General features: G+C 45.1%; 4 protein-coding genes across 4 annotated transcripts in view; all 4 read left to right on the top strand.

Moving 5' to 3' along the window:
- LOC114498469 (interleukin-37-like) overlaps window positions 1–2,223 on the top strand; it is an 8,052-nt gene extending 5,829 nt beyond the window's left edge. The window contains exons 3-5 of the mRNA XM_028514385.2: window positions 638–775; window positions 1,077–1,219; window positions 1,462–2,223. Of these exons, the coding sequence (XP_028370186.1) occupies window positions 638–775; window positions 1,077–1,219; window positions 1,462–1,710 (530 nt within the window). The 3' untranslated portion in view covers window positions 1,711–2,223. The remainder of the gene's footprint in view (window positions 1–637; window positions 776–1,076; window positions 1,220–1,461) is intronic.
- A 10,417-nt stretch (window positions 2,224–12,640) lies between these two features.
- Window positions 12,641–20,788, top strand: LOC114498470 (interleukin-37-like). Its single transcript, XM_028514386.2, has 4 exons — window positions 12,641–12,766; window positions 19,179–19,298; window positions 19,631–19,776; window positions 20,016–20,788. Exons 1-4 carry the CDS (start codon window positions 12,685–12,687, stop codon window positions 20,262–20,264), a joined length of 597 nt encoding a protein of 198 aa, XP_028370187.1. The 5' UTR covers window positions 12,641–12,684; the 3' UTR covers window positions 20,265–20,788.
- A 15,194-nt stretch (window positions 20,789–35,982) lies between these two features.
- LOC114500980 (thymosin beta-4-like) lies at window positions 35,983–36,321 on the top strand. Its single transcript, XM_036030230.1, has one exon. The coding sequence runs from the start codon at window positions 36,020–36,022 to the stop codon at window positions 36,152–36,154; it is 135 nt and encodes a 44-aa protein (XP_035886123.1). The 5' UTR covers window positions 35,983–36,019; the 3' UTR covers window positions 36,155–36,321.
- A 24,835-nt stretch (window positions 36,322–61,156) lies between these two features.
- Window positions 61,157–65,246, top strand: IL36B (interleukin 36 beta). Its single transcript, XM_028514390.2, has 3 exons — window positions 61,157–61,258; window positions 63,824–63,963; window positions 64,718–65,246. The coding sequence occupies exons 1-3, from the start codon at window positions 61,195–61,197 to the stop codon at window positions 64,937–64,939; spliced, it is 426 nt and encodes a 141-aa protein (XP_028370191.2). The 5' UTR covers window positions 61,157–61,194; the 3' UTR covers window positions 64,940–65,246.
- The last annotated feature ends 5,711 nt before the right edge of the window (window positions 65,247–70,957 follow it).

Below are 70,957 nucleotides of genomic sequence, written 5' to 3'. Positions count from 1 at the left end.
CAGGGCCAGACACAAGCCCTGTGGCTTTCTGATGGACCTGGAGTACCAGGTGGTCTTCACCATGCTGACATCCTGGGTGCTTCCTTCCTCCATCTCTCACCCCCACCCCACTGTGGGTCTATTGGCCCAGCCAGTGGGAGGATCTGTTTCACCCCACGAATTGCTGGCAGCATGCTATCTCTGGGAGAGGGTACAGGAGGAAGAGTTAAGAAGGATAATGATTACCATGTATGGAGTTCCTTCCATACTCAGACACCTGGCTATGAGCACCAGGGAGGCTAAAGGCCATTCATTTGAGTAAGCATTTTAATCCTCCCAATGCCCCTGCAAGGTAGGTGTTGTTATTACCCCATTTTACCTGGTTGGCTTTGAGGGTTGGGGACATTGAGTGACGTATCCTATGGCCTAAAGCAGTAAGTCACAGAGCCTGGATTTGAACCCACTCATGTGTCAAAATTGGAAACCTGTATGTTCACATATGTGCTGAATAGCTGGTCTGGAGCATGGCAGGAAGCCTGGGGTGGAGAGATGTTTAGTGGGCAGATGTTCAAGTCCACAGGTAGGAGGAGGGCTGGGTTGGGACCCTCCTTATGGCATTTTCAATGTGAAGTATTGACATTTGGTTATATTGATCTAGGTCCAAAAGTGGTGACCCAAGTCCCAGAGAAATTCACCATTCATGACCAGGTCCACAAAGTATTGGTGCTGAATACAGCACCAATTGGTGAATCTACAACTCTTGAAGCAGTTCCAGATAGACCCTACATACGCCCAGGTGACTCTCTCTTGGCTGTTTTCTGTCCTCCGCATTCAGGGGAAGGTGTCCCACCAGGGCTCAGCTCAGGCTGTAGGACACATCCAGCTCCAGCAGGGGGTGGGCTGGGGCTAAGGAGCCCCAAGGAGCCCTAGGAATGGAATGGCGGTCTGTGCTGGTGACCAGGTGTGAAGGAAATCTTTCTGGAATGTGAGAGGTAGGAGGCTTGGGCCAGAGTGAAGGAGCCTGAAGCCCCAGCAGACAGAAGTCCTCTTTCCTGCTTTGAGGACCAATCCCTCTTTTGTGACTGTCTTTTTCCCAGCAATCTTTTTTTCCTTACCTGCTCGCTTCAGCTTGCCTGATGAGCATGAGGAAAATTTAATTTTCTTGGCGGTCTCTGAAGGAGATCTCTGCCTCTACTGTGAGATGGACAGCGAAAGAAGCCAGCCGACCCTCCAGCTGAAGGTGAGCACTCCCATCCAATTTCCTGTCCCCTCAGCCACCCCAAAGTGGAAGGCCAAGACCCCGCCATGCCTCTCACTCTCCACAAATCTCATCTTGGCTGGTTCAGCAGGTGCACCACCTCCAGGAAGCTTTGGGTAGAAAAGCTTCTTGCCCTCCTACTTGCCTCTGGGCTTCAAGAACCCACAGGCTGAATTGTCTCCCATTCAGAGGCTATGCTGACTAATTAATCCCTTTTATCTCAGAAGCAGAATCTTGGTCAGCTGACTACCTGGCAGGAAGAAGACTCAAAGCCCTTCGCATTCTATAGGGCAGATGTGGGATCCCGGAACACACTAGAGTCAGCTGCCTACCCTGGGTGGTTCATCTGCACCTCCAACAATTGGGGTGAACCTGTTGGAATGACAAACAACCCTGGGCAAAAAGAATACATTGACTTTTCATTTGAGCCAGTCAAGAATGTTGAAATGAGCCCTAGTGAGATTAGCAAGTAGGAAGCTATTTTACCATCTGAATATCCTCCTCCTGCCAACCCCCAGTAGTTTTTCCTATAGAATTTCTGTTCTCGGATTCCAACTTGGTATTGACTAAGTGCAGGTACTTGCATATATTTATCCACACAATAAAAACCTTAACTTAATAATCCATCAGTATTTACCACTTAACAGTGAAACTTTTCTTTCTCTCCATTGGTCTCAAACAGTGCAGACAACTTTCACACAGGCTGGTTAAGGAAGTGACCACCACTGTGTGAGGCATTTTGCCTTTTAATGATGAACTGATGGATCAAGTCACTTTGTGAATAGCTCCTGAGCAGCTGCATCTAACACTGTTGCATCCAGACTGGCAAAATGCAGTGTCTCTTGTTCTGCATCTGTAGACACCTAAGGAGTTGCATTCATCTCACTAGGCACCCCTGAGTTCGCTTCCTACTCTTGTGTCCTGTGATGACTTTTCTGTTGCAACAAGATGCTTAAACTAAGGATGAGAATTATTTGGAGCAAAAATCTACATATGAGATAATTATTGTTATTTTTGTTAAAAAAAAAAACAACACAAGACGACAGGCCCAAATGTAGTCGATTAGCCTAAACCACCCTCCCACCCCCACCATCACCAAATGGAATCTCAAGCGTGCTCATCCAGAATCCCCTGGTCAGCTCCAGGCAGGTGACCTGCCTCGTAGGCCCCTTCCATGCCCCAAAGGAAGTGACCTGGCCATAACCTACCTGCTTTTCTGCCCAGTATAACTTTCTCCTCCCTACTGCCTTCTGCCTATAATAGTCTTTCCTTTTGTCCAGCCCCCTGGAGCTCCTTTCTTTGTGTTGTGTACAAGGCTGCCCAATGTGAATGGTGCTCTGCTCAAATAAACTCTTAAACATTTTTATATGCCACAGTTTATCTTTTAACATGTTACAGAGTTGATGACAAAATATTTTCCCCCACAATTGTGTATGACCTGTGAACCTGATAACTTTCTAGTATTAATTAAAATGTTATGCATTCTGCTGCTCAGAAAATATATTATACATGAAAATTAAATGTTACATTTTAAGGGGACTATAGGCCTTTATTATGTTACACAGCCAAATTTTCATAATTTTTGTTATCTGCATTTGACAGAGCATTTCAAAATGAGTTATATTGAAAGATCCAAAAAAAATTAGCCATAAGGTAAAAAAATATGTGCTGATATACATTTCATGTATTCACTACTAAACACCGTCATGTACTCAATAACTAAAAATCTAAATATGTTACAAAATAAATGTGTCAGTCATTTAAAAACAAACTACTTAAATTTTTCTTTATCTTCACTTGAGGACATTTTTTTCATTGCTTTTAAAGAGAGAGGAAGGGAGACAGGAAGGGAGAGAGAGAAAAATCAATGTCAGAGTGAAACATTGGTTACCTCCCGTGTGCATCTAGACTGAGGATCATGTGCACCCGGACTGGGGATTGAACCTGCAACCTAGGAATATGCCCTGACTAGGCATCAAACCTACAACCCTGACTATGGGACAATGCTCCAACCTCCTGAGCCACATTAGCCAGGGCCAAATTATTTAAAAACTAATTTGCTGAAGGTACAAAAACCAAAAAGTCCACTTTAATTAATAAAAAGTTTAATTTTATTAAACTATTTATATTTTGAATTTACTTCACTATGAAATACCTTGGTGAGTTAATATTAAAAGTCTATAATAATTAGACATGTACATGTGAACTGGACAACAAAGTAAAATGCATTTCGAAGACTGGACTGTAGGAAAAAAATAGTATGAAAAACACAATTCCAAGGTTATAAGAGATGTCCTACCTGTAGGAACTGACAAGCTTAGCTCCAGCAGCTTGGCCCAAGTGTGAGCTCCAGAGGCCACTCTGTCACTTGCTGTCATTCACTGTCTCTTGGTGTCATTGCACCCTCTGCTGGTCACAGAAAACACAGCTGACACCTAGGGACAGGTAGTGACGGTGATTCAGGGTCTCTGGATGCCCTGACAGCTGGGTCCTCTCTGCAGCAGGACCCAGAAGGGGCAGGGGCTGAAGATGGCTCTTTAAGGGGTTTGTGATGAGCCAGACATTTGCATTTGTGAAGGTAAGGTGAGCAAGGAGATGAGCAGCATCAGCTCCTAACAGGTCTCAGGGTTTCACTGTAGAGCTGGGAGGGTAGAGAGTGTGTCCTCAGGGGGGTGGTGTGGAGGGGGTTGCATTTTAGAGGAATTTCTTGGCCAGAGAAAGGTGAACTTCCTGGAGCAGAGCAGGTAGCGATGGGGGGTACCCTGTATCCTCCTGCTCTGTGTCTGTGAGACTGACCCTGTGGGCAGCTTCCAAGATCTCTTGTCCTGTGCCCTGGTCGTGCTCAGGCCATGGGGTATCAGAGGGAGGGGGAGACTGAGTTACAGTAGCCCCCTCCCCAGCTGCACCCCTCTCCTACACCAGTCACTGCTATCCTCAGCCCCTTCTCCTCTGGGGGAGGTGATGGACTCCAGCAGCCCTGGTGCTTCTCCATATCCTGTGTTTTCTCTGGGCCTGCCTGCACTTTTGCGAGCGCTCCCTGGCTGCAGGCATCCTCCCAGCTGTGCTGCCTGTGAATGTGCCTCTGTCCCTTGCCAGGACACATGCCAAGGAGCTTGAACTTTATTGTCCCAGGGAGAGGGAGTCATGGAAGACTTTAGAAGACAGTGGTGAGAACAGACGTGCATTCTGGACAACTCTGTCTGAATGAAGTAAGCAGGATGGCCTGAACCAGTGAGGGTTGGAGGCACGTGAATCATCAACAAACTGCAGAGGAATCCAGGTGCCACACAGTGGCCCAAGCCATGCAGCACTAAATCTGGGGTGGGCAGGGGAGGGAAGCCGAGCCACCAGATGAGCATGCCAGCTGCACATATTACTTGGTAATGAAATTTAAAAAGCTGGAGATATAATGTTTTGTTTTGGGGGGTTGCAAAAGTGAGTGTGTTAAAAGTGCTACACCAAGATACTGTGTTTTGCCTTCTCAGCCCAGGTCTTTCCCTAAGGCTGGGTGAGCACATGAACTCTCCAGGACATGCTGTTCTTGGGTCTTCCTGGTGCCACAGTTCATCCTTAGATGGTGTCCCGTGTAAATGTAATGTGAGGTGCACATGCGGGGAATTTAAATTTTTCAGTAGGCATATTAACACAAGTAAAATGAGCTAGGTAAAATTTAAAATACACAAAGACCTCTTAAAACTCAATAATATGAGAACAAACAGCCAGCAATACCACAGTTGGGATTATACCATAAGAACCCTGAAACATCAATCCAAAAGAACCCATGTACCCCAATGTTCATAGCAGCACAATTTACAATAGCCAAGTGTTGGAAGCAATCTAGGAGCCCATCAGTAAATGAATGGATCAAAAAACTATGGTACATTTACACTATGGAATACTACGCAGCAGAAAGAAAGAAGGAGCTCCTACCCTTTTCGACAGCATGGATGGAACTGGAAAGCATTATGCTACGTGAAATAAACCAGGTTGTGAAAGACAAATACCATATGATCTCACCCATAAGGGAAACCTAGTCAACCAAAAAAAACCAAGAAAGCAAAATACAATACAACCAGAGACATTGAAATAAAGAACAAACTGATGGTAACCAGAGAGGAGGGAGAGAGGGATAATAGGGGATAATAGGGAAAGGGCCATTGAGGAACATGCATGCCGGACATATGGACAAAGCCAAAGGAGGTAGGTTTGAGGGTGGGAGGTGGGGATGGGTGGGGTGGAGGGGCATGGTGGAGTGAAAATGAAGACAAATGTACTTGAACAACAATTAAAAAAAAGAAAAAATGTACAAAAAATTTGAACAAGACACTGTATCCAAGACGATGTGCATATGAAATATGTTCCACATCATATGTCATCAGAAAAATGCAAGTTAAAAAATTAGGAGATACCATTCTCTACCTATGAGAATGGCCAAAATCCAGAATACTGACAATACCAAATGCTGGTGAGGATGTGAAACAACAGGAACCCTTGACTATTGCTGGTGGGATTGCAGCATATGACAACATATGACAGCCACTTTGGACAGAGTCTAGCAACTTCATCTTTAAGCAAAGATGACCATAGACTTACCATGTGATCCAGCAATGGCATGCCACATAAAAATTTGCACGTGAATCTTTATAGTAACTTTTTAAATTATTGACCAAACCTGACAGCCCAAACCCGGAAACCATCAGTAGGTGAATAAACATACAAGCCGATGTCTTTTTATATTTTGCTAGGAGGAGGACATACAGACTTCTTATCCATGGAAGAACACTTACCTGAGGGGCAAAGGCCTAGACTCTGCTGGATGTCTTCCAGTAACCCTTCAAGATCCACAGGAAGGACATTGGAGGGTGGGCAGAGAGTAAGGCTGGGGGTTTATCCCTGGTTCTTTTCCCCAAGGTGGGGGGGTGCCCCAGGGTAACTGTTTTTCATGATGAAGATCCTACCCCCTGTCCAGTGGTCCTCTCCAGAAAGTTCTCTCTCTGCTCTGGTGACCATTTCCTCCTCGTGTCCCCTCAGGACTATTGATGCTAAGGGGTGTATGCTATTGTCAGTAGCCGTGGGGCTCTGTGCTGTGTCTTGGGATTTTCCTATACTTTGCCCACATTTTTGTAAATAACTCCTTGTATCGCATTTACCTTAAATTGCCGAGTTTGAATGTCACATGTTTCTTGCTAGGGTTTCACTGACACGGCAAGCCTCCCAAGTTGGCCCAAACACACTTGGAAGACTTTGATGTGGGAGAGATACTCTCTTTCTTGCAGGATGTGTATGAGCGAGCAGTTGCGATCACCACAGGCAACTTTATCTTACGACTTGAAGGAACCTGGTCTTGAGCTATGAATGCCCGTTAAGAGAATGAAAACAATGCTGATCCCTGCTAACAACATAGACTCATCAAGTCAGCAACCCTGATCCTCTGATACCTCTGGACTTCCAATTTTAAAAAATCCAGTATAAAAAACCAAAGATTTTTATTGTTTTATTCACTTTGAATTGGATTTTTCCAGCCTTTGACATGGAAAGTTACTTAACTGATGGATTCTTGTAGGTAGAATTGAAGGGCCAAAGGGCACACAGATTTAGGTTTTTCATAACTCTTGCAAACCTGCTTCCCAGAAAGCCTGTGCCGACTGACGTGTGTCCCCACTGGGAGTCTGCTTCCCTGCATTGCCCACCATCTTCTTACCGGTTCTCACAATTGCTCGATTTGCATTTTGCTAATTACTACTACAGTTAACTGTAATTATTCCTATTTACTGTTTATATTTTGTATGTTTATTTTGTATTTTGTATTTACTGTGTATATTTTGGATGTTTATTTTTTTCTCAGTAGAATGTTTTTACATCTATTCCTCAATTTTCCATAGAATTGTCTGCCTTTTCCTTATTGATTGGTAGAAACTACTTAAAACTTACACTAGTAATCATTAGCTTGATAGACATATTGCAATTTTTTCTCCAAGTTAACTTATTTTTTAACTTTATTCCATAATGCGTTTTGTCCAAACATCTGAGATTTTGATGACACTCAGTTTAGCATCTTCTCTTTCACGGCATGCACATTCTGGGTGCAGTGGATCACGGAATGCAGGCTGAAAGTTGTCTGTCATTTTGACTCTTAGCCCAGGAATTTTGAACTTTAGGCATTTAACCTACAACCCTTCCTTAAAGTTTGTACCATGAGCTCAGCAATTAAGGCTTCAGTTGTTCTTGTTTGGTTTTTGATTTCACGTAAGTGTACAATTTGGTCAATAACTATTTTAAATTTAGGGAAATATACCTTTACGGTGGTCCTGTATAGTTGGGGTTTTTTGTCTGAATGTTTTTAATGTTTCTGTTTATTTCTGTCATTTGGTCAGTAGTTTGTAAGCCATTTTTGTTAATTTGTCCTTCATTTTTACATGAGGGAGAAGAGGTCAAATAACACGTTGGCTCACACCCTGCGGCCTGGGGTTTCCTGGGGAAGCTGGCGTCAGCAGGGTGGACAGTGCAGACTGTGGGAAGCCAAGACTCACACCATGGGCTTGGGATGCCTGAGGGTGGCTGGGTAGAGGTGGAGGCTCGCTGCAGCCGCTTCACCCCACACTGCTAAAGGCTGCACTGCACCGGCTGTCTGGGGATTGATTTTCTTGGCATTTTCACAAATCTTCTGGAGGAAAAGGGTCCCATGCCCTTCTCCATGGTTCATGGTACACATCACATTGCCCCACAGTTGAACCAAGTCAGTGCCAGCTCTTTCCCAGAAGCCATGACAACCAGCCCTCCAGCCCTGCTTGTAAGTTGCTCTGGGTAGGACCTAAGCTACAGTGGCCTTGGTCCTCTCAGGAGCCCAAGGGAGCTGGTGAGCTCTGTAACAGGGAGCCCTGGATTGGGGCTTGGGAGTTGTGGATTCTAAGCCTGGTTCTGCTATAAATTTGATTCTGTGTATTTGTCAACTGTGGGGACCAGATAACCTCTTCTACTTCACGGCCCCTTCTGCTTTAGTAGTTGTGACTGTCAGCTTGGTTACAGGAATAAGCTGTTATAGAGATTTTGCCTCCATGAGCAGATTCTGGAGACACTAGTGGTGAATGATCATGCCCTCTCTCCCCACCTGGCTCCCACTGATGGTCCCTCAGTTCATTGAGACTGTGCACAGGTGAGGTCAGTGAACTAGCAGTGCATGTTACTAAGTAAGCATGGGTGATAATACCGGAGAGCTTGAATATTAGAATCTGGACTGAGCGAGCTCTTAAAAATTAGTTCCATGTCTAGGATCCTTGGCTTTATGAGGACTTACTTGAATTCAGTTTAAGCCACACTTAATGATGTGCATAATTTTAATTGTTCTGCATGACAATAAAACATTAATAGAAAGAAGCTGGCAAACTAGGGCATGTTTACATAGCAGAACCACATTTTCTCCTTTTTACAACATAATCAGCATAAATACTGACAGCCTTCTCAAACACAGCAAGGGTAGCCCTTCCACTGTAAGACCAAAGTCTGGTCCGTTTCTTCAGTGGGCTCTCTGCTCACCAGTGACCCACCCAATGTTCAACTCTTCCCTCTTCCCACCATCACCCCCGTTTCCTGTAACTTCTCTGGTACTTATCCACACTAACCTTTACGCTGGGGACTTCAGAATGGAGACTGACTGCTCCGAATCTGGGAAGGCTGCATTCTCTGAATGTGGGGAAGCTAGGGCGAGGTCAGGATCAAGTGAGACAAGGACTGAGGCAAAAGAGGACACATATCACCATAACGCATGAGTTTCTGCAACCTTCATCTGAGCATGAAAAAATTCAAGCTGCACTCAAAAGCTTTCAAATCCTCTGAGCACCTCTGGGGCTGGCCCTCCTTCTCCACCTCTGTGGTTCATGTACCCGCCACAGTACACTCTATTTTCAGAGGTCTGAGCACCAGTTTGGCCAAGGGTCTCTCCTGTGGTCTGGGCACCCATCCCACAAGGTCCCTCCTTCGAGCTCCTAGGCTCTTTCATTCCCTCCTGTTTCCGTCTGCAGTCGTTACTACTGGGAATTCATCAACAACACAGTTTCACCCCCCAGTCTTCTCACATATGTGTGCCCAGGTCCTTGTGCTCAGATCTCTTTGTTTGGACACCTCGTGCGGGTTCTGTTCTGCTGACTGGATCCTGATTGAAACAGGGCAGGTGGAATGTGGGGCCCTTGAGATGCTATTTTGTGGGGAGCATTGCAAGGAAGGGGAAATGTTGACTGATGCACAATGGAGAGGCTCTTCAGCTGGGCTAGGGGACTCAGGCCAGGGGACACCGGCTGAGCCTGACTTGAGCGAATGTGTCTGAATTCATTATTGTTCTCTCCTAGGGGAACAGATAAGCAGGAAGTCAAAAGTGATTGGGGACTCAGCAGGAAAGGCCCATGTCCTGCCAAGACCAAAAACAAGATGGGGTGCAAAGGATGAGGGGTTGAGCAAGGAGGCTCTTTTCAGGGCTGAGAAGAGGAGTTCATAGAGGGGCTTACCTGGAAGCTTCTGTCTTATTTTCAGCACGTTTCTCCCCAACTACACCGGTGTATATGAAGTTGCAGGTACTTCTAGTCTGTCTGCTGAAATTCACTTTGGTCAACCTAACTTGTGCCTCAGAAAATTTCTGTGCCTGATCTCAGCACATGGGCTGGTGGAGGGTGGAGGGAGCGAGATTGTAACAAACAGGATACAAATATGAACTGTTACTGGTTTGTTGAGAAATTACAAAGATCCTGCATTACTAAGAGAAGACAATGGGGCAAGTTTGGACCTGGGCTCAGTTTTTGGAGAAATCATTGCCTACCTCTTTTAGAATTCAGTCAGTTCTGGAGCCCACTGAATTTTGAGGACACCAGGACCTGGCCTCCCTCAGTTAAGAAATCGATCCTCACTGACTGTGGCTCCCTACAGGGATGAGGGTGCATCTCTGAGGGGCTTTGAAAGAGTATAAGGGGGTTTCAGCCCAACCCTCCATTCAGGGGTGTCTCAAGATAGAGTGGTTGGGTGGCCAAGAATGCCATTTGGGTCTTGTTTGAAGCATGCAGCAAATTTTGCAATGGCAGGACTCCCTTAGCAGAGGGCAAGCTTCCTGGAGCCAGGAGATGGGCTCCCTTCATCAAGGGCCTGGTTGGATGTCCCGTCCCAGCATCCAGCCCTGGCCCCACACTGACATGGCAAGGGGACTGCTCTCAGGGGAAGTTGCTCAGTCATCCCTTTTGGAGAAACCCAGCATTTGTCATCAACCCTATTTCCCCCTGAGGCTTGGCTTGGTGCTCACTTCTCAGGGAGCTTAGGTGAGGTTTCCTCATCTGAGCCTTATGGGACCTTCCCACAGGAGGACCTGGCTTTCTTCAATCATATGGCGTCACACCCCACTGTTGGAAGCTGGAGTCTCCCTGCACCATCAGATAAGTGACTCTTCCTAACACCTTTGTGGTTGGTGCAGACAGGCAGCCACACTGTCTATCTCGAACACATTAAAATGTGTTGAACCGATATGGCACATCCTTGGCAGAGTGACACTACCCTGTAGGCATTTGTTTATGGTCACCCAGTAAAAAATGGCAGGTGAGGAGTGACGACAGATGGCCTGAGAAGCTATTATTATTGGCTAAAGGAATGCTGCTGTGACGTTCACATATACACCCCCAAACTGATTGTTCATAATGCGGGTGAGATCCGGCTTCTCCGGATCAGAGATCCTGAAGGCAGAAGACAAGAGCTGCAGGAGCCTAAGACAGAGCCACAGACCTCAGGGATCCCTGGTCCAGGTAGGTGGTCCTCACCCCCAGCTCAAGGGGCCAACAGATGTAATGGGGAAGTCAGGAGGCATTGCCTCACCCTGCTGTTTCCCTACTAGAAGCCTCTCTATGGACTCCCTGAATGCCTAAATATCACCCCTCCGCCACCTTGCTCTCAGCCCAGCAGCAGCCCGCAGTCTCCTAGGACGGCTTTGCCAATAGGCGGGGTGTCGCTGCAGGGCCAGGCACATACTGAGCTTCGGAAACCTTAGGGAGATGCAAGCACCTTTTCTGAAGGCTGAGCAGTCTGACTCCAGAGTCTGGAAAGTACTGGTCTTCAGAAAGAGACACTGGGGTGCCATATTTTGAGTGTTCGTAGGTGGGAAGAGGGGATCTCAAATGGTCAAGTGCACTGCTTTGTTAGGGAGCCCTGAGGGCCCCTCTTGCATTTATCTTGGTCTAGGTGGCCCAATCTGTAAGGAGCTCACGGGGACACTGGCAGGTCCTGGTGTCCTCGGGTGTCACTCTGCTCCAGCAGCAGCACCAGTGTCCTCACATATTTGGGGACCTACATTTCTGCTAGCCACCTCTTGTTCTGTGCTGAGGCTGTCAGGTTTTCTGCCTTCTCCACTGCCACCAGCTCTCTGAGTCCCTTCATTTACCCCCAGGACTGCAAAGGCAGCTGGGCTTTGGGTTCAGGGGATGCAGACAAAAAGGAACCAATGTAAAACCAAATAGAGGATATCAGTCCATCTGTTAAAGCCAGATCTCCCACCCCCAGGGCTACAGGAAACCACTCCCTCCTCCTCCTCAGTGTCCTTGCTGCCTGGCCCTGGAGCCCTTTCTCCCCCCTTACCTTTTGCAAGACCATTTAGCTTGTCACACTTCTAAGCCATTCTTCAAAGATGGGTTGTCTACACAAACTGCCCTCTGTAATCTTAAAAGTGGTATGACCCTTGAGGAGCTACTCACTTTCTGGTTTTCATCTGTAGAATGGGAACAAGAAGGCTTGCCCGCCCTCCCTGGGTGGTCCTGAACTGACCCTGGGGGGGAAGTTCCATGTGAACTGGGTGAGGAGTGGCTCACAACACTGGGTGGGTGGGGGCTCCCGTGTCAGCCCCACCTTAACACACCAGGAGCTGAGTGTCTTGGGACCTTTGGGAGGCTCCATTTTCCAGGACCAGAGGCTGCAAAGATTAGGCTGCCACAGGGGCATGGAAGCTCTTTCTGTACAGACCAGGACAGTCAGCATTATAAGCTTTGCTGGCCAGGTGACACTTCTTCAACACTCATCTCTGCTGTGTAGCCAGAGAGCAGCCACAGACGACATGCAAACAAAGGCATGGCCACGTTCCAATAAAACTTTACTTAAAAAACAAGGATGGGACGGATTTGGCCTATGGGCTATAGTTTTCCAGCCCCAGGATTAGAGCAATACAGATGGAACTAGATCCATGACAATGATACTGTGACCCACGGGTTGGGAAATGTCACTTTGGCAGGGCAAAACTCAAAGGACGAGGCTGCAGGGAAGAGCAAGGTGGGCCCCGAGGGGGCTTGCTGGACACAGCAAACATTTTTGAGCAGAGAGGGAGGCTGGCCAGGTCTCCTGGGGTCAGAGGTGGGATAGCCAGTGTCCCTCCTGTCCCCTCAGGCCCTGCCCTTCATCCCTGGCTCCCGTTGAGTCATTTCATCACACTGAAAATGTCCTTCCTGGAGGAGAACGCAGGAGTGAAGATGGACTCTGGAGACCTGGAGACAGCTGAACCCCAGTGTGGCCCAGAAGGTGAGGTTCTTGTGAAAATGCACCTGGAAACTCCTGAAGCAGGACCCTGTGAGGAGCCGTCCACTGTCCCTGGCCTCCCTGGGCACCTGGCATGGACACTGAGCTTTGAGAATTACCTGGGTAGGTGAATTAGAAGACAGAAATTCTTGAGAGCAAATGAAGCTTAGTTGCAGGAGCCCAGGGCCTCAGGTGGTACATAAAAGGGTCATGTTCAAGAGAGACTCGGGTTTGAAGTCCTGACTCATGAACAGGATGGTTTTGAATCCTCCAAACACACCTCTGTCCCCTGACTGCCCAGCAGAGGAGGGGTCCGCAGTGGGGGACGGTGTCTCTGAGTCTGGGCTGGGCAGTGACATTGTGCTCCTGAGTGCTCCCCACAGGAAAGTACTTGGGCGTCAGCTCCAGGCAGATGTTAAAAGCAAAATTTTGGCCTCCGTGACTGTCCAATGGACGGGTGTGAAGGGAGAGGCCTGTAACCTGCCAGAAGCCACATCCTGAGCTTTCAACTCGCACGTGACCATCATCATTTGAAACTAAAACTCAGGACACTGGACTGACAACTGTGGATCCAGTAACAGTGATGACAGAGGCTTGGGCCCAGCCCCGCTCCTAGCACGGGGCCAGGAGGTGGCTGCCACGCTCACCCTGTCCTGGGAACTGGTGCTGCTGTGTCCCAGAGCGCAGGCTGGTGGGACCTTCACACAGAGCACAGGTGGGGGCTTTTGCCAGGAGCTCTGTGTGCTCTTAGCACAAAAGTCTGGTGTCAGATTTCATTCCAGCATTTCTCAGGCTTAATGTCTTACCAGGCGGGACCCCCATCACTCTCCCAGGTGTGGGCGATGTTTGCTCTGCCCCTGAGTTAATGGGGGTGTTTGTAGGAAGTTCTGCACTCAGCTCCATTCCATTCCCATTCCCACCATCTCTGACCAGCAGAGCCATTTTTAATGTCATTACTGTCTCTCTTCTTCCTGTTTCTGAAAACACACACAAAATAAGTAAGGCATTAAATGGCCCCTCGAAGCTCTTGAGTCCCTGGAAAATCCCCAAAGTGTACGCCAACCTCACTGTCTCTGACTCCAGATGCAGCCAGCGGTCCCCTGGAGTCAGGCCCGAGCCTCGCCTCTCTGAACTCTGCACACGCAGGTATGGCCCCTGGGTAGCCTGGTGAGGCTGGGGTGGGGATGGTGCCACTGGGCTCTCTCAGGGGACTGGGAGAACCGGAGATGAGGGGCTCCTAAGGGTGCTGGCCTGGGGCTTAGGCATCTCCTTTGAAATCTCAGAGGGGTCAACAAGAAGATGGGCCCGCAGAGGGAGGTTCACGCATACCTGCTCAGTGGCTCAGGAGAAGAACAGGTGTGAGCCTGGGAAGCATCCCAGGCTCTTCTGCTGACCATTGCTGGCAGCCATGACCTCCTCACAGTGCCTGTGAAAACCAGGAACTTGGCAGGAGGGGTGTGTGGGGGACCAGCGTCACTGAGTCCCCTGGGCACACTGAGCTAGAACCCACCCCACAGGCCACAGGTGACCCTCACAATAACCCCAGCAGGAAATGTTAACGTCACCACTTTCAGGTGCAGAAACTGGAACCAGAGGGAGGCCACCAGCCCCAGGTGCACAGGTAGTAAGTGACATGTTGAGATCTAAGGAACTACAACATCTGTTGTCCTGAGTCAAGTTTAAGGCTGCCATCACCACCCCCTGCCCAGGGCACTGTGAGGAGCCCTTGGCTTGAGTCCCAGAGCCACCTCAGGCCTTGTGTGAACATGGGATTTCCTCCAGGGAAGAGGGCAGTGAGCCCCAAATGAGAGGAGGGGCACACAGTGCCGGCACCGCTCCTGCATCCCCGGGAGCCTCCACTGTGGCTGCCGCCTCAGGTGGTTCAGCTGGTTCTGGTTTGGCCCTGGTGGGAGGTGCCTGCCCCTGCTCTGCACTGGGCCCCATCAGTGGGACCACCATGCAGGTCTGTCTGTTGGGCCTATTCTGAATTGTCCTCAGGGATGTAGCCCCCCAACACCCAGGGGCAGGCTCTCAGTGTGAGATCCTTGGACCAGAAGCAGCAAAGCTCCTGGGAATTTGTTGGGAATGAAAATTCTCTGGCTCCACCATAGACTCTTGCCTTAGAAACTCTGGGTGTGGGGCTCAGGGGTCTGTTTGTGCAGACACCAGGGTTGTTGTGATACACGGGAAGGTGAGGACCGCTGCCCTACAGGAAAGAGTACCAGCCCTATAACAGCATTGAGAGGTCTACTGAGGCCTCAAGCAGGACGTTTGAGGAATGGATTTCTTCAAACAGGGGTCAGGAGTAAAGTGAGAGAGGACATGAACAAGCCTGAATGGGAGATGGTGGGTCCCAAGTCAGGCTGTGTTGGGAGGGAAACAGAAGTAAAAGAACAGATTTAGGAAGTTCGAGAGGGGACCCCGAAACCCCTGGAGTTATCTTTTGGAGGGCGGTCTCCTTGTAGGACAGTCTTCCTCCACTAGATGAGTGTTCTAGGATCTCACCTGCATCAGCGTACCAGCTGGAGTTGTGAGAGGCTGTGTTGGGGTTCAGTGAATGTTTTTGAAATCTCTTTCAACACGTTTGCCCATTTCATGATGGGTGATTTACTAGTGCACCTGTCCACACTGCACTGAGTGTTCAGCAGTTTTTGACCAAGAATGGCATGACCCCCCCACCACCCCACCCTCCCTACTCACCTGATCTCACCTCAAGTGACCTTTTTGTTTCTCTGGATAAAAAAGTTCCCAAAGGGAAACGTTTGGCGATGTGGAAGAGGTGAAATAAAACATGGTGGAAGCACTAAAAGGCAACAAAATTCATGAGTTCAAAAACTGTTTTGAGCAGTGGAAAAACATCTCAATAGGTGTATTGCATCAAGTGGAGACTACTTTGAAGGTGACTGAAGGCTAAACATGTGAGAGAAAATACACATTTTTATAAACAAATTCCATTTTGGGGATCCCCTCATAGATGGAACAAATGTTATTGTTAACATTGTTATAGATGTCTCCCAATTTTGCCCTCTTTGCCCCCCAGCCCTTACCCCCATCATCCCCGCACTGTCCTCTGGGTCCATGGGCTGTGCACACATGCATGTGTTCCCCGTGGCTAATCTCTTCCAGTCATCCCCTCACCCCGTCCCTCTGAGACCTGTCCATCTGTTCCATGTGTTCATGCTTCTGGTTTGACTTTGTTCATCAGTTCAGTTTGTTCATTAGATTCCACATATGAGTAAGATCACATGGTATTTGTCTCTCTCTGACTGGCTTATTTCACTTAGCATAGTATTCTCTGGGATCACCCATGCTGCTCCAAAGGGTAAGATTTCCTTCTCTTTTATAGCCATGTAGTATTCCACTGTGCAAATGTGCACTGCTTTTTTATCCCTTCATCTACTGATGGCACCTGGGCTGCTTCCAGATCTTGGCTGCTATGAACATGGGAGGGCATATACTTTTTCTGGCTGGTGTTTTGGGATTCTTAGGATGCATTCCCAAAAGTGGGGTCGGTAGGTCAAATGGCAGGTCCATTTTTAGTGTTTTGAGGAAATTCCATACTGTTTTCCACAGTGGCTGCTCCAGTCTGCAATCCCACCAAACAGTGCACCAGCTTTCCCTTTGCTCCACATCCTCCCTAGCACTTGTGTGTTGATTTATTGATGGTAGCCATTCTGACAGATGTGAGGTGATATCTCATTGTGGTTTTAATTTGTGTTTCTCTGAAAATTAGCGATGTTGAGCATTTTTTCATATGTGTATTTGCCATTTGTATGTTCTCTTTGGAGAAGTGTCTATTCAGGTCCTTTGCCCACTTCCAAATGGGATTTTTTGTCTTCTTGGTGTTGAGTTGTATAAGTTCTTCATACATTTTGGAAATTAACATCTTACCAGAAGTATCATTGGCAAATATGCTCTCCCATACAGTGAGTTCTTTTTTCATTTTGTTGATGGTTTCTTTTGCTGTGTGGAAGCTTTTTATACATAGTTTGATACAGTCCCATTCATTATTTTTTCCTTGATTTCCCTTGCCCTAGGGGATATATGGGCAAACATATTGCTGTGTCTGAAGTCTTACTGCCTATGTTTTCTTCTAGGATTTTTATGGTTTCGAACCTTACATTTAAGTCTTATTCATTTTGAGCTTATTCTTGTGCATGGTGTAATTTGGTGACTTATTTTCAGTTTTTTGCACATGGCAGTCCAACGTGCCCAACACCATTTATTGAAGAGACTGTTTTCACTCCATTGTGTGCACTTGCCTCTTTTGTCAAATATTTATTGACCATAGAGGTGTCATTGATTTCTGGGCTCTCTGTTCCATTAAATTGATACATATGTCTGTCTTGTGCCAGTAGCAGCCCGTTTTGATTACAATGGCTTTGCCGTACAGCTTGAAGTCTAGTTTTGTGATCTCTCCAACTTTGTTCTTCTTTCAGAAGGTTGCTGAGGCTACTCAGGGTCTTTTTTGGCTCCATATAAAGTTTTGGAATATTTGTTTTAGATCTTTGAAATATGCCATTGTTACTTTAATAGGAATTGCATTGACTGTATGGATTGCTTTGGGTAGTATGGACATTTCAATGATATTAATACTTCCAATCCATGGACATAGTACATGATTTAAGAAATATTTAAGAGTTGAAAAGCACAATGATAGTGCTAGAAATGCAACTTATATAGCATGTCTGTGTCTCACCCTGGTTCAACGCTGGACCAGTTGAATCAGAAGCTTGGGGATATGAGGCCCAGGCATCCACAGTTTTAAAACATCATCCATGAGGTGGTCCAATGTGCAGCCAAGCCTGAAAACCATGGCCTCAGGCCATGCCAGTCAGAGGGTGGCCCTCAGAGCAGCAGCACTGCCAGCAGTGGGGCTGACAGAAAGGCAGAGTTGCATGTATGCTTAATGTTTGAGAAGCTGGAAGGTTTAGAGTTAATCTGGTTTCATGATTCTGAAACAATCTTCATCAGTCCCATGCACTCAGAATGTCTGGGGTGGCCCAGAGAAGTCCCTGGGGAGATTCTAGTGCTGCCCGGGGATGTGACCCACAGATCTCACTGACTCCACATCATTGCAGGTATTCTTAGAATCTCACCTGGGCCGCTTATCCCTGCCATGAATGCTGAGTGTCCATGATGCTTGGGGCACTGGGCTGGGGCCAAGAAGGATCTTGCCAAGTCAGACAGGGGCCCCACACTCAGCACCTTCCGATGTCATAGGGAGATGAAATAGGGACACCAACACCTGTGCTGCAGGTGTGCATGCAGAGTACTGTGGCAGCCCAGACAGGAAGCCTCCCACACAGAGGGGGCTGAGGAAGGTTTCAGGGAGGAGGCCACAAAAAGCCAGTGTTACTGGAAGAGTCCCCCATTCCCAGGGCAGGAGAAGACCAGCCAGAGATGTGTGAGTGTTGCATGGGAGAGGAATGAGGCCTTAGATTTCCTCTCTATGTTGTAATTACCCATCACAGGTAATTACATGATAGCATCACTTGATGCAGTGGTTACTTCACATTTTACAAACACCATCCAAGACTGTCATTGGCCCACTTGTGGGCTCCTACACCCATAAATCATGTGTCCAAGCCCCTCAGTGAGGGGCAGTCCTCCCACCCATTCAGAGGCCCAGTAGGGAGGGTTTCTGTGCAAGGCCCCACCTGTGGGCAGGAATGGCCTGAATGTTCTCCCAGGAGCCCTGCCCTGGGAAATCCCTTGGCCACCATGGTGGCTATTCCTGTGAATTCAGAGAGGTTCCTCCAGGGCCAGACACAAGCCCTGTGGCTTTCTGATGAGCCTGGAGTACCAGCTGGTCTTCACCATGCTAGCATCCTGAGTGCTTCCTGCCTCCATCTCTCACCCCCACTCCACTGTGGGTCCTTTGGCCCAGCCAGTGGGAGGATCTGTTTCACCCCACGAATTGCTAGGAGCATGCTGTCTCTGGGAGAGGGTAAAGGAGGTAGGGTTAAGAAGGACAATGATTACCATGTATGGAGTTCCTTCCATACTCAGACGCCTGGCTATGAGCACCAGGGAGGCTAAAGGCCATTCATTTGAGTAAGCATTTTAATCCTCCAAATGCCCCTGCAAGGTAGGTGTTGTTATTACCCCATTTTACCTGGTTGGCTTTGAGGGTTGGGGACATTGAGTGACTTATCCTATGTCCTAAAGCAGTAAATCACAGAGCTTGGGTTTGAATCCATGTGTCAAAATTGGAAACCTGTGTGTTCACATATGTGCTGAATTGCTGGTCTGGAGCATGGCAGGAAGCCTGGGGTGGAAGAGGTGTTTAGTGGGCAGATGTTCAAGTCCACAGGCAGAAGGAGGACTGGGTTGGGACACTCCCTGTGGGCTAGGAAGGATTGCATTTTCCAACTTCAATTTGAAGTATTGACATTTGGTTATATTGATCTAGGTCCAAAAGTGGTGACCCAAGACCCAGAGAAATTCACCATTCATGACAAGGACCACAAAGTATTGGTGCTGAACTCTGGGACCCTCCTAGCAGTTCCACATAAAGACTACATACGCCCAGGTGACTCTCTCTCGGCTGTCTTCTGTCCTCTGCATCCAAGGGAAGGTCTTTCCACCAGGGCTCAGCTCAGGCTGTAGAACACCTCCAGCTCCATCCACAGGTGGGAAGAGGGCTGAGGAGCCCCAGGGACCTTTAGGAATGGAATGGTAGTCTGTGCCAGTGACCAGGTGTGAGGGAAGTCACACCAGTGACCAGGTGTGAGGGAAGTCTTTCTGGACTATGGGGGAGGAGGAGGCTTGGGCCAGAGTGGAGGAACCTGGAGCCCCAGCAGACAGAAGGCCTATTACCTGCTTTGAGGACCAATCCCTCTTTTGTGACTGTCTTTTTCCCAGAGACCTTCTTTACCTTACCCTGTCGCTTCAGCCGCTCAGTCGATGAGCACAAGGGAAGTCCAATTTTCTTGGCGGTCTCCAAGGGAGATCTCTGTCTCTGCTGTAAGAGGGACAAGAAAAAAAACCAGCCGACCCTCCAGCTGAAGGTGAGCACTCCCATCCAATTTTCTGTCCCCTCAGCCACCCCAAAGAGGAGGGCCAAGACCTGCCATGCCTCTCACTCTCCACAAATCTCATCTTGGCTGGTTCAGCAGGTGCACCACCTCCAGGAAGCTTTGGGTAGAAAAGCTTCTTGCCCTCCTACTTGCTTCTGGGCTTCAAGAACCCACAGGCTGCATTGTCTCCCATTCAGAGGCTATGCTAATTAATCCCTTTTATCTCACAGAAGCAGAATCTTGCCCAGCTGTCTTCCTTGAAGGAAAAAAAAATGAAGCCCTTTGCGTTCTATAGGGCAAAGGTGGTATCCCGGAACACACTAGAGTCAGCTGCCTACCCTGGGTGGTTCATCTGCACCTCCTGCAATTTGGGTGAACCTGTTGGAATGACAAACAACCCTGGGCAAAAGGAATGCATTGACTTTTCATTTGAGCCAGTCAAGAATGTTGAAATGAGCCCTAGTGAGATTAGCAAGTAGGAAGCTATTTTACCATCTGAATATCCTCCTCCTGCCAACCCCCAGTAGTTTTTCCTATAGAATTTCTGTTCTCGGATTCCAACTTGGTATTGACTAAGTGCAGGTACTTGCATATATTTATCCACACAATAAAAACCTTAACTTAATAATCCATCAGTATTTACCACTTAACAGTGAAACTTTTCTTTCTCTCCATTGGTCTCAAACAGTGCAGACAACTTTCACACAGGCTGGTTAAGGAAGTGACCACCACTGTGTGAGGCATTTTGCCTTTTAATGATGAACTGATGGATCAAGTCACTTTGTGAATAGCTCCTGAGCAGCTGCATCTAACACTGTTGCATCCAGACTGGCAAAATGCAGTGTCTCTTGTTCTGCATCTGTAGACACCTAGGGAGTTGCATTCATCTCACTAGGCACCCCTGAGTTCGCTTCCTACTCTTGTGTCCTGTGATGACTTTTCTGTTGCAACAAGATGCTTAAACTAAGGATGAGAATTATTTGGAGCAAAAATCTACATATGAGATAATTATTGTTATGTTTGTTAAAAAAACAACAACACAAGACGACAGGCCCAAATGTAGTCGATTAGCCTAAATCACCCTCCCACCCCCACCATCACCAAATGGAATCTCAAGCGTGCTCATCCAGAATCCCCTGGTCAGCTCCAGGCAGGTGACCTGCCTCGTAGGCCCCTTCCATGCCCCAGAGGAAGTGACCTGGCCATAACCTACCTGCTTTTCTGCCCAGTATAACTTTCTCCTCCCTACTGCCTTCTGCCTATAATAGTCTTTCCTTTTGTCCAGCCCCCTGGAGCTCCTTTCTTTGTGTTGTGTACAAGGCTGCCCAATGTGAATGGTGCTCTGCTCAAATAAACTCTTAAACATTTTTGTATGCCACAGTTTATCTTTTAACATGTTGTAACCAGAAAAGACACCGGTGTTCAGGCTGCCTGTCACTACCAAATCCAATAAGCAATGACAGTGATTGAATCTTTTATGGGCACTTTATTCAGATGGCTGGTGACCCGAGAAGATGGTGGGTTCACACCCTAAGAAACCGTATTCCCTTCTCTTTCCTGGCCAGATCTTTTATAAGGGGGTGAGGGAGGACAAACAAGGTTTGGTGAGGGCTTTGAGATTCAGAAACTGCAACATTCTTGTCCTGGGCAGTTAGCTGTTTCCAAGGGGGAGGGATGGTCGTGTGCTCTCCCTGGAGCAAAGGTTTGGATGTCCCCAGGTGGTAACCCTCTATCAGCGCCCCAGGAGGTCAGCTGTTTTTCCCAGGATCCAGGATGGGCCCTATCTGTAGTTTCTGAAACAAAAGCTTAACATACACATTAATTGCTAGACTTATAACTTTTTACCTTAAGCTAAAAATTTTCTAAGTCTTGAGTCCCCTATCAATGTTACTGAGTTGATGACAAAATATTTTCCCCCCACAATTGTGTATGACTTGTGAATCTGATAACTCTCTAGTATTAATTAAAATATTATGTATTCTGCTGCTCAGAAAATAAATTATACATAAAAATTAAATGTTACATTTTAAGGGGACTGTAGACCTTTGTTATGTTACACAGTCAAATTTTCATAATTTTTGTTATCTGCATTTGACAGAACATTTCAAAATGAGTTGTATTGAAAGATCCAAAAAGTTAGCCATAAGGTAAAAAATACCTGCTGATATACATTTCACGTATTCACTACTAAACATCGTCATGTACTTAATAACTAAAAATCTGAATATGTTACAAAATAAATATGTCATATAAAAACAAACTAGTTAAAAATTTTTTTATCCTTACTTGAGGACATTTTTTCATTGCTTTTAAAGAGAGAGGAAGGGAGACAGGAAGGGAGAGAGAGAAAAATCAATGTCAGAGTGAAGCATTGATTGGTTACCTCCTGTGTGCACCTAGACCAAGGATCATGTGCACCGGACTGGGGATTAAACCTGCAACCTAGGAATATGCCCTGACTAGGCATCAAACCCACAATCCTGGCTATGGGACAATGTTCCAGCCTCCTGAGCCACACCAGCCAGGGCCAAGCTATTTGAAATCTAATTTGCTAAAGGTACAAAGACCAAAAGTCTAATTTAATTAATTAGTACATTATCACTTTAATTAATAAAAAATTAATTTTGTTAAACTATTTATGTTTTGAATTTACTTCACTATGAAATACCTTGAGCAATTAGTTTTTGGTGAGTTAATGTCAAAAGTCTATAATAATTAGACATGTACATGTGAACTGGACAACAAAGTAAAATGCATTTCAAAGAGTGGACTGTAGGAAAAAACAGTCTGAAAAACACCATTCCAAGGTTATAAGAGATGTCCTACCTGTGGGAACTAACAGAGCTTAGCTCCAGCAGCTTGGCCCAAGTGTGAGCTCCAGAGGCCACTCTGTCACTTGCTATCATTCACTGTTTCTTGGTGTCATTGCACCCTCTGCTGGTCACAGAAAACACAGCTGACACCTAGGGGCAGGTAGTGAGGGTGATTCAGGGTCTCTGGATGCCCTGGCAGCCGGGCCCTCTCTGCAGCAGGACCCAGAAGGGCCAGAGGCTGAAGATGGCTCTTTAAGGGGTTTGTGATGAGCCAGACATTTGCATTTGTGAAGGTAAGGTGAACAAGGAGATGAGCAGCATCAGCTCCTAACAGGTCTCAGGGTTTCACTGTAGAGCTGGGAGGGTAGAGAGTGTGTCCTCAGGGGGGTGGTGTGGAGGGGGTTGCATTTTAGAGGAATTTCTTGGCCAGAGAAAGGTGAACTTCCTGGAGCAGAGCAGGTAGCGATGGGGGGTACCCTGTATCCTCCTGCTCTGTGTCTGTGAGACTGACCCTGTGGGCAGCTTCCAAGATCTCTTGTCCTGTGCCCTGGTCGTGCTCAGGCCATGGGGTATCAGAGGGAGGGGGAGACTGAGTTACAGTAGCCCCCTCCCCAGCTGCACCCCTCTCCTACACCAGTCACTGCTATCCTCAGCCCCTTCTCCTCTAGGGGAGGTGATGGACTCCAGCAGCCCTGGTGCTTCTCCATATCCTGTGTTTTCTCTGGGCCTGCCTGCACTTTTGCGAGCGCTCCCTGGCTGCAGGCATCCTCCCAGCTGTGCTGCCTGTGAATGTGCCTCTGTCCCTTGCCAGGACACATGCCAAGGAGCTTGAACTTTATTGTCCCAGGGAGAGGGAGTCATGGAAGACTTTAGAAGACAGTGGTGAGAACAGACGTGCATTCTGGACAACTCTGTCTGAATGAAGTAAGCAGGATGGCCTGAACCAGTGAGGGTTGGAGGCACGTGAATCATCAACAAACTGCAGAGGAATCCAGGTGCCACACAGTGGCCCAAGCCATGCAGCACTAAATCTGGGGTGGGCAGGGGAGGGAAGCCGAGCCACCAGATGAGCATGCCAGCTGCACATATTACTTGGTAATGAAATTTAAAAAGCTGGAGATATAATGTTTTGTTTTGGGGGGTTGCAAAAGTGAGTGTGTTAAAAGTGCTACACCAAGATGCTGTGTTTTGCCCTCTCAGCCCAGGCCCTTTCCCTGCAGGCTGGGTGAGCACAGGACCATGGGCTTGGGATTCCTGAGGGCAGTGGGGTAGGGGCAGAGGCTTGCTGCAGCTGCTTTACCCTGCACTGCTAAAGGCTGCACTGCACAGGCTGTCTGGGGATTGATTTCCTTGGCATTTTCACAAATCTTCTGGAGGAAAAGGGCCCCATGCCCTTCTCCATGTTTCACAGTGCAGGTCACATTGCCCCACAGTTGAAGCAAGTCAGTGCCAGCTCTTTCCCAGCAGCCATGCCTGGCCAGCCCTCCAGCCCTGCTTGTAGGTTGCTCTGGGTAGGACCTAAGCTACAGTGGGCTTGGTCCTCTCAGGAGCCCAGGGGAGCCCAAGGAACCTAACTTGTGCCTCAAATTTTCTGTGCCTGATGGGCCATGGAGGGTGGAGGGAGCGAGATTGTAACAAACAGGATACAAACATGAACTGTTACTGGTTTATTGAGAACCTACAAAGCTCCTGCATTACTAAGAGAAGACAATGGGGCAAGTTTGGACCTGGGCTCAGTTTTTGGAGAAATCATTGCCTACCTCTTTTAGAATTTAGTCAGTTCTGGAGCCCACTGAATTTAGAGGACACCAGGACCCGGCCCCCCTCAGTTAAGAATTTGATCCTCACTGCCTGTGTCTCCCTATGGAGATGAGAATGCATCTCCGAGGGGCTTTGAAGGAGTGTAAGTAGGGGCTTTCAGCCCAACCCTCCATTCAGGGGTGGCTCAAGATAGAGTGGTTGGGTGGCCAAGAATGCCATTTGGGTCCTGTCTGAAGCATGCAGCAAATTTTGCAATGGCAGGACTCCCTTAGCAGAGGGCAAGCTTCCTGGAGCCAGGAGATGGACTCCCTTCATCAAGGGTCTGACATGTCCAGCCCTGGCCCCACAGTGAAATGGCAAGGGGACTGCTCTCAGGGGAAGTTGCTCAGTCATCCCTTTTGGAGAAACCCAGCATCTGTCATCAACTCTATTTCCTCCTGGCTTGGTGCTCACTTCTCAGGGAGCTCAGGTGAGATTTCCTCATCTGAGCCTTATGGGACCTTCCCGCAGGAGGAACTGGCTTTCTTCTATTACATGGTTGTCACACCCTACTGGTGGAAGCTGGAACCTCCCTGTGCCATTAGATAAGTGACTCAGGTTCAGTCAGAGCCTGCCACTGCTCCTGGAAGCTGCCAGAGGTGCAATGCAACCCCACAGGACTTTCAACAGAGGAGCTTCCTTCCTTTCCAGTGGGCGGCTGGAAAGTCCTCACTCTGGAGCCTCCCTCTTTTCAGTGCTCAGGGCTCAGCAGAGGAGTGGGGCCACGCCAGGCTGGCCCTGCTTTATGTCCTGTGCGGGGCTAGCTGTGTCTCACTGGGGAGCTGCTAGGACCCTGGCAAGGCTGCCCAGGCACAGGGCCCTCCTGTGCTCCCAGGTAAAAGCACATGCCAGTGGGAGGGAGATGCTAATAGTCACCAGGGGGCTGTGGGTGATTAAGGTCGAATGCCATGCCTGTCCTTGAGACTTCTAGGGTGATACTCTTACTGGCCTGCCTTGAAGATTTTCCCCAGGCGGTGGCTCAGGTTTTCTGACCTGGGCTGCTTGTCAGGCCAGGCTTCCCAGTTCCCATCCAGGATAAAGACCTTAGCAGCTAGTATCCTGAGGAGGTCTTGGAAACCTCTCTTGAGGCTCACGTGTCTTACCACTGCCCCCACCAGTGCTGAGAGAAACCCACTATGATTGATAGTCATCCAAGGAGACCCTATCTTGGGATTATCCCCTAGAGCAGGTGATGCTGGAATGGGCCCCGGGGGAGGGGGGGGGGCCTGGGACACCTTCCCTCCTTTCTGGCTCTTCTGGACACCTCAACATCCTCTGCACGTGTCCATGGATCACTCGGCCACCCAGTGCTGTCCACCTCCCACTGGACCAGAGCCATTCACTGCTGTAGCGCCAGACCCAGCACGGAGCCGAGCATGGGGTGGGTGTCAAAGGAGCGGTTGGGCCTCAGCACACGTGCACCCTGGACTGACGGTTAGCTGGTTAGGCCGCTCCCCCTCCTTGCCAGGGCCCGCCGCTGCACTGGAAAGAATCTCAGGGCTGCTGGGCCTTGTGAGTGCTGCCGGTAGGCGTGTGAGAACCCCAGACCTTCCTTCCTGAAGGGCCCGGGTGAAATGATCTCTTCTAGCACCCCTAAAGATCCCTAATGACAGTGTTTCCTGTTTATTCTTTTCCACTTAAGCCGCAGTGAGTGGATCCCTGTTTAGGGAGTTCTCTGACCTGAGTCAGCAGGTGTGGGTTCTTCAGGGTCACCCTCATGGCAGTTCCACTGAATGACGGTGTGGCTCCTGGTGAGTGGTCATCTTTTGGGTGCTCCTTCAAAGTGTGGCTTTACAATGGGGCCCACCATAAGGGGGAGAGGATGTCACACCTGCCTGGGAAGGGTCATCAGGGAGAAGGTCCTCCCGGACCAGGGCACAGAAAGGGTGGAGCAGAAGGGCTGCTCTCCGTGATCTGAAAGCCTGTCCGTGGAAGAGGAGAAGCTTGGTCCGCCTTACTTCAGGGTGTCCTAACAAGACTACATGGGTGGACAGCTGAGGAAGACAGATTTCAACATCACATTAGGCAAAACTTGCCGAGGGGCAGAGCTTTCCAAGGATCAGAGAGACAGCCTACCTTTGGAGATTTCCACCTCTAGCTGTTTTAACGGAGGTGTGAAAATCTCAGGGGCCAGGTCCTCTGCTTAACTCTGTGTTTACTCCCTTCCCTCGGGCGCGTGCTGTGAACAAATGAAAGAATGAGCGAACGGGTGGACGATGGATGCGTATGGTGGCTGGCCATTCGGTGGGTCTAGGGTAGCAGGGATTACACTCTGAAGGTCTCTTGCTGCCCCGCCTGGAAGACGCTGGTCTTTTCCTGATTCCTAAAGGACGCTGACACCATCTCCCCTCACATCTTCTCAGGTGGTGTCACTATTTTCCCCTGCAAGTTTCCAGAGTCTCTTGAGTGAGGCAAAGGGACTCCTGTTTATTTGGGAATCCAGATCCAGAGTGTGTCTGTCTTGTGAAGACATTAGAGTTGCAGTTGAAGGTCGGTGACTAAGAAAAATCATGCAAAAATAGTTGTTTTCTGGTTCGTTTGTTTTTTGCTGTTGTGCTCCGGGAGAGTTTCTTGGTTCGATATTCCAGGTCATGATTACATTGTAAGTGTTTGAGGTCTTGTCCTGTCTGCCAAACCAACCTTCTATTTCATTTTCTGCAATTTTAATCTTTATTATGTTAATTCTTAAACTCTGTTGTCGATGCTCTTTATATACCTGCTTGTTATATAAACCTTGTCCATTAACCTCTAGTTCCATAACCTTCAGTTTAACTCAATGCAATTTAATTCAACACAATCCAATCCAATTCAGCAAATGTGTGGGTTCTTACTGACCATCAGTGCAGAGAATGGCCAAGACCCCTGCCCTCATGGAGCTTGGGTTCTAGTGGGAGGAGAAAAATGGTAAACAGAAAGTTAATAATAGGTTAATAATAGATATATTAAAGGATGTCCCTTGAAAAGAAGAACGAGAGCAGAATGAGGAGCCTGGATTGTGAGGAACCGGTGGAAGTGGGCTGCGTGGCTAACGATGCAATAGGCATCATCGCAAAGGGGAGGTTTCAGCAGACAGGAGAGGAGGCCAGGGAGCAGCCAGGAAGGTGTCCAGCAAGAGCAGTTCAAGGACTGATAGAGAATCCTGTGTGGTGGAAGCGAGGTAGGAAAGCAGGGGTCAGGGAGGTAAAGACATCTATTTGGGCCTTGGTAAGAACTTTGCCCTTCCATTTGAGCGAAATGGGAAATATTAGAATGTTTTGAGTCAAAGAGTGACATGAATGGACAGAGGTTTAAAAAAGATTATTCTGGCTATTCTGAGAGTGGACTATGGGGGCAAGGGTGGAAGTCCTGTGGGAGACTTTGAGGGCATCTAGGCACAATCTGGCAGATGAGAGGATAGCAGTGGAGGTGGAGAGAAGCCCATCAGATTCTGGAAATATTTTAACTTGAGGGAATAAGAGTGTATGTGGAGTGTAATAAATATTTTCAACTGTGTCCTGTCTGCTAAACCGCCCTTCTACTGTGGTTTTGTCCTAAGAGGGACTGACAATGGACTGTTATTTAGTGATTATAGGTCCCTGGGGACCTTGAGGAGAGCAGGGTTGTTGAGTGGTGGAGGCAGAAGAAAGATGGATGTAGCCCTGGCTGGTGTGGCTCAGTGGGCTGAGTGCAGGCCTGTGAACCAAAGGGTCACCAGTTCAATTCCCAGTCAGGGCACATGCCTGGGTTGCAGGCCAGGACCCCAGTAGCGAGCACGTGAGAAGCAACCACACATTGATGTTTCTCTCCCCCTCTTCCTCCATGTCCTTTCTAAAAATTAATAAATAAAGTCTTTTAAAAAATAAGATAAAAGCAAATGTGCTGGCAGGACTGACTGAGGAGAGAAAGCCAGGCTGATGGAGCCTGAGCACAGGGAGGATGACAGAGGAGCACCTGAAGTTGGCCGTGCAGGTGGGCCTGTCACCCAGTCCTTCCCTGGCAGGGGAGGTGGAGGAGGGGGTGCTGGAGCTTGAAAGAAAAAATTGTCCTTTTACTTATTAAACCGAGTTTCCAGTGTTGAGAGGGGTTCAGTGATGATGAACACGTCTGGCAATAATTATCAATTGATGGGTAAAAAGTGCTAAGTTCAGGTGGTGATCGGCACTGATGAAGAAAGTCACTGGTCATGAGGTGACGATAGGTGGACAAGAGGGTTTTGAAACTGGCTTTGGCTATGAAGTTCAGTGAGGTCTCCAAAGGGGGACATCTGAGACCTGAGTCATGGGAGGAGCCAGCCCTGGGAAGACACGGGCCAGAGTGTCCAGGTGGAGTGACAGTAAATGCCAGGCTCTGGGGCAGAAATGCTGCTGTGCTGAGGAGGTGCAGGTGTGGTTACAGCGGAGTGAGAGGCAGGGGAGTGGTGGGAGATGAGGGCAGCGAGGCAGAGCACATGGTGCAGACCCTGCAGGCCTTGTTACAGAGTTTGGATTTGATTGTAATTGTAACAGAAAATCATGAAAAATATTTAAGCCAGAAAGTAACACAATCTTATTTATTCATTTATTTCAGTTTAAAGTCCACTGCTTTGTGGAGAATGGTGGTAGGAAACGGAGCAGGTGATGGTCTAGAGGCCTGGAGGGTGCAAGGCGGGGGTGACAGGTGGGATTCAGGAAGTGTTTTGCAAGTGGATTTCACAGGCCTTGCTGCTAGGTTGGATGCTGAAGGGTGAAAAAAAGCAGGATCAAAGATGATGCCCAGGTTTTTGGCTGCCCAGAGAATCGGATGGAATAATTGGAAGTCATTGACAGAGTAAAGGGATGCTGGGGGGAAACTGCTCCATTCGGGTGGGCTGTGGCTGGATTATGGATCCAGTGGCTCTCTGGAGGTCTCACACATAATTTACTTAGAAGTATTTATTATACTTAAATATGCAGTACACACACATGCATACACATATATACAAAATATACTTCCACCTACACTGTAGAAACTATTTTCTTACTGCTCTATTCACTTTGTTCCTTTGGATGAAAATCTTGTGGTTCGTCAGACCCTCTTGTGTGTTTTGGTTGCACTGACCTTTCTCATATGTTGGCTGTGGGTCAGAGACAGGCCCCCCAACCTGTTGGCCCTCATCACTGCCTTGCAGGTCAGGGGCCGTCATTGTCAGCTTTGGTAAGCGGTTTGTGGCTTCCTGCTGCAAGTCCACATCTCCATCCTTTTTCTGAGGGTTCCCTCAGCCTCTTGAGTGAGGAGAGTCCCAATTCATTGTTAAAATGTGATTGCTTCTTCATTGACCGGTCCCTTCATCCTTCCTACCCTGGCTCTGGGTTTGAGTCTGGGGCTGGGAGGTGGGATTTCATGTATGCTCACTGCTGCTCCTTTGAAAGGTGTGTTTCTAGGCCTGCTCTAGTAGATGGATGGACTTTCTTGAACTTTGGAACATTTATTGGTTGTGTAAAAGCAGCTGACCTACTCAGAGAGCCCCTGCCCCTCCTTTTGGGTGCTCTCTCCCGCTTCAGGAGAAGGAAGACACTGGGTCTGCACAACCAAAGAGAGCCTGTGAAAGTCCTCCTCTCCTACCATGTCAGGAGGGCCACGACCTCCACCTTCCAGCCCATGGCCCCCCCAGCTGGTTCCCTACCTGTTCCCACGGAGGCCAGCCCATCCTCCTCACTTTGGACCCAGGGGAAAGTACACACTGCCTTTGACTTACCTATTAAGCCTTGAACTCAGCCTGGAGGTGGCAGTTTGGTCAGGAATCTATGTCTTGAATTTTCTAGTTCCGAGTGTGTTTTCATCTATTTTATCTCAGTGTCGTTTCACACCAGTGTTGAGAGGTGAGCGGGGCCCCGTTGCCACCTCATTTTGTGACTGAATAAGAAGCAATGACTTCATGGCATTCGAAGAATAAAACGAGGGCCTGGCAGCAGAAGGGAGGGTGACGCCAGGCTCCCCCAAGTGGAAGCTGTCCATCCCACATGCCATCCGTGCAAGGACATTAGAACCTAAAGACAGCAGGGTTTCCTCCTGGGGCTGGGGGTGGACACGAAGAAGCCTCAGAGCTCGTGAATCTCACCCAAGATCAAGATGGCACGATGAGCCTGGAGCCAATCTTCATTTTTGTTTTGCTTTTTTTTTCTTTTCTTATTTGGATTAGATTTGCAATATTCTTTATGTAGATAGTACATCTCCTGTGTAATGTATCCTTTTAAGGGTGAGAAACTTTTAAAGAAAAATAATTATTTTCAATATGTTTTTTGATTATGCTATTACAGTTGTCCCATTCCCCCCACCTTGATTCCCCTCTGCCCTGCACACCCACTCCCACCTGCATTCCCCCACCTTAGTTCATGTCCATGGATTGTGCATATAAGTTCTTTGGCTTTTACATTTCCCATACTATTCTGATCCTCCCCCTGTCTATTTTGTACCTACCATTTATGCTTCTTATTCCCTGTACCTTTTCTTCCTCTCTCTCCCTCCAACTCTCCCACTGATAGTCCTCCATGTGATCTCCATTTCTGTGAGTCTATTCCTGTTCTAGTTGTTTGTTTAGTTTGTTCGTTTCTTTTTTTTTTTTTTTTAGGTCCGGTTGTTAATAGGTGTGAGTTTGTTGTCATTTTACTATTTATAGTTTTGATTTTCTTTTTCTTAGATAAATCCCTTTAACATTTCATATAATAAGGGCTTGCTGATGATGAACTCCTTTAACTTGACCTTATCTGAGAAGCACTTTACCTGCCCTTCCATTTTAAATGAGTTTTGCTGGATAGAGTAATCTTGGATGTAAGTCCTTGCCTTTCATGACTTTGAGTACTTCTTTCCTGCCCCTTCTTGCCTGCAAGTTCTCTTTGGAGAAATCAGCTTATAGTCTGATGGGAACTTCTTGTAGGCAACTGTGTCCTTTCCTCTTTCTGCTTTTAAGATTCTCTCCTTATCTTCAATCTTGGCTAATGTAATTATGATGTACTTTGGTGTGTTCCTCCTTGGGTCCAACTTCTTTGTGACTCTCTGGGTTTCCTGGGTTTCCTGGAAGTCTATTTCCTTTGCCAGATTAGGGAAGTTCTCCTTCATTATTTGTTCAAACAAGTTTTCAATTTCTTGGTCTTCCTCTTCTCCTTCTGGCACCCCTATGATTTGGATGTTGGGGTATTTAAAGATGTCCTGCAGGTTCCTAAGCCTCTCCTCATTTTTTTGAATTCTTGTTTCTTCATTCAGTTCTGGTCTAATGTTTATTTCTTCCTTCTGCTCCAAACCATTGATTTGAGTCCTGGTTTCCTTCCCGTCACTGTTGGTTCCCTGTAGATTTTTCTTTATTTCACGTAATGCAGTCTTCATTGCTCCCTGAGTCTTTATTATGCCGTTGAAGTACCCAGTGAGTTCCTGGAGCATCCTGATAACCAGTGTTTTGAACTGTGTATCTGATAGGTTGGCTATCTCATCATAGCTTAGTTATATTTTTTTCTGGAGCTTTGATCTGTTCTTTCATTTGGGCCATTTTTTTTTTTTGTCTCAGCATGCCTGTTACATAGTAAGGGGTGGAGCCTTAGGTGTTCACCAGGGCAGGGCAACCCACATCACTGCGTTGTCACACTGTATGTGGGGCAGGGGTCCAAGAAGGAACAATGCCCCTTGCTCCACTCTCTGCCAGTTTTCAGTCATTTTCCCCACTTCCAACAATCAAACTGGGCCCTTCTGGTGCTGATTCCCATGTGGGTGGGCTAGTGTACATTCTAGAATCCTGTGGGTCTCTCCAATGAACTCTCCTGTGAGGCTGGGAGTTTCTCCCGGGAGTTTCTCCACAGGCATTTTCAGTCAGAGGCTTTGAGGCTTTATTTCCCCACGCTGGAACCCTGGGTGTGCGGTCTATCTCACTCCCGAATTGTTCCTCTCTGTTTGTCTGCATGTGAATGTGGGACCGCCCAGGCTGCAAGCTGCTGCATCACCCGGTCTGCCAGCCACCCCCTTGCTGGGAGTCCTCTCCACCCAGCTGCTGGTCTCTGCCCCTCCTACGGGTCCGGATGAATGCTTCTTTTGTAACTCCTTGGTTGTCAGACTTCCATACAGTTCAATTTTCTGTCAGTTCTCGTTGTTTTTTGCTTGTAAATTTGTTGTTGTCCTTCTTTTGGTTGTGTGAGGAGGTACAGTGTGTCTACCTAAGCCTCCCTCTTGGTCAGAAGTTCTTTTTTTTAGAAAAATAATTCTTAATAATTTAAATTAAATTATTTTTTCCTAATTTTAATGTGTAAACATAAAACTAAATATAAACTTCAAGTGTTTTTACAGTAAAAACCTACAACAGACATAAAGTGCAACAGAAAACAAAGAGGAGACCAAGATCAGCAAGAGTGGTGGAGGAGGAGTTGCAGTGGGTGTGCTGGGATGGGGCAGGGCTGGGGGAGAAGGCCCTGCCGGTGTGTGTGCAGGGGGTACGTGTGCAGGAGGGCACTGCTGCGTGACCACGCTGTGTGGGGCCTCACTGCCTTGCTCTTTCTCTGCTTCCTCTGGTCTTCTCCATCCACACGCTTCCTAAAAACTGCAGGTGAGGGGCCTTCTTTGGGGAACAGAGAGCCCTGCTTTCCCACCAGCCATGCTTCAGATGATGTTTTCTGATGAAATTAAATAACTGATTGAGGGTGTAATTGTAGAAAAATGTAGCTCAGATATGGTTCTGTATATAATGGATTTCTATATATAATTTTCATTCTGATATTACAAATGCAGAAAATTCCACTTGCTTAAAGAAAGTCTTTAAAACAACACAGGTAATGGATTCTTTTTTTTTTTTTTTTTTTGTATTTCTGGATAATCAGAGGAACACTCTATAAAGCATACAAGTAAGCAGTCAGGAAGCTCTGATTTAATGAAATGTCACTCCATTCTGTAAAGTTTTCACCTTCAATTAAATATAATTTTAGCATTTTAGCTTTATACAAATTAACATTAAAATGGGTACTAAGCTATTTAGTTCTGGAATATCAGATAGAAAAATTAATATGAGAGATTTACTACTCTGTATACTCATTGCTAATAAGTGGTGGCAGTTTGGTACATCTGTCAATTTACAGTGTTTCATTGTCAATTGTTACATGTGACGATTGGGAGCCGTAACACATTTGCTTGTGAGCTGCAGCACCTCCGTCCTGCCACAGGCTGTGTGCTGAGTCAGTGTCTCACCTCCTTTCTCTACTGTGAAAGCCTGGTTCATGCAGGCACTGTGACACTATGAATGGTCACTTGGCACAGATGTGAGCTCAAACAAAAGCTCGAAAATGAGTCCTGGTATCATGTGGCTCTGAGCCAAGGTGGCCATCCTGACAGTCAGAAGAGGTTCTGATGACACATTCAGAGACTAATCTGAATACAGACACAACAGTCTTACAGCTTGTGGAACCAGAGAGCCAACATCCATGAGCCCTGGCTTTCCCATCACATTGGAGAAATATGAGAAAAATTGTGGGATGTGATTTCCTCTGCTGCCCCACAATATGGGACAGCAGATGGACTCATGGAAGGGCCCTGGATGACAGCACTCTTGTTTTCAGGTGATCACCTGGGGTACACCTGGTTGGCACACATTTCCTGTATCAAATGTTTTGCATTTGAGTTGCATGAGGTGCAGCTCATCATTGGAGCTGCTCCATTGGACCTCATGCTCCAACAAATCCTCCAGCAATCATTGGAGGATTTGGCTTCTTTGGATCTTACTTAGGTAAGCGGGTGCCGCAAAGGGCCTGGCGCATTGGAGAAGGAGCTCTTGGGTTCCAGGAGGGATTAAGAACCTGTGGGATGTTTTCCTGCCCAGCTGCTTCAGGGCTCCTCTTTTGGCACCAGGACTTCCTGAAGCAGGAGCTAACGACATTGTCCTTTAGCTCATGCACAGTTGGATGTGGGGCTGAAGAGGCTGACCCCAGAGCCCTGAGAATGATGGCTGTAATTAGTATTTTTATACTGTCATTGATGACAGACTTTAACCTAGACAGGAATCTGGAAGGCCTGTGGGAGGCTGCCTCACACCTCAGGTGACTCAAAAGCCCTGGAGGAAGAACTCTAGGGTTACGACAGAGCCAGAGCGAGGGAGCAGCAGTGATGTAACAGTCCCTCCCCTGACCTCCTTCCTGCCCTCGGTAAGAGGAGCTCCGACTGCTCCTAGCCTGTTTCAGTGCACACGGCTCACTGGTTTGCATGCTGTGTACTGCAATCTTTTCATTTCCTGAATACATTCTTTTTGGTGATGGAATACCTAGTTGGCTTTTGTTTACTGTTAACAGTGTCAATAAAACATTAACTTTTATTTCTTAGATTTTAAAAGGTTGTTTTAAATGAAGATTCTTACCAAAACGACACATGTCTGCAGTCACAAGCAGGATTCTCCGGGCAGGTCCTGCTTCCATGAGGCAATGGCTCTTCTCCAGCTCTCTTCCGTCTTCCTCCATGTGTCCAGTTTTGTGCTTTTACATCTATTCCTCGACAACTTTACACATCATCTTTTCTACCAGGCAGATGTCATTTGTATCTCTACTGGACAGGAGTCAGATGCTCTTTATCTGTTTTCTACAAGTTAGCAGCACATGGTGGCAAAGTTGTATTTCCAGAGGGTGAGATGGCCCTTGCATGGCTGGGCTGATTAGGCAGTGCTCTAGTATGACACTGGAAGGCACAGAGCCACCTTTCCGCCCCCCTTTCACGACTTGGGTCATTTTCTACAGCCATCACCCCCTCAGCCTTTGTGTTCTGTGGGTAAGGGAGGGGTGGTACCCAGACTAGATGTCAGTTGCTAAGCACGGCACAGACATTTAGCAGTAGAGCTGAAATAGTGATTCTCTTCATATTGGGTTTTTCAGTCTGGGTCTCCTGGAACTGGGATGTTGTGAAACAGTGTTTGAAATCAGCAACAATTATCCAGGGCAGGACAGCAGAGCAAAGTGCGAGCCGTCCAGTGCCTTCGCTGGGCTGTCCCCACCAGGCAGGGCACTCCCATCCAACTGTGTTTCTCAACATCTGCATCACCTGGGGCATAAGCTAAAAACCATGTGTTTGGGATTCCTCCAGACCTAGTAAGTTAAAACCCATTCCCTTCAAAATTCTGTTTAGAGCAGGGCCTAAGAATAAATATTTGACTAAAGACCCCAGTGAGTGCCAATGGTCAACCACGTTTGGGACACATGCTTCTGGATGTCCTAAGGGGAGTTTCACTTATAAAAAGACTCAGATTACTCACGCTGGTGAGAGCTTATGTGCTTCTATGGAAACAAAGAGATACATAAAATGTATATTTGTTGCTGATTTTATTGACATTTACTTTCCCGAGATTGTTCTTACTTGAGTGACTTAGAAGTCAATTGAACAAAATGACTTGTATAAAAATGTTCACGCTCTCAAAAAATATTCCTTATCTCTAAGATGGAAAGAACCCAAATTTCCATTAACCAGTGGTGGTATATCCATATACAGAAATATCATTCAGCAATAAAAGAAGATAAACTACTGGTAGACATATAACTAGGTGACGTCAGGAACATTCATATTGCATACATTTGTTTATAAGAAATTTTGTTTATAAGAAGTATAAGAGTAGGCGGATTTGGTGGCGGTCACTGAGCAGATAGGACTCTTCTCATTTCTCCGCTTCCACAGCAACCATGTCTGATAAACCCGATATGGCTGAGATTGAGAAATTTGGTAAGTTGAAACTGAAGAAGACAGAAATGCAAGTGAAAAATCCACAGCCCTCCAAAGAAACAATTGAACAGGAGAAGCAAGCAGGCAAATTGTAATGAGGCCCGCACCACCAATATGCACTGTACATTGCACAAGCGTTGCCTTCTTATTTTACTTCTGTTAGTTGTTTAACTTTGTAAGATGCAAAGAGGCTGGATCAGTTTAAATGACTGCACTGCCCCTTTTCACATCAGAACTACTGACAATGAAGGCTGCACCTGCCTCTGGCTGGAAGGGAAGGAAAAGAGCTTGCGTGCTGGTGAAGGGAGAAGCTGGGTTGGACGACAGTGAAATCTTGAGTAAAAACCAAGCTGGTCCGAGGTGCCCTGTAAGATGGAATTTAATTAGAGTGCCATTTTTTTCATTAAAATGATTTTAATTATTAGATTGCACAATTTTTAAATATGCAAATAAAAAGTTTTAAAACCTGAAAAAAGGTTCAAGAATAGGAAAACTTAAGCTGTGATGATAGAAATCAGAACAGTGGTTGCTTGGCAGGGGTGAGGGCACATAGAAGACTCCAAAAGCTGCCATAGACCTAAAACTGATCACATTCAAAGAATAAAAAACCACGCCAGCTTTGAACACCTCTATAGCAATGCACTACGCCAGAATGGGATGCTCTCCACGTAACTATTTTCCATCGTCGAATTCCACACCAAGTCATTCTATCAGATATAAGAGCAGAATAAGTGTCTTTTCAAACAAGCAAGATTTATCTCCTGTGTGCTTGAATGGACACTTACTAGGGAATGTGCTCTGCCCAAATGAAGAGTCAGGCTGAGGAAAGACCAAGACACCTGCTCCTGGACACGGGGATCTGACCTAGGAAAAGCAGTGCAGGCCTGCAAGGTGGCGGCGGAGGAGATCACAGGAGACCGGCAGACAGAGTGAAGCTGCTCCCAGCTCAGGGGACTGATGCAGTCACGTTGTAATGTGCTCAATGTATTTGCATGCATTGGAGATTTCAACAGTGTGGGGAAATTATGGGATGCTAATTTACATAGAAAAATAAGCAAAAACAAACAACCCCATCCCCCAAATCAAAAACAAAAACAAGGCAGTTCTTAATTACAGGGAAAAAATTAACTAGGAAAAAAATATAATCATAATTTACTATATGGCCTGACTCAGAATAGTATTTACATTGAAATAATAATATAAACTGTGGCAATCTATCCAAAAATACGGCATGAATATTTTTTGGGGGGTGTGTGTCGAAGTGTGTGAGCGATAAGGGGTAAGGTGAGTTGTGGATGAGAGTTAAACTGAAAAATTGCTAAGTACCAACATAATCATGGTTTTTAGAGGCAGGAAGTAAAGATTAAAAAGCATCTGTTAATAGAGTTAGTAGTTGTCTCTGGGTAGCAATTTATAGTGTTTATTCCATTTTATAATAAGATTAGTATTACTCATTGACTTTTAAAATTATGTACAAGAATAATTTTGCCCTGGGTGATGTAGCTCAGTGGATTGAGCACGGGCTACGAACCAAAGTGTTGCAGGTTTGATTCCCAGTCAGGCCACATACCTGGGTTGCAGGCCACGGCCCCCAGCAACTGCACATTGATGTTTCTCTCTCTCTCTTTCTCCCTCCCTTCCCTCTCTAAAGGTAAATAAATAAAATCTTTAAAAAAAAGAATAATTTTGATAAAACTTCATTAAAAGGTCTATGGTTCCTAATGATTCTGGTACCATACAGTGTGTGTGTGTGTGGGGGGGATTGTTTTCCCAGCACCAAGCAACTTGGACTCTAGCTGGTTGTCTTACGATTCAACTCAATTCTGCCATGGTCTACCTGGAGACAGACAGCATCAGACTCCACAGGTTAAGAGCTCAGTCCTGCAAGACTGCCCCACACCCCCGCAAACTTTAAACACCAAAGTCAGGGTGTCACCTGTGCTGGCTATAGACTGCACGTGTGGAGGAGGGCAGAAAAGAAAAGGCCGGCTTTCCTCGGCAACTGGGAGCCATGCCCCACTCGTACTTTTCAGCTTCTAGAGGCAGGGCGTCACTGCTGGTGTGACCCCTTCCTAGGAGCTGGCGAGGCCTGAAAAATCTCTGATTACATGTAAGGGAAACTTCTGTTTCTGGAAATGCAAAAATCAGAGCTAAGAAGACTGGTGAAAGCTTTTATTTTTCCATATGAAAATTCAGGTTTTATCCATGGTCTAAAAAATGATGTTTTCAAGCACATCATACGTTGTCTAACCCTCACTACTTGCGTTTAAGTTGGACTAGATTGAAGATGTAGACAGGGGAGAAGTCCGTCCTCCAGAAGGATGTGTCGTCGGCCTGCCGGTAGGACCAGCCCCTGAGGTTGCCGAGACAGGGCTCAGGTCTGAGGAGAGGGACTATTTCCATTCTTCATGGACCATGTCTTTGGATAGTAATATTTGTGTGTTTATACTTCAAACTTATATAAATGACTTTATTTTATTTGTAAAATTTAGATAGAAGAATTTCTGGCTCTCCCATATAGCTGAGTTTATTTTTCTCTCTCTTCTCATTACTGATATCTGATTTATTTCTACCTTTAAAACAATTAATATTTTACTTATTTTATTTTGTTTTATATGAGGATTTTAAAATAATTATTACATTTGGGTTTTGAAAGAATTGTTATAAGAATTAATGAAAGAATGAAATTATGGTGAACACTCAATAAATGATAGCTATTGTATTATTGTTATTATTATTTTCTGAAAATTGAAGAAATCTCTTTTGGACCCATTATCTGTTTTGAGAAATATTGAGTAGGTTTGAGGGAATATTAATAACAATTATATACTGGATGTAAATAAAAGGTACCCACATGAACTCACCCCCAGCCGCAGACACAGAACTAGGACCGTTGGAACTCCCATGTGATCCTCTTCTTTCCTGTCCCTGCCCTCCCCTCCCTCAGACACACCTGTCATCCTAAATTTCATGCTTACCGTTCCCTTGCATTTTGTTGTGATTTCACACATATGTGTACATCCCCCCAAAAGTTTAGTTTTGCATGTTTTTAAATTTTATATCAGTGAATCATACTGTTTGCATTCTTTCACAGCTTGCTTCATGTCCCATGTCCCTGGGTTCACTCATGGTTATGACATGCAGTGAATGTGTTGGCCTTCAGGCCACAATGCGAGTGTGACACCAATGATAAGACAGAGAGACGAGAGGAGTGGGTAAGAAGAGCCTCAGGCTGCAGCCTGGCTGTGACAACTCTGAGAAAGTCTAGACCAGACTGGTGGGGAGCCCCAGGCGAAGCTTACCTGCAGAGGCTCCCGAGGCACAGGAAGGCTGTAGTAAGGCTGTGCTCAGTCATGGCCTGGAGCAGCCCAGGGAGTGAGCAACTGGCAGAAGCCCAGGCTAAGAGGGTGGCAGCCAGAGTAGTAGGGATGGGCTGGTCGTTATAATCTGAGGCTGTCTGCCAGCTCTTCTGGTAGTAGATCCTTTTCAAGAAAGATCTAACTCGCTCCTGTTTTTCCCAGCTTTACTGAGATACAACTGACATACACCATTGTGTAAGGTAAACAATGTGATGATTTGATATAAAATTATTACCACAATAAGGTTAGTTAACACCTCCATCGTCTCACATAAATATCATTTGTGTGCATGTGTGTGTTGAGAACATTTAAGATCTGTTCCATCAGCAACTTTCATTTATGACACAGTACTGTTAGTCACAATCATCATGCTGTACACCAGATCCCAGAGCTTACTCACATTGCAACCGGTCATTTGTACCTGTGACCAATATCCCCTCATGTAGGAGACCATTCTGCATGGCGTGGGCCCAGCTCCCACTCAGAGATGCACAGGACCCATGCCCATGGGTAGGTTCTCCTGTGGGGAATCAGACCTGCAATGTGCCTAGGCCACTATGAGTCTTGCTTTTTGCTAAAACTCCCTCACCCTGAATTGAGGACATTTACTGCAAAGTAACTTCCTAAAATCCATGCTAAACCTTCCAAGGATGAGTGTAACTGGTTCAACCACTTTTGCCTTTTCATTTGCAAATATCCCTCTTCTGTGATGTGATTAGCACCATTGGCTCCTTTGTTTTCTATAAAAGGTAACCACCTAAAGTGAACCTGTGCATAGTAAATGAGGACCATCATGTAATGTGCCAAGAAACCCAATAAAGGCCTGTCATGGTGGAAGTCGCGGCTTTTGCTCCCCTTGAGAGAAAAGCTATGCTGTCCCTTTTCCTCCACCAGACTTGGTAGTCCGTGTGAATGTCTCATTTCATCCATAATGACACGAACACTGCGGGCCAGTGTCTGCATCACCCTCACTTCCCCAGCCCAGCTCCTGGCAACCACCATTCAACTCTGCTTCTATGAGATCCACTTCTTTAAATTCCACACGTAAGTGAAATCATACAACATTTGTCTTTCTTGGTCTGACTTATTTAACTTGGCATAATGCTCCCAAGTTTCAACCATGTTTACTCAAATGGCAGGATTTTCTTCTTCTGTGGCTGAATAATATTCCATTGTATGTATACATGCCACATTTTTTATCCATTTATCTCTCAATAAACACTTAGATTGTTTCTATGTTTTAGCTATTGTGAATAATACTGCAAATACAGGGAGGTAGGCAGCTCTCCAAGACAGTGATTTCATTCTTTTCAGATGAGTATCCAGAAGTGGAATTGCTGAGTCATATGGTAGCTCTATTTTTAATTTTTTGAGGAGCTTCTGTACAGTTTCCCACAGCGGCTGCACCAGTTTCAGGTGTGAGGTGGTATCTCATTGTGGTTTTGATTTGCATTTCCCTAATGATTGAGCACATGTTCATACAGTTGTTGGTCATTTGTATGTCATTTTTCTGTTTAGGAAAAAAATCTATTTAGGTCCTTTGCCCATTTTTTTTAAACTGGGTTATTTTGATTTTTGCTCTTGAGTTGTATGAGTTCCTTATAGATTTTGTATATTAATCCCATATCTGATGGATGGTTTGCAAATATTTTGTACCATTATGTAGATTGACTCTTAATTCTGTTGTTTCATTTGTGGTGCAGAAGATTTTTAGTATGATGTCCCACTTGTTAATTTTTGCTTTTGTTGCTGTGCTTTTGATATATCAAGAATTATTTCCAAGAACAATGTCAAGGAGATTTTCTCTATGTTTTCTAGTAGGAGTTTTACGATTTCATGTCTTACTTTTAAGCTTTTAACACATTTTGAGTTAAGTTTTGTGAGTGGTGCACGACAGGGGTCCAATTCCATTCTTACACGTAAATATCCGGTTTTCACAACACCATTTACTGATGAGACTAGCCTTCTCCATTGAGTATTCTTGCTTCCTTGTCGAGTACATGAGTTTACTTCTGGGGTCTGTATTTTGTTCCATTGATCTGTGTCTGTTATAATGCCAGCACCATACTGTTGGACCATTCTAGCCTTGTATTATGGTTGGAAATCAGGATGCCTGATGTGTCACGCCTCCAGCTTTATTCTTTTTTCTCAAGATTGCTTTGGTTACATGAAGCCATTTATGGTCCCATAGGAATTTTAGGATCATTTTTTTAATTTCTGTGAAAATGCCATTGTAACATAGATAGGGATTATTGAATTTATAACTAGCTTTACATAGTGTGGGCATTTTAGCAATATTAAGTTAGACACTGGTGAGTGAGCATGTGCACTATGTGGCCATCACATTCAAAATGACTGAGCGAGTAGAGCGATGAGTCTGTTTCAAATTTTGTGTTAAGCTTGAACATTCCTCTATGAAAAATATTCAAATGATTTGGAAGGCCATGGCTATGGGCAACTGGTGATTGGCAGCTTCATCATGACAATATGCCTGCTCATGCATCACATCTCATGCAGAGTTTTTTGGCAAAACAGCAAATCACTCAGGTGACTCAGCACCCCCACAGCCCAGATTTGGTGCCCCGTGACTTTGGCTTTTCCCAAAACTAAAATCACCTTTGAAAGGAAAGAGATTTCAGACTGTCAATGAGATTCAGGAAAATATGATGGGGCAGCTGATGGTGACTGGGAGAATTGTGTGAGGTCCCAAGGTGCCTACTTTGAAGGGGACTGAGGCATCATTGTTCTGTGTACAATATTTCTTGTACCTTGTATCTTCTTCAGTAAATGTCTATTTTTCATATTGCATGGTTGGATACCTTCTGCACAGACCTCATGTAACCTGCTGCCATTGAATGGAAAGCTCTGTATATGTCTGTTAGTTCCATGCAGGGGTGTCCAGCCCATGGCCAGTGGGCCGCATGCAGCCCAGGATGGCTATGAATGTGGCCCAATACAAAATCGTAAATTTACTTAAAACATTATGAGATATTTTTGTGTGTTTTTTTAGTGTTTGTGTACTTAATGTGTGGCCTATGACAATGCTTCTTCTTCCAGGGTGGCCCAGAGATGCCAAAAGGTTGGACCCCTGGCGTAGTTTGAATCCAATGTTTCCTTGTTAATTCTCTGTCTGGATGATCTATCCATTGTTGAAAGTGGGGAATTAAAGTTACTTACCATTATCATATTGTTGCCTGTTTCTCTCTTGAGATCTTTTAATGTTTGTTCAATATATTTAGGTGCTTCAGTGTTGGATGCATATATACTTACAATTACTTTAAATTTTTGATAAATTAACCCCTTTATCATTATATAATGAACTTCTTTGCCTGTTGTTTACAGTTTTGTTTAAAATCTATTTTGTCTGATATAAGTATGGCTACCCCTCCTTTCTTTTGGTTTCCATTTGCGTGAAATATCTTTTTGTACACTTTCACTTTTAACCTATGTGTATCCTTTAAAACTGAGTCTCTTGTAGACACCATATAGTTGTATCTTATTTTTTATTTATTCAGGCACTCTATGCCTTGGATTGGAGAACTTGATGCATTTACATTTAAAGTAATTATTGATAGGTAAGTACTTACTAATCATCTTGTTAATTATTTTTGGATAGATTTTTTTTTTAGTTCCCCGTTCCTTTCATCCTTTCTTGCTGTCTGCCTTTGTGAACTGATGACTTTCCATAGTGGTATACTTTGATTCCCTTCTTTTTATCTTTTTTGTTTCTATTGTAGGGTTTTGCTTTGTAGTAACAATGAGGTTTACATGAAACATCTTAAAGTATAACAGTCTATTTTAAGATGGTAAAAACTTTAATCACATACAGAAATTCTATTCTCCTTCACCAACATTTTGTATTTCTGATCACACAACTTGCCTCTTTTCATATAGTGTATACATTAACAAATTAATGTGGCTACAGTTATTTTTAATATTTTTGTTCTTTAATCTTTGTAATAGATTTAAAAGATTAACACACTCCCATATTACAGTATTAGAAAATTCTGAACTTGACTATTTGTTCACCTTCACCACTGTGTTGTATATTTTTATGGTACTGTAAATAATATAAATGAAACAACTTTGCTCATTTTTTAATTTTAATATTTTAATTATTTAAAAATTTAATAGTTTATTTTGATTGTATTTTTTCCACTACCATTTATCTCCTTTATACCCCCATTCACTTCCACCCACTCCCTTCCCCCCTGCAATCACCACATTGTTGTCCGTGTTCATGAGTTCTTTTTCTGTTTTGCTTGATCCTGCTACCCCTCAACCCCCACCCCAGAACTGTCATCCTTTTCTCTATCTATGAGTTTGTCTCAATTTTGCATGTTAGTTCAGTTAGTTCACCCATGTATGGCTGATCATATGGTATCATGATGGTATCAAATCATATGGTATTTGTCTTTCTCTGACTAGCTTATTTCACTTAGCATAATGTTCTCCAGGTCCATTCATGTTGTTGCAAAGGGTCAAATCTTCTTCTTTTTTATGGCTGAGTAGTATTCCATTATGTAAATGTACCATAGTTGTTTTATCCATTCATCTGCTGATGGACACTTGGGCTGCTTCCGTATCTTGGCTGTTGTAAATAATGCTGCAGTGAACATGGGGGTGTTTATATTCTTTTGAATTAGTGTTTTGGGTTTCTTTGGATAAATTCCCAGAAGTGGAATCACTTAAAATGAATCCAGAGCTGCCATGTCAGAGGACCTGCCTTGCACATCTCCTGTCTCAAACCTTTGGAACGTTAAAACACCACAAGATAACCTTTGGACTTGGCCTAGGGTAACACTGTGTCCAAAGAACTGTTTGTGAAAATTTAAAAAAAAGAGTTATTATGACCACTGAACTGATGAGTACTGGATTGGAAAATTAAAGACATTGTTTAGAATTAATATCACTATGTTATGTTATCTGCACCAATAGAAATATCTTCTTTCTATTGATGTAATTATTCCCTTTCTGTTTCTCATATTTTTGCCTTTGTCTCCTAATCAGAACATCATTTGAGCTTCTGCTTGAAGTAAATATTTCCAAATAACTATCCTTATTGATCTCAAATAAATGTTTATTGCTTTTCACTTTGAGGGCCCTTTTATTTTCAAGTTAACAGTAATTAGCATTTTTTCATTTTATCCTGAAGAACTCCTTTTAGCATTTCTTACAAGATAGAGCTACTGGTAATGAACTCCAGCTTTTGTTTGTTTGGGAAAGGCTTTATCTTTCCTTCATTTTTAAAGGACAACTGTGATCTATTAAATATTCTTGGTTGTTAGCATTAAAAAACTTTTTTTCCTTTAGCCCTTTAAATATATCACCCCACTCTTGGCTTCCAGTCAAGGTGGTGACATAGGAAGATGTGGCTTGGATCTTTGCACAACCACATCAAAATTGCAACTAAAATATAGAACAACCATCACTTGAGTTAAATGGAAGTCTGACATCTACAGAATTGAAGAAATTGCATCCATCCAGAATGGTAGAAGAGGTGTGGTTATGGATTGGGCTGGCTGTACATTCATGTGGATAAAAATTCAGGAGGGATTTGTGGGAGCAAGGAGTCGCAGACCCACACCAGCCCCCACCAGCCCAGGATTCCAGTGCCAGGAAGATAAGTCCCCACAACTTCTGACTATGAAAACCAGCAGGGATTGAGTCGGTGGAGGAGGCTACTGGAGCCCTAAGCAGTTCCTCTTGGGGAACCCACACATGGACTCACCTACTCAAACTCCCTCTTTCTGAGCTGCAACACTGGGGTGGCAGCTTGAAGGGCACAAGTGGTATATAAGAAGAGACTGAAGAGTCTGGCATCAGGGCGAGCAGAGGCCATTGTTTCTTTTTGGGCCCTCCCCCACCCACAGAGCCACTAGGCTGGTACCATATCTGACACTCCATCAACCTGGCTAACTCTGTGTGACCCACCCTGGAGATCCACAGAGATTCTATCCCACCCAACCTATGGACCCACCCAAGCTGTTTTTCCATAAGAATGGCTGGTCTTGGATCCTAATCCTATCAAATAAACCAGAACTGGCTTCAGTGATCCCTAGTGGCAGCCAGAGTAGAGTCACAGCTTGGCTTCCCCTGGGAATCTCTAAGCCCAGCATCAGAAACAGCCATCTCAGATTGCTTTACAGCTCAGGCAGGGTTCCACCAGACCTGCTCAGACCTGTACCACCTGGGAAACCCTAGGGCCAACACAACCAATGGGCAGCTGCAGACCACATCAGAGCACCACCACCCTATCTCTGCACAGCTGATCCTCCATGGAAGGCTCACAGTAGTCACAACTAGTCCTTGCAGCTGACTGACTAGGGTATATCTCTCCTATTGATCTTCCAACAGCAACCAAGGCTCAACTACAAGAGAAGGGGGTACTCCACCCACATGAAGGATGAACACTGAGTATCCAGCTTGGGTGCAGGGGAGGCTGTGCCACTGGAACCTATAGGACATCTACCACCTTAGGCAACACAACCAAGACATGGAGTCACAGCAGCTCTACCTAATACATAGAAACAAACACAGGGAGGCTGCCAAAATGAGGAGACAAAGAAACATGGCCCAAATGAAAGAACAAATCAAAACTCCAGAAAAAGAGCTAAACAAAATGGAGATAAGAAATCCATCAGATGCAGAGTTCAAATCACTGTTTATAAGGATGCTGAAGGAACTTAGTGAGGACATCAGCAGCCTAAAAAAGATCCAGTCAGAAATGAAGTGGACACTAATTGAAATAAAGAACAATGTACAGGAAAACAAGAGTAGGATGGATCATATCAATGATTGGGAACATAAGGAAACAAAAAACAACCATGCAGAACAATAAGAAAAAAATATCCAAAAAAGGAGGATAGTATAAATGGCCTCTGGGACAACTTTAAGCAATCCAACATTCACCTCATATGGGTGCCAGAAGGAGAAGAGAAAGAGTAAGAAATTGTAAATCTGTCTGAAAAAATAATGAAAGAAAACTTTCCTAATTTGGTGAAGTAAATAGACATTCAAGTCCATTCAAGTGCAGAGAGTCCCAATTACGATGGATGCAAAGAGGTCCACTCCAAGATACATCATTATTAAAAGGCCAAAGGTTAAAGATAAAGAGAGATTCTTAAAAGCAGCAAGAGAAAAGAATTTAGTTACCTGAAGGTTGCCACATGGGAAGAAAGGGGGAGAGGGAGAATGGGTGAAGAGGGTTAAAAAGTACAAATAGATAGTTACAGAATAGCCAAGGGGATGTAAAGTATAGTATAGAAAATGGAGAAGCCAAAGAACTTATACGCATGACCATGGACATGAACAATGGTGGGGGGATTGTTTGAGGGCATAGGGATGCTGGATGTATGGGGCAAAGGGGGAAAATCAGGACAACTGTAATAGCATAATCAATAAAATATAGTTTAAAGTATTTTAATTATATTTAAAATATATATAATAATATAATTATATTATATTTAACATAATTATTTAATATTAAATAATTTTGTTTAAAATCACTCCACTCTCATCTGGTCTGCAAAGTTTCTGCAGACAAATCCAATGATGTTTTTATTAGGGTTTCCTTGTAAGTGGGGAATTTTGTCTTCATTTTTAAAATTTTCTGTCTTTGATTTTAGACAGTTTTATTTTAGTGTGTCCTGGAAAAGATAATTTTGGGTTGAAATTTCAGGCACCTGTGAACTTTATGAACTGGGATGTCCAACTCTCTCTTTAGGTTTGAGTAGTTCTCAGTCATTATATTATAAAATAAACTTTCTGCTCCTTTCTTCCTCTCTTGAAATTCTGGGACTTCAATAATGTATGGATTGCCTCTTAATAGAATTTCATAATTTACATAGGCTTTCATCACTCTTTTTCATTCTTTTTTTATTCATCTAACTGAATAATTTAAAATGACCTGGCTTCTAGTCCATTAAGTTTTTCTTAGGTTTAATTCAGTCTGCTATTGAAGCTCTCTATTGAATTCTTCAGTTTATTCACTGCATTCTTCAAGTGAAGGACTGCTGTTGTTTTTTTTTTTCTTAATGGTTTCTATCTCTTTGTTCATGTATTGCTTTCCTAGTTTACTTATTTATCTCTAACTAAATTTCTTTTTTTTATATCCAAATATCTATTTAGATCTTTAATTACTAATTTAGTATTTTTAAAAAGATTTTATTTATTTATTTATTTATTTTAGAGAGGGAAGGGAGGGAGAAAGAAAGAGAGAGAGAAACATCAATGTGCGGTTGCTGGGGGCCGTGGCCTGCAACCCAGGCATGTGCCCTGACTGGGAATCGAACCTGCGACACTTTGGTTCTCAGCCTGCTCTCAATTCACTGAGCTACGCCAGCCAGGGTTTGTCTAAATTTCTTTAAGGGAACTATTCTGAATTCTTTTTCAGGCAATTCATTGATCTTCATTTCTTTGGGGTCATTTATTGTAGCTTTATTCGTTTCCTTTGGTGGTTTTAGATTTTCTTGATTATTCATGAACCTTGTGTCCTTTAGTGGTGTCTGCACTTTTGAGGAAGCAGGCACCTCTTTCAGTCTTACAGACTGGCTCCAGCAGGAAAATGCCCTTCACCAATCAGCCTGTACAGATATTATAGGAGGGCTGACTATTGGTATCTGTGAAAAGGTTTGCTGCTAGAGTCCTTGGAGGGCAGATATGGTCCTTGGGTCAGTAGGTAGACAGGCCTAATGCTTGGGTCCACAGGGGCTGGCCGGTGCCTGAGTCTGTAGTAGTAGGCCTGGATTCTAGGTCCACAGGGATCAATCATGTGCTGAGGACCACTGGGGAGAGCCTGGCATATGAGTCCACAAAGACTGGCCTGGTCCTGGGCCAGGCTGGGAACCTGAGTTTATAGGAGTTGGCCTGGAGTCTGGGGCCATGAAGGCACGGGGACCAGCCTGAAGGTTGGGTCCATGAAGGCTGGTCTAAAGGTTGGGGCTATGGGGGTTGACCTGGAGCTGTGGCAGTCTGGGAGCTTACATCTGTGGGAGCCTGCCTAGAGCCTGAGGTCATTAGAGCTGTCCTAGTGCTAAGGCAGGCCATGAGCCTGGGTCTGTGAGAGCCAGTTTAGGGCATAAATCTATGCAGGCCTGGCACTAGAGAGGCCTGGGAGCCTGGGTCCATGGGAACCTGTTGAGAGCCTGGGGCCCCAGGAGTCAGCCTGGCCCTTGAGAGAGCTGGAAGCTTGGATTTGCAGGAACCTAGGGGCAATGAAAGCTGGCTAGGTGCTGGAGTGGGCTGAGAGCCTGGGGTCATAGGGGACAGCCTGGGGCTGGTGCAGGCTTGGTGCTGGGGTCTGTGATGAAACTGGGTGCTAACATTACCCTTTTTTCCCCACAGAGAGGATGTCTCTATACTGGGCTGCCCTGGCTTGGGGGAAGAAGGAAGGAGTTTTGTGAAACTGCCTTTTCTAACTTCTTCAATGCATTTTTCTTAATCTGTACTCCACCAGGTGCTGTAATCTCTCACCTAGAATCCTTTGCTCTTGTGAAGATATTTTAATATGTGCATAGTTGTTCCAATTAATATTTCTGGGAGGAAACAAGTCCTAGAATTTCCTACACCTCACTCCTGATGATATCACTCTCCAATTCTCCCTTCTGCCATGAACTATCTGTTGCCAAATGCAAATTATTGGATATTTTATTTTATTTACTATTGTATTATATCATTGTAGAGGTGCTGTTTGGCTCTTTCAAAACTCACTTTTTATAGTTAGTTATTCTAAAAAATATTTCCATATTTGTCATTTATTTTTTAAATATGATTAAGATAGTTGTTTTAAGTTCTATGTATAATCATTGCAGAATCTGAAATCTGTGTATGTTTCTGCTATCTTGCTTTGTTTGCTTGTTTGGCTCTTTTTGGTTGTTCTTATGATCTTATTTGTTTGTATGCCTAGTAATCTCCAACTATTATGGTTTGTTGTCTTTGTAAAATTGTTTGAGTGGCTGTGCCCTCCTCTAGAGAGGTTTTCTCTCTCTTTTGATAGAAAATGTTTGGCTTACATTAAACCAAATACATTGGAGAATTCCTGGCTAAGTCAAGCTGTAATTATGCAAAGCAAAATTCCTTGTGAGGACTTGTGATGGCTCCAGCCTTCCAGGGATGAGTGCTTATGTTGACACCTTTTCCTCTCCCGCTTCGCTCAGTGCCAAGACAGGGCACTTCATGGGTCCCAGAGACTGGAGAGAGGTGAGGATTGGTCTAGATCTGGTTCACCTGTGCTCTTCCCAGGCCTGGGCAGAGTTCTTTCTTTTTCTGCTGGTGTGACTGGAATACTGGCATGGCATGTGCTATATCATCATAGAGCATATATTAGTTTTATATCGGTTTCCTCTCTTTCAGCCCCTGATTGTATAAGTCTGGGGTGGGGCCTGAAAATTCTGCATTTCTGACAACCTGCCAGATGACGCTAATGCTGCTGGCCCTTTGAATATCAAGGATGTTCACAACAAGGACAATTCCATCTAATAATTGACTACTATCTGAGCACTAGCGAAACTGAATGGTGAAAATTATGCTACGGGAGTAGAGAGAGATGCGTAGTGTTGAGGTGACCATATTAGACCTTGACCTGAGTAGTAAAGAATAGATGTGAATGGGCTAAGGCAGTGATTTTTCAACCTTTTTCATCTTATGGCACACATAAACTAATTACTAAAATTCTGCCACACGTCAAAAGTATATTAACTGTTTTCTTATCTGACAAAAAATAGGTATAATTTGGTTTGTTCACAACAGATGGCTATCGTCATTTTTTTTATTTGACACTCCAAGGGAAAAGAGGTCAGTGCCCCTGACTAAACAGTCAGGTACTGCATGTTTTAAAATTGTTGCGGCACACCAGTTGAAAATCACTGGACTAAGAAATGAAATCCTACGGCAGATCTAGTTCTGGCTCCCTAAAGAAAGAGGGGAAACAATCTATAAACTGTATCCCTATGGAGTCTTTTTCTTGCAGGCAGAGAAGTTTTCTTCATCACATTTGACACAATGTCCCTTTTCAGAAGACTCTATCACTCGATTATAAAGGATGTCACCTTCATACTAGGGAGAGATAACTACTGGTCGAGGCTACCTGGTATCACCCTTATCACCTCCATCCAACTCCATCTCTCTGGACTAAGTGCCCTGACCACACAGAGGTCTGTGTGTTTATAGGATGGAATGAGAATCTGAAGGACCCCACGTATGATTGTAAGTTTGCATTAATACCAATGTGTCCTGGATGCTTGCTTCTTTTTACCCTATGGCAGGACATCGAGCCCCTCCCCTCAAGATATCCAAGTGGCCCAGTCCTGTAGAGGGGGCACAGGAGTGATGTCATGGGCTCTGGACTTCCTTCTCAGAGCATGGAAGCCAGCTTATGCTAGGACACCTGGGGCAGCTCCTCTTCATTCTGAACCCTAGTTTTGACTCAGGGACACCAGCTATACCTTTACTTGTGGGTGCTTTATAATTTTACACTCCTGAGGAGGTGGCTGTGGGGCTACCCAGGATGGGAATGTAGTGGCCATTTATATTCCAGTGTAGCAAGAATGCTGGGGAGGTCATAGGGTGTGAATGTGAGCATGTCTTTATGTGGCCAGGAAGGCTGATGAAGAGCACAAAGGTGAAGACTGGAGTAATCTACTGGTGGTCATAGCAAAAAGGCTGGTAGAGATAGTGAAGGGCCTGGTGACAGATGCAGGGGCATCATTAGGCCAGCTGCCCAAGGAAGCTGTCATGTTTGGGGGCTTTTTACCCCTGACCTAGGGAGCTCATTTAGGAAACAATCCCAAGAAAGCCAATAAAGCAAATTCTAGTGAGCTGGTCCGGAGTGGGGGTAGCTGGGACTGGGAGCCCTCTGAGAAACCCTAGCATGGTCCCTCCAGAGGATTGGGAGGCTGGGACGTTCACCCACTTGTCCTTTCTCTGCTTGGTTCAGAAAGCTCTGGAGGTGTGAAGCTGACAGGCGTTGGGCGCTGCCATGGGGCAGTGAACTTGGGTGGGCTGAGGGCGTGGGGTGGAGCACAGACAGCACTGTGTCAGCTTCCTGTGTGGAAGACCGAGTGCATGCCTGCTAGCTCAGAGCACCAGAGCATCTGCAAGCCAGGCTCCCTTCCCACTAATCCCAAGTCGTGATCCAGGGTCCATGCAGGGCAGGGTGCCAGGAGTTGGTCTTGCTCACGTCAGGCTCCCCTGAGTGAAGAAGCAGCTTATGCACTGCTTCTGAGAGGCTGGGGGACTGCACCCTGGGGCGTTTTTCCTGGTGTGACGTTGGCCAAGAACATGCTGACTCTGGATAAGGAGTGGCAGCAGCTACCCAGGTCACAGGAAGCCCAACCCTTCCTCAGCCCACCTTGCACCTACTGAGGGCTCCTACTCTTAGGGACAACGTTGTGGTGTGTCATTTTGCAGCATCAGAATCCAGTCATCAGCCCTGGAGCAGTCCCATGGTGTTTCTTTCCTCAAGCTCAATGCCGATGACTGATTTCCTGGTTTGCCTCTTAAAGGCTTAGCGGTCCTCCCGTTTCAGGTTGCACAGACAAGTCACAAGCGTGCTGTCACAAGCGGACATTTCTCCACACAGAGCCTCACTGAAGCCTCTGGCACCAGAAACCAGAGAACACCCAGCATGTCGAGCAGTCCCGCCCCCACGAGGAAGAACCTCCTTCCTTCCTCATGTGTGTACAACATAATTCTTCAGAACAAACATTTTAATAGTTGCAAGCCTTCATTATTTAAAAAATAAGTTATAGGAGGATCACAGACCAGGCATCTGTGAGTTAAAGGAAATCTCATGACCTTCAGCTAGCCAGCACAGGTAGACACTTGATTTGATGACAGGATATAAAACAGTGGTTTTTAACTAGGGGCAATTCTGCCCACTGGGAATTTATCAGTGTCTGGATACACACACACACACACACACACACACACACAATAGGAAAACATATTCCTCACCCAAGGATATGTTTTTATTGATTTTAGAGAGAGAAAGGAAATGGGAAGGGAGAAAGAGAAATAGAAACATTGATGTGAGAGAAAAACATTGATTGGTTGCCTCCGGCACGCACCCCGACTGGGGATCAAACCTGAAACCCAGCTATGTGCCTTGGCTGGGAATCAAACGTACAACATTTTGGTGTATGGGATGACTCTCTAACCTACTGAGCCACCCAGCCAGGGCTGGAGATACTTTTGTTGTTATAACCAGGGGCCAAGGCTGTGCTACTGGCCTCTGGTGGGCAGGGACACTGCTACACATCCCACCACACACAGGACATCTCCAGATGACAAAGGGTTATGGTGCCCAGAATGTCAGTGGTGCTGAGACTGAAGTGATCTTACATAAAACAACTATGTTTTAATTTAAAAATTTATGGCAACTATTATATAAATATTCTTTGGGTTTCTCCATTTCTAGGCAACTGGTCATAACTAAAGCAGTGCATTGTAGTCTCAAAAACTTTTATGTTAACAGTTTCTTTCAAAACTTCACATTAAGAACTATTGAAATTTGTGGCTTAAGGATTTAGCCCCAATCTTAACATATAAAGTATTTGGGGCCTATAATTTCTATTTTTATTTTTTTAAGATTTTATTTATTTATTTTAAGAGAGAGGGAGAGGGAGAGAGAAGGAGAGGGAAACATCGATGTGTGGTTGCTTCTTGCATGCCCCCTACTGGGGACCTGGCCCACAACCCAGGCATGTGCCCTGACTGGGAATCGAACCAGTGACATGTTGGTTCACAGGCTGGAGCTCAGTCCACTGAACCACATCCACCAGGGTTAATTTTTAATTCCACAGTATGAAAGAGAGGTCTCCAGGGCTGCTCTAATGTATGGGGAAGCCTACCATGGACAGGAACTATGAGTGTGTGAAGAATGTGGAATAATTTAGCCAGTGATATTTCTCCTTGAGGTATCCTTCTTGTCCTTCAGGACACAACATACAGACTTGCGCCACCAAACCAGGCCCGTGCAGCCCTTTCTCCTGAATTCCGATGGTTCGTCTGCCATCTTCTCTGAAGGAGACTATCCCCTCATTATTACCCAAGAACTGGGGAAAGCCTACACCACCAATTTTGGCTTTACTCCACAGTCAGCCTTCTGTATCCATGGGTTTCACATCTGCAAATTCAACAAACTGTGGGTTGAAAATGTTTTTTTTTAATCCCACAAAGTTCCAAAAAGCAAGGCTTGAAGTTGCCATGTGCCGAGCACTTCATTGAGTCCATGAGGATGAGGGGGTGTGCAGGCACACCCTGCTGTCATCGCCTCTGTGCAAGTGTGGTTTACATGCAACTTTATATTCACTCCTTTTTGTAGAAGGGACTTGAGCATCTGTGGCTTTTGATATCTGTGGGGAAGAGGGTGTCCTAAAGTAGCCTCCCGCGGATACCGAGGGACAGCTGCACTGGCCTAAGGTCAGTGTGGAGCTGGGGGTTGTGCCCCAGGCAGCCTCGTGCTCTGATTTCCTCCATTCTAGCTCTCAAAGTGCTTTGGAGATGAACCTTGTGATAGTGACCCATTCAGCAGGGAGGCAGAGTTGCTACAATCATGTCCAATTTTTGGAAGCAGATACCAGGTTAAATGCGGAATGAGCAGTCATCCCTCAGCCTGGAATAGGAAGGCAGAATCTATGGCTGGGCTTTCCATCCCAGGGTATCTTGCTGTCCTCCAGTGTATCCACGCAGTGACCTAAGTGTTGGGCCAGGGCATGTTCCCTCTCCCAGGGTCCACATGGCTAAAATACACAAAAATAATAAAGAAACCACATGGTTGCTAAAATTGTCTCATATAAGAAATGAGGGTGGTGATTCTTTCATCTGACATCCAGGTCACTAAATTTTCAGACACATTTGGTCTGTGGTGTTGCATCAAGACCCAGGAGGGGTCATGCACTTATACCTCAGTGAAGCTACAGATTCTGCTGGTTTGGATGAAGAAGCGGTGTTGTTTATGAAACTTTCACCTACAGCATTCTCATGGGATCCCATGAAGAATTAAATTTGTGAGACAGACATTTTGCCATCTCAGTCGCTCTGTAATAAATGGAATAACTTGAATGGAATAGCACAGCCATAAGATTGATTCTTCACATTTAAAAGGAATTTCACAGTTTGTGAAGCAGGTTCTAAGAAAGTCTCTCATTTCTAGGAAAAAAACCCAGTAGGATAGCTGGGAATGAGGCCTGGGAGGAGTGATACAAATTGGGCCTCGTGACTAGAATTCGCACTCCATACTTCTGTGTATGATGCTGGTACACAGCTCACTGAAAAGTTATTGTCCTGTCCTTGGTGTGGGGCTCTGAGCATCTCCCCTGGGTTTTCTATGAACTCACAAATCATAGTTGGATATGTCTCCCAGCCATTGAGAGCATATTTATATCAAAGACTTACCTCTTCTACCTTTTTATGAAACAGGGTTTCTTTCTAATATCAGTGAACTTTGTTCTCTGCAATGTGGTTCCTCAGACATGTGACCCATATAGTCTTTCCATCACATTTTTACTTGTCCCCAAGACGTGAAGAAAGATGTTGGGATACTATTTTTCCAAACACAATGATGACTTCCAGAGTGCCTCGGGCATTGTCCCACCTCCACCTCCCCTCCTGAGATCTGCCTTCAGTGTCCGAGTGACCATGTTGGTGTCAGAGATTACATTGCTTTCTGGTGACAGCATGGTGCCCCCTGAGCTTTTCATTTCTCACAGTTCCTACGAAAATGTAGAACTGAGTCTCTTCTGTCTTTCCATTGTTGGTAATTTCCCTTGGAGTTGTGGACACATAGGACAGTGGAAGGGGCTCTATTAATAAGTACACTGTCATGAAGAGTATCACCTTGGGTACTCTTGGTCCAACTAGGTGCAAGGCTAGAACCCATGTCAGGCTCTCCCCAGGACTCCCTCCCCACACCTGGCCTTGGCTGAGGAGCTAAGGCGAGCCCAGAGGTCTCTCCAGTTGGAAACAAAGCTCCTAGTCTCCCTGACTTGTTTGAGAGGTTCTCTCGGAGCATGTCAGTCCTGATGTGGGAAGGGAGCTTACCTCTGGTCCCTTACCACAACTCATGTCTCTGCTACAGATAACACACTCCCTTTTCCTTCTCCCAGCCTTCCTCTTCTTCACAAGAACACCTCCCTTGTTCATTCCTTTGTGTACTCAGCCAATACTGATGAATTCCAGTAATGGACCACACATTGTTCCTGACACTACAGACAACAGTTAACAAGACAGACAAGTGCCCTGGTCTGATGGAGCTGGCATGTAGGTGATAAGAACACACATGCACTTTAATTTGCATCTCTCTGATGATTGGTGATGTGAGCATCTTTTCATACGTCTATTGGCCATTTGTACGTCCTCTTTGAAGAAGTGTCTATTTAGATCCTTTGCCTACTTTTTAAAATAATTATTTTCTTGGTGTTGAGTTGTATAAGTTCTTTATGTATTTTGGAAACTAACCCCTTATCAGGTGTATCATTAGTGAATATGTTCCCTCATGAAGTGGGTTGTTTTTTGATTTTGTTGATTGTCTCTTTTGCTATGCAAAAGCTTACATCACCTCTCAGGATGCCTGTCAGGATGGCTGTCATCAGTAAATCAACAAACAACAAGTGCTGGTGAGGTTGTGGAGAAAAGGGAACCCTAGTGCACTGTTGGTGGAAATACAGACTAGAGCAGCCACTGTGAAAAACAGTATGGAGTTTCCTCAAAAAATTGAAAATGGAACTGCCTTTTGACCCAGCAATTCCACTCCTGGGAATATATCTGAAGAAACCCAAAACATTAATTTGAAAGAATATATACACTCCTATGTTCATTGCAGTGTTATTTACAATAGCCAAGATCTGGAAACAGCCAAATGCCCATCATAGTGATGAGTGGATAAAAAAGCTATGGTACATTTACACAATGGAATACTGCACAACCATAAAAAGAAAAAAAATCTTGCCTTTGGCAACAGTATGGATAGACCTGGAGATTATTATGCTAAGTGAAATAAACCAGTCAGGGAAAGATAAATGGTACGTGATTTTACTTATATGTGAAATCTAATCAACAAAATAATTTAACAAACAAAATAGAAATAGATCCATAGATATATAGAATAGATTGACAGCTGTCAGAGGGGAGGGAGGTTGGGGGGCTGGGTGAGAAAAAGTGAAGGGATTAAACAACAACAACATGTATGTGCACACACATATGTGTGTATACTCGCATGTGTGTATGCACGGGTATATACATGTATGTATATGCACACATGTGTATATGCACATACATATGTCTGGGGAAAGTCCAGCCATTGTTAATATGATGAGAATAGTTTTTGCAACATCGATGTAACCTGGCAGCCATGGAGAGTGGACTAGAATGTGCATGCATGAAGAATGATGACTTCACTGTACTGGTCAGTGGGGGTGGTAGACACTGGCGAGTGAGCATGTGTACTGTGTGGCTGTTACATTCAAATGGACTGATTAAGTAGAGCAATGAATCTGCATCAAATTTTGTGTTAAGCTTGAATGTTTCTCCATGAAAAATATTCAAATGATTTGGAAGGCCATGGCTATGGGCAACTGGCAATTGGCAGGTTCATCATAACAATATGCCTGCTCATGCATCACATCTCATGCAGAGTTTTTTGGCAAAACAGCAAATCACCCAAGTGACTCAGCCCCCCTACAGCCCAGATGTGGAGCCCTGTGACTTCTGGCTTTTCCCAACTCTACCATCACCTTTGAAAGGAAAGAGATTTCAGACTGTCAATGAGATTCAGGAAAACACGATGGGGCAGCTGATGGTGACTGGGAGAACTGTGTGAGGTTCCAAGGTGCCTACTTTGAAGGGGACTGAGACATCATTGTCCCATATACAATATTTCTTGTATCTTGTGTCTTCTTCAATAAATGTCTATTTTTCATATTGCATGGCTGGATAGCTTCTGGACAGATTTTATATATGTGTGTGTGTGTATATGTATATATATGTATACACACACATCTATCTATATCTATATCTATATATATCTATCTATAGCTATATATATATATAGTACACATAGACACAGACAATAGTATGGTGATAGCCAGAGGGAAAGGAAGGTGTGGGGAAGTGGAAGTGGGCAAAGGGGGGATAAATAGGGGCAAAAAGAGACTTGACTTTGGGTAGTGAATGCACAACGCAGTGTGCAGATGATGTTTTACTGAGTTGTACACTTGAAACCTGTATGGTTTTATTAACCAATGTTACCCCAATAAACTCAGTTTTAAAAAAAGATAGCATATAAAAATATTGATTGCCAAAAAACCCATCATATATGCATATGTACACACATACACATCCACTGCCATGGAGACATACATTTTATGAAGAAAATATTAGAGAAGAATTAGGGATTAGAGCTGAGTAAGGGGCTCTTATAGCAAGAGTGATCAGGGGAGATCTCATTTACAGGGTGGCTTTTTGTAAATGTATGGAAGTGAATTGAATCTCATGATAGTCTAGGGAAGCCTTTTCCTCCAGAGAAACAGGAAAGGCTCCCAGGAAGCTGGGCCCTCTGGGCGAGAGAATCAGCTGCAGCTAGTACAGCTAGAGCAGGGGATTGACAGGGCAATGACAGAGGTATGTGGAAAAACAAGCAGGGACCAATCAGGTGGGCTCATGTGAGCTCAGGTAGGCCATGGTGAGGACTCTGGTTGCTATTCTGGGTGCGATGTAAAGCCATTAGAGAGTTCTGATAGGGGCCCAGTATGACACAGTGCATCCTTGACCCCTGCTCATGGCTGGGTGGACATTTCACTGTAAGGGGTGAGGACAGGGGCAAGGTGACCAGTTAAGGGTTATTGCAATACTCCAGGGGAGAGAGCTTATAGTGGATCTCAGAGAATAGAACCAAAGCCAGTAGTTACGAGTTTACATGGAGGCAGATTTTGGCATAGAATGAGTAGGATTTTTTAACTTTTAGGGCTGATGGACAATATTGGGCTTCAAGGGTAATGATTCCCTTCCATGCAGTTGCTGAGGTTGAGTGTGATCCCCAGTTCAGAGTTAGGAAGCCACAGGCCTCCCAGGTCCCTCCTACCCAACTAGTCCCCTCTGTTGGGCACCATACAGGTTTCAGAACCCATCACAGGACACAGGCCTGCATCTCAGCCTCTGGAAACACTCTTCACAGTAGTTAAGAATGGAGAGATCTGGCTTCTAACGTGGCTAAATTTCTTAGTAGCTTGTGATTTTAGGTAAGCTTTGTCATTTCTCAGGGCCTCCGGTTTTTTGCATGAGAAATAAAAATTAATGGCCCCTAAAGGGTTGTTGTGAGGATTAAAAGATTAATAAGGTACATCTCTGACAGCTTTAACAGACATAGAACAAGCTTTCGATGTTGGTTATGTAAAACTCCTGGGAGAGTTACTTACAGGGAGATGGTGGATTGTTCCCAATCAGATGTGAATGAGGTGTGGTTCATGCAGTCGGTGAATCAAGACAGTCACACCTCTGTCCCCAAGGCGGTCCGGAAGAAACTTCTCGTCTGTAACAATGCATCTGGCCTTGGCTGTATTTCATCACAGTTGTCTTTGACACGTGAACTGCTTTGGTTTGTCCAGGACCCCAGAACGGCCACACCTGTGTTGCCACATAGTCACTCATTGACGCTTCATGGGATCTCTATGCCAGACCAGCTTTCTTAACAAAGTGGGCACGCCCAGAACCAGGAAATGACCCTCTTGCCCATTAAAAGGCCCAGGAGTCCTAGACAGCCAGTGTAGTCTGACGTCGGCCCAGGGACCAGAGCATCTCTTGGAATGGAGGTAACTTCTGCTGCTCAGAAGCCATGTGTAGGGCAGCTTCTTTCACTGCTCTGTGTCTCGTCCTGAGGAACCTCTGGGGCTGAGGGGCCTGGGGCCTGCGGCACAGGGCACCAGAGGAGCTGGGCTGCTTCCACAAGCATAGCTGGCTGCTTACTCCTTTCTAGGGATAACAGTAGAATTGGCCATGGGGGGCCCTGAGGCAGGGAGAGTGCTAAACAACTGGTTCTCACTGTAGGGAGTCTGTGGTCTTTGAGGGGAACTGTCCTGGTTCCCCAACTCAAAGCCCAGAGAGATGCCGTCTGACAGTGAAACATCTAATGGAGCCAGTGGATGTCCATGGATCCATAGAGATGCCCATTTGGATGGGGAATGGGGGGAGGTGGGAGTGAGAGAGACAGGCTTGCTGAGAATTATTTTGAATGTTCAAGCTTGAAGTCAGGGTAATTGGTCACTTACCAGCTGTGGAGGCCTAAATAGAGAATACACACTCTCCCTTCCTCCTCTAAACCTAGAAACTTGTTGTCCTAGAAGGTTGCTGGGGGATGCTCTGGAATCCCCTAGCAATCCCAGATGTGATGGGTGGAGGGCACCCCAAGGCCATCACAGCCTGGAGAGCCAGGACCATCCAGTCACGACAGAGAAGGAAGCTTCCATTTGGGGTTCTCTGGCTTTGGACTATGCTCTTCCCATCCTTAGTCTCAAATGTGCACCAAGGACAGGATCTCAGGGCATCTTCCTCCAAATAATTTTTACACAAATTATCCAGGTGGATGGGAGAGCAATGAATAACACGCTTTTCTTCCTTCCTTCCTCCACAAGACCAGCTGCTCACAATCTCCTGGTGAACACCTACCTGACCTTGTCCTCTTTCCAGAAAGCCCTGAGGCCAACATGTCGACCCCACAAAGTAAGTGGCAAATTACAAACAAGCTTGGCAGTCTCTGCCCAGCCTCCCCAAGGACAATAGGGCACAAGGGCCCCTTTCATTTGCTCAGTTACAGTGGTATTTGCTAAGATGTTCGTATCATGAAATCTACACTTTTGTTCTTGTCTTATTACATGTATTTAGAATTGTTTACTTATTTTGATAAAGGGGGCAAAGGAAGAAACAAACTACATACAGATGACCCATTGAAATACTTTTGGGTTTTTTTAGTACCCAGAGACTATCACTCAGAAAAGGACAAGTCACTGACACCCCTAGAAAATCCCTGGGGGTCGTGCATGCACATATGTCCTTTCAGACACCTTGATGCACAAACCAGCCCCTGCCTTGGTTACCCTCCCTTCCTCCTTAGAGCCGTCTTCTCAGAACAGTGAGCCTACCCTAGACATTCAGAAGCCAGCACAGTCGCCTCCCTCGTCTGAGGGAGGTGTGATCCCCAGCAGATGCCTAAAACCACAGATAGTGCTGAACCCTGTATGTACCTTGTTTTCTCTCAAACGTGCACACCTTTTCACATAGGAAATGCTTTACAGCTGCTCTTTGGTTTATCTGAATTGCCAGCATCACTACTCTTGTGCTTTGGGGCCACAATTATGTAAAATAAGTGTGACTGGAACACAAGCACTGTGGTACCATAGCAGATTTGATAACCCAGAGGGCTATCGAGTGACACACGGGTGAGGAGTGGACACAGTGTGGACATGTTGGAGAAAGGGATGCTTCCCATGACAGGTGGGATGGAGGGGATGGTGTGAGATTTTGTCACACTATGCAGAATTGTATGCAATTTAAAACTTATGGATTGTTTATTTCTGCAAATTTCCATTTAATATTTTTGGACCACAGTTGACTGTGGGTAACTGAAATCACGGGAAATGAGACAGTGGATAAGGGGGACCACTGTATTAGAGGGTGCAGCTGAGCTCCTGAAGTTTATAATAACTCCACATGTGTTTTGCACTTTTTGCTGTCATCCGGCAGGTCAGGCCACTCCAGGATTATATAGTATTCGTGATTCTCAGCAGATGGTGTGGGTCCTGGAGGGAAGCTCTTTAATTGCAGTTCCTTCTAGCAGCAATGTCAAACCTGGTGAGTGACAATGAAGCCACTGTTACCTGTTTTAAAAAATCCTCACCCAAGGATGTGTTTTATTGATTTGAAGGAGAGAGAGAGAATCAATGGGGTATTGAACCCACAAACTTTAGGTGCCGGGGATGATGCTCCAAATGGCCGAGCCACACAGCCAGGGCCACCGTTGCCTCTTAAAGGGACGCCGGCTCCAATGGGGATGAGGCTGAGCTTGTATGAGCCTGGTTGTGGCCTCTCCTACTTCTGGGCACCAGCTCAGTGTCCACAGGAGGGGCAAGAAAGGGCAGGGTGTTTCCCACTCACAAAGGAAACCCTGTACCTAGAAACAGGTGTGAGAGGTGGGCAGCTCCCCTTAACCAAAGAAAATGTCTTCTGATAAGAGGGGATGGTTCATTCTGTCAGCAGCTGACCTTCTCTTCGGAGCTTCTCCTTTAAATTTCAACCATTGCCACATGTCCTCAGATTGAACACTTTCACACTCCACCACCAAACCTGTGCATTTTCCTAACTTGGTGTCCTCTCCTCTAGGAAATCAGAGAATATTTCTTTCTCCCATCAAAAGTCAATTAATCTCATGTAAATTATGCCTCAATAAAGCTGGGGGGAAAGTCCAACTCAGCTCTTTCCCTTTGCCTAGGACTTCAGTGTTTGATCCCATCTCTCTTCCCTACATACCCCACCTTTTTCTGTCTATTGGGTCCTTTCTGACACTGCAAAACATGCTCTGACACAGTATTTCCTGGCTTAATAAATGTTAAATAGCTTCTCTGGATGCCCACCATTTCTTTCGACTGTTGTTGTGTTTTCCTATACACAATGTGCCATTCTGTATACCAGCCATGGCCAAATTCCACAGAGGAGCTGACTACACGACCTGTCTCCATGTCACCCCCTGCTCATGCTTACCCCAAACACTTTGACGTCTAAACTGACCTTTGACCCCTCCCCTTGAGCTCCTTTTTCCAAGGACACCCAGTATGTTTCTCTGTGCTCACATTTGGTTCTTCAGCTATAGTCAGCACGACTGCTAACTCTTCCTTTCTTGAACACTCTCCATCTTCTCATTCCGTAAGAACATTCTCTTGTGGTCCATGGCCTGTTTTCCAACTCCACTTTTTCTGTAAAATGTCCCAGTTCTGGGAACCCTCCAAGCACAGTATGCAGCCACTCTGTCACGAGTGAAGGGGCTGCAAGCCTGTCTCTTGGGTTGATAAGTCACCTCTGTCACTCTGGCATTAACGCTTTCAACCCAGATGAACATTTCATGCCTGTTCAGTGTCCTTTCGGATGCCTCTAACTTTGTCTAGCCTGAGTGAAACTACGGATCTGACTGCTCGGAGTGGCTGACAAACTCACTCTTCCCCATCTCCGTCACCACCATGGTCCTATCTGCTCGAGCCAGGAGCAGGGGAACCCGTGACTCCTCTCTAGCCAGTCCATCAGCAAAGACTGATGAGCCTACATGCACAACAGGCCTTATTTCTATGATTATCATCTCTCATCTGGAGTCCAGCCCCTGCGTCCTCACTGCCCCCACTCCTGCCGCGTTTGTGCAGCCTTTAACCATCCTCCACCAAGAATCACGAGTGACCCTCTTCCTGTGTTAATTGAAGAGTATCATTCCCATGTGTTTGTGATTTGGGGGTGGGGGGTGGGGGTACATAGGAGGTGGGGAAATCCCAGCCTCCCCAGTCTTCTTTGAGGCCTTTAACTTAATGAGCTCTTTTCCACCTGTGGCCTTGACCATTCCTTTCTCCGTAATACTCTCCCTCCCAACTCTGTCCCCTCCTCAAATTACAGTTTACAATTTACAGTATTACAGTATTACAGTATTACAATTTATTGTGGTTCTGGCCATTTCTCTGCTTACAGTTTTCATCTCATTTTCCGTGGGGTCCATGACAAGGTCTGCCTTGTCCTGAGTGTACATTTGAGAATGTGTTGAGTGGATAAATTCCCTGCTCCCTGCCCAAAAGGAGCCCCTGCCTGGGCTCCTGGGCTCAATTAGCCAGCAATAAATTCAGCTGATAGTGACATAAACTCAGCTGATTTACCCATGTGATGCAACTTACATAAGATAACGTAGACTTCCTTCTCATGTGAAAGAAGCCTGAGCAGGCAAGCTGAGGCGAATGTGGTGAGTCCATGATGCTTTATCAATCTCAAGGCCACCTCAACTCTCACCTAATTGTAGGAAGAAGATACAGGGTATAATGAGGAGCTCCTCCCAGCCAAGTTGGCCCCCCTTGAAGAACATTCTCGAAATCCCACAAAACATTTCCACTTGTAGCGCATGGGCTACAACTTAAGCACATGGTCAAAGTTAGCTGCAAGTGTGGTGGGGAATTTTATTTTTATTTTTGGGAAGCCATGTGCCCTGATGACAGCTGGGTTCTGATAGTAAGAAAGAAAAAGGGAAATGAGTTTCTAATTACAATGGAGGGTTTTTAGCACATGGCTAATTGGAGGAGGGTTCCAGGGCAGACCTGGCTACGGCAGTAGCCCAGTGTTAGGCAGGCCTGGACTTTCTGCTGCCTGGGGCCTGACATCTGTCTCCGTTTCCAGTCGTCATTTCCTCACTACCATGCACAGACGCAAACGTCCCTGTTGAAGGAAAAGGCAGCCTGATATACTTGGGAATCATGGACATAGACCTCTGTTTGTTCTGTGCAGAAATTGAGGGCCAGCCTACTTTGCAGCTTAAGGTGAGTGGTTGTGCAGCTAATGAAACAGTACTATCTGATGAGTACTATGAGACAAGTTTTTATTTCATTTACTGTGTTGCTGAATAAAAATAACATTGTTTCAATCCTGGATTATTCAGTGTAAGGAAGCCTGAGTTGGCTGATCCCCAAATCAACACATGCTACCTCTGGAATGGCTGTAACACTTATTCCACTCTCAGAGTACCCACCAGAAACACCAGAACACCAGAAAGGACTCCCACAAGATGCGTGCTTCAGAAAGCCTGAGACTGGCGGCTTTTCTACTCCACATCCTCTTTAACTGCGTTCTAGAAATCCTCTGAGATGTTGGGATGCTCCCAAGTAATCAAAGGCCAACACACACAGAGGAGACAAGGGGAGAATGTTAGTCTGGATCATGTGGATTTCACATCTGTGGTCCCTGCACTGAAAGCACCATTAGGGGTCATGATGGATGCTGCAATGTGCAAACCCACTAGAGACTGGGAATCCTGTGAACCTGGCCCAGACTTGCAGATGGGTGTCTAACAGGAGCACCTACAAGATAATTAACCCTGCTTTGTTTTCGAGGAAGATGGTGTTGTCTCGGAGAATCAGAAGCACCTGGTTTGGGGAACCAGCGTGTTGCCTGTCCTGACACCTGGCATCCTCCTCTTGTCCCTCCCTTTGGGGAAAGCAGTCACTCCCAAGGCTGAATTAGTTTAGCTCCCTCCTCCCAGTAATCCTGTCTCATAGGTCTCTTTCCTCCTCCTAGGATAAAAAGATAATGGACCTGTACAGGGAGAATGAAGCGCAGCTGCCCTTTCTCTTTCTGCACAGCATAGAGGGCTCCACCTCCACCTTCCAGTCGGTCGCCTACCCCAGCTGGTTCATAGCCACTTCCTCTGAGGCGGGACAGCCTGTCATCCTCACCAAGGAGAGGGGCAAAACTTACAACACCAACTTCTTTTTCAGTTCTTGGACGGGATTTCAGTAAATCCCACCTGGGTCTGGGGTGGCCAATTCAGAGACAGAGGGTCAAGAAGTCAGAGAACTTTCTAGGTCATTGTAAGAGACTACGGAGCACTGATGCCCACCTCACGCTCAGCACCCAAACCGCCTCCTCCAGGCACACACTGGCACACCACGCCCGACGCTGGAGCGTCACCCCAGTAAGGAACCTGAGAGTCACTTCTCATTCTTGCCTGATCTTGCCCCACCATCCACGCAGCGGCCAAGTCCAGTTAAGTTGACATCTCAAATGCTCCTCCTGACAACCCGTGGCCCAGAGATGATATTTCATGTAACTCAATAAAAATGTTTTTTATTAACTGTATGCATGTTCATTATAAGTATTGTAGTATGTACTCCCAACGATAAATCTAAAGGGTAAGATAAATGTGAAATATAATTTTACATGTCAATAATCATGATGATTTTTTAATATCATTAGTTAATAATTTGACACATAATATATACTTTAGTTAAGATTAATTGTTTAACAATATGAATGCAGATCAATCCATGTTTCAAGAATCACTTATATCGGTTTGAATTTTTTTTCAGGCAGCTTCTTGGAACTCATTGTATTTTCCTTGTTTTTACTTTCTAAAGTGGCTGGCAGTAGGAGGGCCCCTGTGAGATTTTCTTGTTATCATTCATACTTTTTTGAATTTTAGTAGAACCTTCAATCTTTATGGGGATGCTTTTAAGCCCATTGTCTACTTTGTGAGGGTTGCTTCAGCTGAAGCCTGTAATAGAATCTACAGATGCATTTCACCAATCACATATGAACCTGAGTGTGAGCACGATGGGCTCTTCCCTCAGGACACATTGCCCTCCTCTGCATGTGACAAGTGGAATTGTCAGGTTTTCAATGGGTACCTACTGCTAACTAAGTTCAATTTCTTAGCCAAGCACAATCTGTTTCAAGACCTATTCTTCTGGCATTACCATCTGTTGCTTCACTGCCCATGAGTCTTTGGGATAACACCTTGAACCTCACCTTATACCCTGTTAGCCTACCTTTTTCTTAGTCATTGCTGTGCTCTGAGAACTTTTAACCTGACAGCATATCATCTTGGCTGCACCAACCATCTCTCCCTGCTCTGGGGCACCTAGGATACCTGGAGAATACTTGCAGGGACCTGCTTGGCACTCACGCATGCACGAGAGCTGCTCCAGAGGAAACCTTCACCAATGGGAGATGGGAGTGGGTGGGGAAATTCTACCTCTTCCAGCACTCCAGTAGGTAATTCTGAGATGCATTCTATCTACATGATCCTCAGAGAGTCCCAGCAGGACTGTGTCATAGTCTCCCATGGCAGTCTAAGCCCAGGAACACACCCTTGCGTTGGCTTCCCTGCTTCAACTCCCCCAGCTCCCACTCCTGTTCCCTTTGGTCATTTTTCATCATCTTGCAGGCAAATCCTTTTCTCAGGCTCTGCTTTCTGGTGTAAATCTAGGCTGAGGTAGATTCAGTCAAAGTGACTTCTTTTCTCTACCAGCTACTTGAAGCATATTGGCTTTCTTCCCTCCACACCTTCTCTCATGCAAACATCTCAAACACTTTCATCCCTGTGTATCTCACCTACACATGTCTCTCACATCCTACATTGGTCTGAAGTGTTTAGAGGCCTCTCCTTAACTCCCCAACCTCATGCAACATCTTATTTTCTTTGAAGTCCATAGCATTTTGCCTTAACATGCAATATTTCTTTTGCTGGACTTGGTGCTAGAGCTTTTCTCCCTTGCCTTGGCCCCCTTGCTCTCTTCCTTTCAACCAAATTCTAGGTACATAGAGAGCAGAGATTGAATCTTTTAAGTCTATTCACCCCCTGTAGGTGTCAACTATTACCTCTTATATAACAGTTTCTCAAGAAATATTGTAAGTACATTCTTCATTTTCAACAGGCTGACAATCTACCCTTCAATGTGGCTTTTTCCATTTATACTCCCAACAATATTTATCCTTCTCTGCACAAAGATTATTTTTAAATTAAAAATCATTGTTCATCCAATGTATAGAGAATAATACCTTGTTATTTTAATTTGTTTGCCTCTGATTACCAGTAGGCCATTCACTACTCAGTACATTCCAGTCTCAGCATCTAACTTCACCAAAACCTTTCTTTTGAGCATCACCAGTGACACATCTGTTGCCAAATCCAGTGGACACTCTGCTGCCCTCATCTTAATCAGTGTTGGACACAGCCTGCTCCTCTTCCTCATTCTTACACTCATACTCTGTGGCTCTGTGGCCAGTTGTCCCTCATTTTCCCCAACCCCAGTGTCCTTTCCCTCTCACTCCTCTTCTCTGGGTCCTCCTCATGTGACTTCAAAGGTTGAAGTTCCTCAGGGCTCATCTTCAAGTCCTCTTCTCCTCTATGCTGTCTCCCTGGATGACATTACTAGATCTCATGAATGGAACATAGTCCAGATGGCTGGTGACAGCTTGGTCTGATCCAAGGCTCCTGTTGGAACACCAGTTTGTATTGTTTCAGAGTGTGCAGATTTAATATGTCTTAAGTAGTGCCCTTGACCCTTTCCAAACATACCCAATTCCCACACCTAGTTCCTCAACAGAGAAACTTAGGACTCACCTTTGATTCCTCCTTTCCTGAAGCCCTATATCCATCCCATCAAGTCTATCTCCAAAGACGTCTACCTTCAAAATATACCTCAACTCCACCCATCTCTCTCCAATGTCCCTGCCACTCATCACTGCATGTAAAACAACCACCGTCACTCACCAGACTGTAAGTCAGTATCCTGGCTGGTGCCTCCAACCATGCCTCCAACTATCTGTTAAATCCATTCTCCATGAGTCAGCCAGGATTATCTCCGTAAGTGGAAATTCAACTGTGTCATTCTAATGTTTAGTCACTTCCAATGCTTCTGTTTGCACTGACAAGGAAATGCAAATTCCCTATCTCTGCCTCCAATACCCATTCCAGCTCTTACTTTCCCTCCATTGCTATCTTTGGCCATGCTAATCCATCAGTTTCTTGAACGTTCCAAGTTCTTTATAACCCCAGAACCTTTGCATATGCCATGCTCATGTACATTCCTATTACCTGTATTAGTTTCTCTTCATTACTTGCCTTTCTAGATTCTTTAAGTTACTTCTTCATATGTCACCTCCTCAAGAGGCCTTTCATGCAGCTGTCCCCTCTCTGCACTCTGACTTGTGATCTTTAACAATTTATCTTTGTGGACTCTCAGCTTCATCTCCTCTACTTGAAAAGAATGCTGGGCCCTGCCTGGGTTTCTCTTCCAAAGGATCACTGTCCTCTCCTGGCTGATGCCCAGTGCTCTCAAACCATTGTTTCACAAGTTTTATCCTTTTGTTTTTGTAGACTCAGGTAGGAAGTTGAATTGGTTCTTGTTACCACACCTTTCTGGAAGCAGATACAGGAGTCTCAGATTAGCTTCTGGGTGATCCAGTACAAGTTAGGCTTTCAATGTGCCGGATGAACTAGTCTTCTCAGGACTGGACTGTGTGGCTGCAGAGATAACTCACATGGGCAAAGGCCTTACCAGAAATACCAGAGCAAAGTTAGGATGCAGGGGATAATTCCAACTGATGTTCATAGCACAATATAGCCTTCTGGTCTAATATACATAAAGCCCATAAAATTGGTCCTGAGTTAGGTATTGTAGAATATAACATGCTGAATAACAAACATAAATTAATTTTTTGAATATGTATACAAAATTTAAGTTAACCATTAGAAGAATAAAAATGGAACTGTATGCCTCTGACACTTAGCAGAAAATTAAGTGACCCCCCCCCAAAAAAAGAGAGAGAGAATAAACCAAACAAAAAGCATAAATGGAGCAAAACCAAAATTATGGGAGACAGAAAACCTAAACTAAAATGACAAAATAAGCCCAAATATATTAGTAATCCCAATAAAAGAAAATGGATTAAATTTATTAGTCAAAGTGGGACACTTTTTAAAAACACATGTAAAGACAGACTGTTAATAATTATGTTGAAATAACAGGGGTAATCCTAAACTTTTCCCAACAAACTGGGACATAACAAAAAGCAGACAGTGTTTGGTAGGGATTAGGGGTTGGGGTGGAGGCCAGATGTGGCTATAAAGGGGGAGTGTGACAATGGAATAGTTCTGTTTCTGTATTGTATGTTGTTGTACAAAACTATAGTTGGAGAATTCAACATTCCTTTCTCCATCACTACTAGAACAAGTAGACAGAAAATCAGGTAGAAGAGACCTAAAAAAACACTGTCAGCCAACTAGACCTGTTTGACATTTACAGGACTGCCTACCCCCAAAAGCTGAATACACTTTCTTTTTCAGTGCACATAGAATAGTCACCAAGGTAAGTCATATTCTGAGCTGTAAAACATATCTCAATAAATGTAAAAGAATGGAGATTACACAACATGTATTCTCAAACCACACCTGAATTAACTAGAAATCAATAACACTTCAAAGCTTACTACAAGGATGAAGCAATCAAAATGGTGTGATACTGTCATAAACAGAGACATACAGGCCAGTGGAATGGAGTGCAGAGCCCAGAAATCAACCTGCACATACGGTCCCACGATTTTCACCAGAGTGCCATTCAATGGAAAAGGACAGCCTTTTCCACAAATGGTGTTGGGAAAACTAGCTATCAACATGCAAGAGAATAAAATTGGACCCTTATCTAATTAACACCATGTACAAAAATGAACTGAACATGGATCAAAGACCAGAATGTAAGAGCTACCCAATAAATCTCTTAGAAGAAGACGTAGGGGAAGAGCTTCATGTCACAGAGTTTGGCAAGGATTTCTTGGATATGACAGGAAAGGACAAAAAAAAAAGAGAAAGAAAACATAAATGGGGCTACATCAAAGGACACTGTTAAATGTCTTTTGAGTGAAAGAATGAAAAGCCTTCCAATAATTGGGAATCATATATCTGGTAAGATGTTAATATCCAGAATATATAAAGAACTCCAACAACTCAACAACAACAAAACAAACAACCCAATTCAAAGACAGGCAAAGGACTTGGACAGTTTTTTTAATTTCTCCAAAGAAGACATACAAATAGCCAATAAGAATTTGAAAAGATGCTCAACACACTAGTCATTAGGAAAATACAAATCAAAACCACAATGAGAGACCATCTCACACTTGTCAGGATGGGGATTAAAGACAACAACAAAAAAGTGTTGGTGGGAACGTGGAGAAATCTGGACCCTTGTGCATGGTTAGTGGGATTGTAAAATGCAGCCACTATGGAAAACAGTTATGATGGTTCTTCAAAATATTAAACATAGAATTACTATACAATCCAGCAACCCCAGTTCTGGGTGTACACTGAAAAAGATTGAAAGCAGGGACTTAAACAGGTATTTAAACCCCTATGTTCATAGTGGCATGATTCACAACAGCCACAAGGAGGAGGCAACTGAAGTATCCATTGATAGAGAAAAGGTAAAATAAGGTATGGTCTATCCATACAATGGAATATATTCAGCCTTATAAAGACAGGAAATTCTCATACATGTTACAACATGGGTGAGGACACTTTGTTAAGTGAAATAAGCAAGTCACAAAAAAAGTATGCTGTATTATTCTACTTATATGAGGTACTTAGAGTAGTCAAATTCGGAGACAGATATAGAATGGTGGGTGGTAGGGGCTGGGGGAGAGGGATGAGGAGTTATTTTTTAATGGGCTCAGAGTTTCTGTTTTGACAAATAAAGGTTCTGGAGGTGGATGGTGGTGACGGCTGCACAACAATGTGAATGTACTTAACATCACCAAACTCTATTGTGTGTTACCATAATTAAATATAAAAATAATAAAAATTAGAAAAGACATATGTACAAACATCTATGTAATCATTAATTATTAAATACACACATAAGATATTAATTAAAAAGGAAAAAACAGTCCTCATTCTTGAGGGGCTCATGGAAAGGGATGATTCCACCCCACTGGTGCCCATGTCACCAACAGAAGAAGGAAGGCTGGGCCTCCTCTGGG

Source organism: Phyllostomus discolor, chromosome 6 (assembly GCF_004126475.2).
Source record: "Phyllostomus discolor isolate MPI-MPIP mPhyDis1 chromosome 6, mPhyDis1.pri.v3, whole genome shotgun sequence".
NCBI lineage: Eukaryota > Metazoa > Chordata > Mammalia > Chiroptera > Phyllostomidae > Phyllostomus > Phyllostomus discolor.
Note: the sequence above shows the minus strand (reverse complement) of the source record. Positions and strands in the feature narration are given on the sequence as shown.

What these genes read in the sequence shown, in the direction of transcription:
- IL36B (XM_028514390.2), top strand. Translation starts at nt 61,195, where the DNA reads ATGGTGTGGGTCCTGGAGGGAAGCTCTTTAATTGCAGTTCCTTCTAGC. An exon ending in TAGCAGCAATGTCAAACCTG is followed by an intron (nt 61,259 to 63,823) that starts GTGAGTGACAAT and finishes CTCCGTTTCCAG; the next exon opens with TCGTCATTTCCTCACTACCA. An exon ending in AGCCTACTTTGCAGCTTAAG is followed by an intron (nt 63,964 to 64,717) that starts GTGAGTGGTTGT and finishes TCCTCCTCCTAG; the next exon opens with GATAAAAAGATAATGGACCT.
- LOC114498470 (XM_028514386.2), top strand. Translation starts at nt 12,685, where the DNA reads ATGTCCTTCCTGGAGGAGAACGCAGGAGTGAAGATGGACTCTGGAGAC. An exon ending in ACCCCAGTGTGGCCCAGAAG is followed by an intron (nt 12,767 to 19,178) that starts GTGAGGTTCTTG and finishes ATATTGATCTAG; the next exon opens with GTCCAAAAGTGGTGACCCAA. An exon ending in AGCCGACCCTCCAGCTGAAG is followed by an intron (nt 19,777 to 20,015) that starts GTGAGCACTCCC and finishes TTTATCTCACAG; the next exon opens with AAGCAGAATCTTGCCCAGCT.
- LOC114500980 (XM_036030230.1), top strand. Translation starts at nt 36,020, where the DNA reads ATGTCTGATAAACCCGATATGGCTGAGATTGAGAAATTTGGTAAGTTG.